At 41.9% G+C, this 66,013-nt stretch overlaps 2 protein-coding genes and 1 pseudogene across 2 annotated transcripts; all 3 read right to left on the reverse strand.

Moving 5' to 3' along the window:
- Nucleotides 1-363: 363 nt before the first annotated feature.
- LOC141955000 (ATPase family AAA domain-containing protein 2-like) lies at nt 364-27,706 on the reverse strand. The gene is made up of 25 exons (XM_074895073.1): nt 27,637-27,706; nt 27,104-27,167; nt 25,997-26,104; nt 25,016-25,124; nt 24,678-24,793; nt 23,247-23,421; nt 21,914-22,002; nt 21,412-21,571; nt 19,735-19,825; nt 18,981-19,295; nt 17,592-17,718; nt 16,029-16,212; nt 14,301-14,486; nt 12,892-13,024; nt 12,549-12,757; nt 11,134-11,293; nt 10,559-10,681; nt 10,315-10,464; nt 8,743-9,141; nt 8,004-8,125; nt 5,911-6,039; nt 5,488-5,542; nt 2,594-2,646; nt 2,240-2,432; nt 364-503 (listed from the first exon to the last, which is right to left on the reverse strand). The coding sequence occupies exons 1-25, from the start codon at nt 27,641-27,643 to the stop codon at nt 364-366; spliced, it is 3,597 nt and encodes a 1,198-aa protein (XP_074751174.1). The 5' UTR covers nt 27,644-27,706.
- Nucleotides 27,707-36,692: 8,986 nt separating this feature from the next.
- On the reverse strand, nt 36,693-47,399 carry LOC141955001 (zinc fingers and homeoboxes protein 1-like). The gene is made up of 7 exons (XM_074895074.1): nt 47,375-47,399; nt 46,928-47,025; nt 44,789-44,815; nt 42,054-42,196; nt 40,746-41,264; nt 38,337-38,469; nt 36,693-36,719 (listed from the first exon to the last, which is right to left on the reverse strand). The coding sequence occupies exons 1-7, from the start codon at nt 47,397-47,399 to the stop codon at nt 36,693-36,695; spliced, it is 972 nt and encodes a 323-aa protein (XP_074751175.1).
- Nucleotides 47,400-60,491: 13,092 nt separating this feature from the next.
- On the reverse strand, nt 60,492-63,256 carry LOC141955016 (zinc fingers and homeoboxes protein 1-like; annotated as a pseudogene).
- Nucleotides 63,257-66,013: the final 2,757 nt, after the last annotated feature.

Raw genomic sequence — 66,013 nt, forward strand, 5'->3', positions numbered from 1 at the left:
TTGACCTACCAACAAGTCCAAGCAGCTTGGAAATCAAGCACAAATACCTACCCGATAACGGTCACTACTGCAGATACTCTGAGCCCTGTCAGAGATCCAGAACTGCCGCCATACACGGTTTATTGAAGTCGGTGTTGATCTCCCGTGCTGCTCATCCTGATCTAGGGGAGAGCCGAGCGTCAGAAGGCGCCCCAAGACCCAGACACCCCCAGAAGAACAAGCCAGACATCTTTCCCAACCTGGCCTGCACAGACACCGCACTGTTCCTCCACGCTCACACCCACTCCGCAACGCCACGGGATGCAAGACAACTCCGGAGCCAGCACTTCACGGCTCGTCGGCTGCCGTCAGTCTGTCTGTCGGTCAGTCCGTCAGCCCGAGAGCCGGCAGGGGCACGCAGCCCGGGAAACCGGGCGGGAACTCGCCAGCTCCTGCGGGCGCCCCGGGATTGAACTGCTGGCCTCTCCTTTCTGGCGGGCGAGTCCGCCGAATCTTCCTCCGCCCTGCGGCGAGCAAAGGGAAGCGCAGGGGTGAGAGACGGTCGGTCGTCGGGCTCGAAGGGGTTTAATCCCCTTGCGGGCCGGGCCGGGGGAGGGACGGAGCAGTCCGCTGCGAAGTTACGCCCCGGCTCTCCCCCCGCAGGCAGCCCGGAGCCCGCCGCACCCGGCCGGCGACACCCCCCGCCGCCACCGCCTCCCGGCCGCAGGGACAGCGCCAGCCACTCGCCCGCAGCCCCAGACAATAGGGAGGCGGGCGGGACGCGGCCGACCCACCGCGCCCACCCCGCGGGCGGCAGCGGGGCGGCAGCCCCCGCCGGGCCCGGCCCGGCCCCCCCGCCGGGCAGGACCCGCCGTCGCTGCCCTGCCGCCGCCGGGAGAGCACCCGGCCCGCTCCCCGGGGACGCGGGGCCGTGCGGGGAGCACGCCTCCCCGGGCGGGGGGGTCGCCCTCCCACCTCCTAGCGACAAGAGCCGCCCCTCCGCCCGCGCCGGCGGGAGACGCGAGCCCCTGCCTGACGGCGCCGCTCCGCCTCGCCCCTCGGCCCGCCCCGCCCGCCGGCCTGCCCGCCCGCCACCTCCGCTCGCGGCCGCGCCGCCATCTTGCGCTTCACCGACGACCGCCCCGCTCCTAGGGCGGGGGGCGGCGGGTGAGCCGGGAACTCCCAGCGCCGCCGCCCGCCCGGGCCCTCGCCTCGCCGCCTCCCGCGGCGCCCGCTCACATCCTCCCGGCGCCTCGCCGCCCCGGGGCGGGTGCGCGGGGCGGTCGGGCAGCCGCGGCCGGTGCCCCGGCTTCCCCAGCAGGGAGCGGGGCCGGGGCCGGAGCCGCCCCGCCGCCGCCCCGCCCGTCAGGCGGCAGACACCCGCTGGAGGGCGGCCCGGCTCCGCCGAGGAGCGGCCGGCCGTGGGGGACCTGCCCCGGCGCCGCAGCCCGGGGGCCGCCGGCGTCCCCTCGCCCTTCTTCCCGACGAGGTGCCGGCGCGCAGCGGCTGCGGCAGGGAAGAACGGGGGCGACGGGCCGGCAGTGGCCGGGCGGCAGCGGCGCCCTCGCGGCCTGCTCCTCCGCCGGCAAACTTCGGCTCCGCGCTGGCACCCGTTATGAACTGAGTTCTTAAAACTGGCTGAGTCAGAGTTCCCAATTTATTTATTTAGCAAGCGGCAACAAGCGAAACAGCGCTGGGCGGCCGGGGAGTCTCCTGCTCCAACAACGGACCGCACCCTCCAGGGCACTCTGTTTCAATCTTATACTACAAAGTATTACATAGTCATTATACACCTATACATATTCATTACTTGAACCCGCCTACTCCCGCTTCATATGGTAATTAGCTTATCAGTCCTTTAGGCTTGCACAGAAGTTGTTAAAACTACGGTCAGGGGTCTTCAAATCGTGGGGGGTGGTCTTCTGGGAGGAAGGCTGTGGGTCCTCCTCACGGTGTAGCTTGGAATGTGATGATCCTCTTGAGTCTGTAGTGTTCTTATCAATCTAGGCCCAGTAATCTCTTTGCATAATGAGATTCATGGTCATGAACATCCTCCTGTTTTATTCAATTATGCGCCTGCAATTCTCCACATCTTCTGACATACAGATGCTTCTTCTCTTGTTGTCCCCCCCCCTCCTTCCTGTCACTTTTTTTTTTTTTACACTATCAGGTTAGTTCAATGAAGCATTTGTTGTTAGTATTACACAATATGCAATAGTTCATATTACAGTTTGTTGAATTTGATGAACAGTCAGCTTACCACCTATCACAGCACCCTCCCGCCACACACCCAGGCGGGCGCTGAGGACCGCGTCGGCCGCAGCCCCGGGAGAGCGGCTTTGCCACCGCCAGCCCCGAGCATCCCTCAGGCGCCCCGAGCTGTCGCTGAGGGAGAACACTGCCGCAGGCTCCACAGACCCAATCCAGGGGCGAGGAGTGCAGAGGGAACGACTCTGAGGAAAAAAACACACACCCGTTATTTTTTTTTTTTTTCTGTCTTGTTACAGAACTTGGAGAAAGGGGACCTTTTCCTTTAGTACATACCTAGATATTTTAGTCAATATTTATTAAACTCCCCCTGCCTGCTTCTCAAAAATGTTGTGTTTATACGTACTCTTTCATCACTCTTTGCCTTTTTAGTTCGGACAGTAAAATGTGATTGTTTCCCTGAGAAAGAGAAAGAGGTGGCTTATGGGAACTGTTAAAGAGTTAACCATTGGTCATGGAAGATCAAGATTTACACCATTATAATTTTTTTTTAAAACTGCATAGGTACAGTATCCTGTTGAGACTGGCAACAGGAAGGAGTCTGATCAAAGCTTGGAAGAGCAAAAGTTCCAATCCCAGTAATGTTCCTGGTTCCTCATTTCCAGTCACTCCCGTTCAGTTTTTCCAAGCGTAATCTTGGGGAACACGGTCGGCGAACCACCCCCACAGTCCCATCGAGAATCGGTGACAGCAGCCAAGGTGGAGACCAAGAGAAGGAAAAATGACGTTAACTCCTGTATTACATTTCCAATGGAACACATTACACTGAAATGCAAGTTTTCAGTGTCGATTTTCTTCCTCCTGGACTTGCCTTTGCTGTATAACCAATACAGCAAGATGGGGGTAAGCTGCTCACATACAGTCCTTATTTTGAAGTCTTCAGACTCACAGTGGTTTTTAAGGGTAAGGTTTTGAATGATAAAAATTACTTTGCGATGAAAGTAGGTAGAGCAGACAAAAAAAACCCAACAAGGGGATTCATTTTTTATCAATACTCATCCAAACAACACAGATAGATGAAAAAATTCTGTGTAGGTTTGGACAAACACACTAGAAAGAAACAAAAAAAAAGAAAGCTAAAACATAAGAAACCAAACACACACAGAGGGACTGCAGTTAGGCATTCACTATCACCAGACATTCTGTATGTGAGATGACATTAACACAAGAGCAAAGTCTAGTGCCACCTATTTTATTGCAACTGATACAAAATTTTATTCTCATAAAATTAAGCTTTGCCTATCTTAATATTAATTTTAAAAAAATAACTCTGTCCAATTAACTGAGAAATGTGCTGGTTTGAAGAGTCATAAATCTTCAAAATGGGCTATTGCTTTGCTTTTATTCTAAATATATTTATCACGAACAATATATTCACTTCTATGTAATAAGGAGATACAATTCTCTCCAGGTTACTAGAAAAATAGTTACAAATTAATTCAACTACAAGATCACCTCATCTGCAACTAGCAATTTCTATTAAAATGCTACTCCCCAGTATCGAGATTGTCATTACAAGCAAGAATAAACTTTACCTTAGCAAGTTAGAGGGGTAAATCTTGCTTTGTTTCAAGTTAGGCTATTCTGACTGGCAAAAATAGGCCACAGCAGAAGTTCTTACATTTGTGGAAGGAGTGTTTCTCCCACATTCTTCAGGTTGTTGCTCTATGAAAACCACTTAAGGTGCTATCAGGTAATTAAAAAAACCCTCCCTCTGAAATGTGTGAAGAGGTTTCTAAAGGATTTACTTTTCATATACCAAAATGAGACGTGGTTTAAACCTTTATGTAATAAGCCATGGACTATACAACCCCACAGATTATTTCAGAAAAATGTATTCCCACAATGTGGAAAACAGTGATAAAAGCATATCACCTTTTCAACAGTTTTCTTTTAAAGAAAGGTACTGAAATTATCTGGGAGATATTCAGATCTGCAGCATTCCAAAGGCAATCACAGCAGTATGCCACATATATGTACATTTCTATATATAGGACAAAACTATCAAAGCACTTAAAATTTATTAAGAAAGTATTTTAAGATCTATATAATATATGTATAAATACGCAGAAGTAACCTTTGTTGAATTACACACATATAACAACATGGAATGAAAACATCACAAAGTATGCTGAAATCAATTTTATCACTGAGCATAACTGAAGGCTGCAATTTCTTTCTTCATTTCCTATTAAGAAAAAAAGACAGTAGCAGTCAGCATGAATATATGCTTAAGAACTCTGTTTATGTCTTCATAAAAAGAATCTGTACATACATGAAAATCTTAGTAATACTTAGCAAATACACAGGGTATCACCACCACAATGTCTTTCTATACCCACTAGTAGCTTCAAACACACCCTTATGCATCCAAAACAGAGAGGAGGCTAAGGAGACTCTATGGATCTGCATCAACAGTGCTTTCAACAGTTAGAAAGAGCAGGCAGTTCCTGAAAAGCCACAGCTAAAAGCTGGAAATGTTACTTTCTGCACTCTAACAAGTAATTCCTCAGAGTCCATCTCTACATACAGCAGAGCTCGTTCCTGACTGATTTGCACAGTCACTCTGAATACGAGATATTGTTATATATGTTAAAGCTAAAGGTAGAAGCAGAAAACAAAGAAACCCAGTCACTTTTAATTTAAGCATTAAAAGTTAAGTCACAAAAGCTCACAAGCCCTGAGATAACGTAAATAAATCCCTTCTCATGCTAAACTACGTCATTCTATGGGATGAAAGACGGGCACATATTTCAGGAATGGGCTCCCTGGATCCAAGTAATCCTCACTGTTGCACAATCAGAATGGAGTGTCTGTTCTAACTCTTTACCAGGTGGGAAGAAGGGATTGAGATGACCAGGGCCAAAGAGAAGAGGCTTCCTCTTCTTTAAGGCAGACTGAGAGGCATGAAGAATTTTATCTCTCTAAGGCACAAGCATCTCGGAGACAACTGGATTCAATGATCTTGAATCTGAAGACTGAATATCCAACCTATCTAAATGGATTTGATACTGGAAATGCCAGACTGGGACCATGGGTGCCTCTGGACGGTTTCTGCTGAGTTCTGACAACTCAGAGAGCCTCTCTTACAGGAAGAGATCAGAGAATTTGACTCGGCATTAAACCAGCATAGGCAGAAAACACCCCTTATGTCAAATTAAAGATGCTTGAGTCACACTAGTTAAAAAAAGGTTAAGATGAGACTACAGGAGAGTCTCAAAGTCTTGTTATGTCTCATACTTAAATTTCTTTTCAAGAACGGAATGACTGCTATATGAAGTATCACCACCTCTGCCTATAAGGGGAGAAAGAGGAAGCAACAGGTTGAGAAAAGCGCCCTCATTTCACAGCCACCCGCCCCTAAAAAGGTTCTGGAGAAGCACTACTGACAGACTGAGGTTAACTGCTTTTGAGAGGGCTGTGTGGGTGTACCCCTTGACTTCAAGCCTTTTCCTGCTGAAGCTGCCAACAATTATGCCAAATACAACAATGGTTTTGCAATACGGATAAATGTCTTCCAGACAAATGAAAAAGTCTTGTCACACAGGTAACTAGGCAGCAAAGAGTCATGCTAAGTAAGCGTGATGTCTAGAGTACATGTACATGCGTAACACACACATGCATAACAGTGATGGAAAGTGCTATAAGACAAGAAAAACGTACCTTCGCTAATTTGGTTTTGTCGTAATCTTTCCGATGTTGGTAAATGCAGTGACTAAGAACAGCATAGAGTTTTTCCAGCTGAAATATACTGAAGTTCTCAGTTGCCACAGTGACAAAATGCAACAGTTGCTGAAGAAAAAAATGGAAACAGCAAGTTGAGAATAGTGCAAGAACCTCTGCATAGGCTCTTTATGTTTTTAGAAGCTAAACAGTAACAGCACAACACAAGTGACATCCTACTTCCTTATATTGTTAAATAAAATGAGTGATGCTTCAGAGAACAGATAAAATACCTCACAAGATTTAACTGGAGAAAATGAGGTTGGTTTTTTTCACACTTCAGAAAAAAGGAAGGATTAAATTTCAGACAATACTTTATTACTGATGAATCACATCAACAATCATAACTGTGAATCAACTGCTTCCAGAACAGCAGGGAATGACACAATCCACTTTGTTGTAGGGCAGCTGCCACAGCAAAGCCACCATTGCATTTCATGAGAGAAACTGTTTCTGCAATGCAGGGCACCACACAATGGATCTTCTAGATACAGCTGTGCCAGCTGGAAACAGAAGCATCCTTAGGGGCTCACCATTACCTGAACGTGTACTGTGCCTACAGCTGCTGGCAGAACACATTGCTCAGGTGTCTGAAGCACATCAGAAAGCAAAGTCAGATCCGTTAGCTCCCGCCTTTAAACTGACGAGTGGATAAACTAGTAGAGTATCTCTGCCTGTAGCAGATGACCCATCTCTCACATAGTTGTTTCTGGTAAAGATGTGAATGTGATAATCTCTGGGAAAGCAACAGGAACAAGGGAGTGGCAGCACCTTCTTCCCCTGCTGTAGTTGTTTAGTATCTGGGTGGTGTGTGAGGCTGTGAAGATTAGCTTAACAGAGCAGCCATACCAAATGAAAGTATTACTGCCTCACAACTGCCCATCGCCAAAGTCTGGCTGCCTCACATCAGATGCATTTCATGACTGTGTCACTCCTTGCAGCTGAAACATATACAAAGGCTCTATCGTACTTACCACCTGCCAAGTGGACAATAACCCTGGAGCACATTATTAGCACCCTGACTCTATGAAAAACCTATGTGGCTCCTCTGCATACACAGGAAGACATGAACAAAACCCCCTCCCTGAAATCTGCTTCTGTAGGAAGCCAGCTTTAAAAAGTTAGTTTCACCTCTACAAATTAAGTCACAGCTTAAAAATATGACAGAACTGTGCTGACGAGCCCCTTCACCAAAGGGGATTCCTGTCTGGCCACAATTTCCCAAACAGGGGAAATATCCATGTAATATTCCCTTTCTCATCATGGCAGGTAAACAGCAGCCCTCCTCTGCATTGGCCAACTTCCAGGACTGCAACCTAGCCATTTTCTTAATTTTCCTCACTGCAATATTCCCTGAAGATCAGGTCCTTCTTCTACCCTCTCCAATTCATGTTAAGGAACCTCTTTTACTCCCTGCAGCTGGGCCCATCTTTAAGTCTTTCCCCAGTTGTAGCCTAGGATAGCAACTTCTCTCCTACAAGAGACTGGAAAATCCTTATCACACTGTAACTATGAATGCAAAATTCTAACACTGGATTTTGAAAGAATTTCAGAAAAGCAGGTATTCGTATTTTAGCCATGATGAGCTTTATGCCAGCCTGGTAACTTCAGGTTTAAAGTCATCACTTGTAGAAATAGAGGTCCTTTTCAGGTTCCTAATAAATAAAAACCTGCAAGAAACCAAACCAAAACCCCCAAATCCATCACAGAAACTGTTAGGACATCACTAACCAACAGTACCAGCAGGTTGTCAGTGGGCTATTTTAAAATTCAGCAAGTCCTCTTAAATTAAAAAAATGAGGAGAGAACCCAGTTTCCTAAAATTTAGTTCACCAAAAGCAAGAACAACAGTCTACACCAGGTGTGGAAACACAACAGTCATAGCCCATTACCAGTTCAATTACTTCACAAGCTATATATCCTCCCCATATATTGTTTTAATTGCCATTGTTTAATTGGCATTTAATTGGCAACTGTACTCATAGCAACAAAACGTCCCGCTTCAGTATTAACAAAACAGAAATTAGACTTACTGTGAACTGGTAATCGACAATCGTTGGCTGTGTGGCAGTCCCCGTGGATGGCTTGACATGTATCACCTGCTGCTCTTCGACCGGAGAATATCTTTCATGAATTACAGAGCATACCCAGAAATCTGGAATGACACAAATTTCTTAAGTCAGAATTTCTGTTTATCTGGAATACAGTATCAGTGAAGTATCCTGTACCTGGAACACAGTTCTTTCTGGAATGACAGAGACAAAACTGTTACCATTTTTTCACTGATAAATGCTTGACTTTCACTTTCTTTCTGGCAAAAGTCACTGATCCATAAAAATCAGCAACTCAGACACAAAAAAAAAAGCACTACGGAAGGCAGCAGGGGAAAAAATATCGTCACATTGCCATTACAGCACTGCATGGTAAAACTTGCAAAGTAATTCAGGCTAGGAAACACATCTTACATTGCAAACTTTAGGACATATGTCTTCTATTCCACATGTGACTCTGGCTCCACACTGCTTGAAGCACAGCTTGGTGCCATTTGAAAAACACACCTCAGAATCAAAAAAACAGCAGCTGCAAAAACCCATGAGTTTGGCTAGCATAACTAAAGGAGCGGCATCATTATGCAAGAAACATTGAGTGCTGGTTCTAGGGAGATACAGCAGCAATAACAGAATGGCATTAAAGATGACCAAATCCTACTAAGTAGTGTAACCCTCTTAGGAATAAAAAGGAGCTACATGACCTGTTTGACCTTTCACTTACCATTTGAATTTCCTTCTTCCAAACATTCTGCTACTTGGCAAGCCATCACTTCACTGTTCATTCCTAGGTCTGAAGGTTCAGGAAGCACGACACTCTTCTTTTCAAAAGCAGGCATTGTGAAAAGGAAAAATGTCTCATCTTCTGCCCCAGATTTATTTTCATTCCCATTTTTCTGTCGTTCTCGAAGTACATTTTCATTTTCTTCCACAGAGTAATCCCGTGTGGGCTCAACTTCAGCGTGATCCATATTAGAAACATGTTTTTCTGGAGACTCTTCACTGCTCTCTACCTCATTTTGCTCTTCCGGAACTTTATTTTCTTTATTGAACTGAAAATTCCTCCTCTTTGCCCTGATACCCAAAGAGCCTTTGTTCTTTTTGTATTTTCTTTTTGATACACCTACAAAGGGATACCAGAAAAAGTAATCCAAAACATTACCCAAGCAGTTCGTCCTTCCAAATCCAGCATCCTCATCTTACTTGACTTACAGGGAAAATGATCAAAGAAGCTCAAGTACCAGTGTCTGTCTCCCTACATGTGTCTAGAGAAAGAGTTGCAAATTAATGAGGTCAATTTGCTATTAGATTTTTCCATTCACAAAACCATCAGCTTCAAGATTTTTTGAGCAGAAAATTCTTACTTTTGATAGGAAGTATTACTGCAAAGCAAGGTTATTAGGTGAAGTTGCTTACTGTCTTACTCCGTGAATTAATCTAGATAAACAGAAAAGCGTTTGGAGACAAGCCCTTCTTCAAATCCGTTTTAAAGCTGTAAACTTCAAAAGCTAAATGTGTGTTGGGCAGAGTTAAAGAGACAATTCTAAGGGAATATTTACTGGAGAAAACATTGTCCGTAAACACTTATGCCTCATACGCTTTCTGATTCAGTTAACCTTGTTTAAAACATAATTCGCATTCTCGCCTTCCAGAAAAAGCCACCATTCTTTGTATTCAGGGAGTACCGCTCAAAGCATATGGGTGAAGTCAATGGCAAAATTCTCAGTCATGCCAGTGAGACCCAGGAAACTTCACACTATGTCATGTGCTTTAACGGAGACACCCAAGTCCCTTTGTTCTTTCATGTCCTTTTCACAGGAAGAGTGAGGAAATCATGATCTTTCCTTTACATATCTATCATGATTGTTCCCCTATTTTTTTTCCCCTTTCCCCCTTCAATTGGAAATCACAGGAAGAGGGAGCATAGAGTTTAGCATTTCTGGGCAGGAAAGGGAAAAATGCTGTTATTATATAACTAAGAACTAGTTGATTGTTCAGCAACTGCCAGGTACAACATTTTTGGCTTCAAGAGGTAGCAATTTAGGAGCCATTACATGTCAGTTGGGCCATCAAGGCCAGTATCTTACGATGTAAACTAACCACTGTACTTGACCTTCATAACCATACTGAATGAATGATCTCTGGATTTATCTCATATTTTGAAGCAAGTTAAAAAATATGATGACTCTGGCATGAAGAACCAGGCATCACAGTAACCTGTTATGTGATAAGAACAGAGAAGGCACTGTTGACTTTAACACCGTCTCCAAGAAAGTGTGAATAAAATGCCACTTGCCTTTAGAGCAGGGTGTACTGGAATTTATCGGTGCTGCTGGCATCTTCATTTTTTCATTACACTTTGGTTCTGTTTCCTTATACCCAGGAACAGAGTTCGGCTTTGGCATTGCACAGCAGTAAGATGGAGTATATGTTGAAGAGCTACAGCCTTGCAGGAAAGAAGAGACCAAAGAATTGTGTCTTGCATTGTTGGTCACAAATACTAAGACAAGTATTAAAGTCCTTAGCGTCAAAAAACATACCTCTTTCCTTACGAGATTCTTCAATCGCCTCACAGCATTGTTCAAAATCTTTGTCCAGTTCTGCCCTCACTATGGCGTATGCAGTATCTCTCAAAGTACAAGCTCTGTGCCTAATGAGGCAACCTGAAATTTTACAGGCAGAACTGAGTATTTTCTACCAGCCAATGAAATCCTTTATTTTGACTACTTAGAAAGATTTGTTCTTGTCATAGGTAGGTTATGAAAGGTTATCTCAGTGCATATTTTCCACATATATATATCTCCACATATATATATATATATATCCTCACATATATATATATATTTATATATATATATAAAAAATATATATTTATATATATATTTATATATAGATATATAAACCAACATAAGAGTTAATTATTAAAGCAAAAGCACTAGTTACTGATCAACACTTCTATCGCCATTTCACACCCACGTAGTTCAACGCTACAACACTAGCAACCTGGCAAGAAACGCTCTCTGTGGGTGTTTAAAATGATCTAATCCCACAGATGACATCTATCAATTTATAAATTTAAAATTTTTCCAAATCCAGGATAAAAACACATCCTCACCTCCACGATCTTCAGCTGTGTTGTACTCTAAAGCATTGCTGCAGATTAGATCAATGTCTTTTAGAAAATCTTCTGCAGTCAGGTACTGGTGCAAGTCAATCTTAGAAAGAATGGTCGACAGGTCCATGGGCTGCTTAATAACTCTGGCATAATCAGATGCCTACAAATGAAATAAACATGCTCAGAGATTTAACACATTGTCTACCAAAATTAATTATTTTAATAAAGTCAAATAAAGTACTTTGTAAAAACCCCAAATATTTACGATCCATCCGAAAACACAGAAATTAACAAGTTCTTTTCTTGAAAATAGAAGGGCTACTTCAACTGGCTTTGAAGAAACAGACCAGAAGAGGGAAAGAAAGCAGCAGGGAGGTCAGAAGCCTGTGTGGGGCAGGGAAGAAAACAGACACCCAGAGTGGGATTCATTTCACTTTGCTTCAGAAAATCCCAGCCAAGAAACCTTTCTCAGTGAAGCCACCTAAGATTCTCTTTGTTGTTGGAGGCAAGGAAAAGGCTGCAGGAATTACACCATGGAAGCATCTGTCCTAGACATCTAGTTTAGAATGAGTTAACTGGACCCAGAGGTGCTGATTTCTTTTCTCAGACCATAAAAGGAGCCTAATGACTAGTTTAGGTGAGGACATCTATGTTTGCTTAGATTATTCACATCTCGGAAACTAGAAGTAAAGGGAAAAACAAGTCAGTGGATGCTTAGGGGAGCAGGACTTTGCTGAAACTCAAAGCTCTATTAAAACTACAGCTGACATGGAAGTATATGTCCCTGGCTTAGACTTATTCAATAAATTCAATGAGAAAGAGACTCAGAAGTGTATGGGAGGAAGAAGAAACCATACAGCCCTTACGGTTGATCTCATACTGAGGAGCCCCAGATGAAACGGAGAATAGAATCTTAACATTTATTTTAAAACTACTGCTTCTACTCTTGTTCTCAAAGAAACTACCAACAGTCAGTGAAAGAGCTTTAGACTTTATTGAAACAGTCCTATAGATACTGTTTCGAATAAAGAAAGAGATCTCTCTGCTTTTCAGTGCTGTAACACGCCTACACGTCAAAGCCTTTTAATGAGCAAACTGTGTTGATGTTTGGTCTAACTGGTAGTTGGACTAGATGACTGCCACAGGTCCCTTCTGACTAAAATATTCTAAAATTCTAATGGCATTTTAGAAGGAACCCAGGGCGTCCAGTGAATAGTCAAGTAACAGACACTCGAGAGCCTCAAGGAGTCAGCAAAAGCAAAATTCACTTCCTGCTTCTTGACAGACCAGAACAGTATGGTCCGAAAAACAAAGATAAACCTTCCTATAAAGAGAACACAAACACTGAGAAATAGACAGAGAGAAATGATGAATACACACGGATAAAATGGTATTAAAGGACAACAGTCATTTACCTCCCCTGGGTTAACAGGCTTTGTAAATGCTCTGAAACATCCATCAGCGGCAAGTCTGAGAGTCACATTCCGTAAGAAAACCCTAAGGTGATGCAACATCTCCTCCTTCTGCTCCTCCGGCTGTCTTATTTCTTTCTCTGTCAGCTCTTGAGGCTTAGGCGGCAGTGCTACAGGCAGTTCTTCAGGCAGTTCTTCCAGTGGCTGACAAGCTTAAATCAATCAGAAACTTCTACTCAATTTATGGTACTCAAACATAAGCATATGGAAAATTATTGATAGAAAATTACCACCACAGCAAATACTGTGTACCTATTAACTTACAGCTAGAGAAGTATATCCTCACCTGCGTTGCCCTTTGATGCAGGAAGTTTAGCAGCTTGATTTATAATTAAGTCCTCAAAAAACTTTCTTCTTTTGTCCTTATTAGGCAAGTGGAGTTGGAAAACTTCATAATCATTAATAAACAAGTCTTTTATCTAAAACATGAGGAGAAAAGATATTACAGATAGAAGGCTACACAAGTTTATATTCTCTTCCAAAAAGATGAGTACCTTTCTAAATTAGACCGAATAATCATCTAGACAAGACAAACTGTGAAAAAGTTATCTTCTTGGCCTTAAAAGGCTAGATTTTCATAGGTTAGCACGGCAGATTACGTATCTTCTCTAAGAAACTCCCCTAGAGCTCAAGCCCAGCAAAGGGACCATATGACACACTGATAAAGTGGTGACATTCACCACCTCCAAGACTGATGATTTTGCATTTACCTGCCTTGCTGCCCTTTAGTTTGAATCTTTATGGCAACTACAGAAGGAACGGGCAGGGTTCAGCAGATGAGTGAGGGCTTTTTGGTTTGGGTTTTTTGAAAATTAATTTCAGTGAGGTGTCTGAAGTTGCATACTTCCAAGTTTTACTCCCATTTTTCAATCTCTACTACCAAAAGGTATGGAAGGAATTTCAATACTTAATTTAGAAGGAATTTATTAACAGCTTAAAAACTTCTGTAGAAAGTTAAACTGTTTCAAAGCCCCTGATGATAAAACCATCTAGCTAAGCAAACACACCTCCCCCCCCCCCCCCCAGTAACTGAGACAAGGTAATCAGAGCAGCATATTCACATTTGGAACACCTTTCTTTAATGCACACTCTCAGATGTCTAGAAAGCCACGCATGTACTCCTACTGAATTGTGTTAAGGAATACAGGTGAAAATCTGCTACCAAGTTAGAGAAGTTGGAACGTAGCTTTCTAATTTGTAAAGCGTTCACTTACATGGAGATTGAAATTTTTATGGAGGTATTTAAATTTGAAATGACATTCTGTCATTAATGGTGTGACCACTCTATTTTTTCAGTAAAAAGATCTTTCATTTTCAGTAAAGGGTTTTCAGTAAAAATATCTTTTTCCCATTTACATGGCAAACACTGTATATTCTTGACTAAGAACATACCTAACTATCTAGAAGTCACTGGAATTATGATCTGAAGTAAATTTATACATCTGTCTAATAAGCATGAATGTGCGAGAAGGTGGAAAAGTTGGGTCAAAGTCAATCTCTTTACTCAGAAAACACTTTACACAAATGCCTTCAGCATTGTTTTATTTAAGCAAATTTTAAGAGACCTGGTTAGGGTGCCTGAGTACTAACAGTGTAAATTTGCTTAACAGGGCACAGTACTCTGGTTCTTAAAGGACTGATCAATTAACAAGAAAGTGAATAAAAAAAAAATAAGACAAATATCAACAGAAGTACCTCGTTCGGGAGATCTGCATGACACACATCAGATGTTGCAAGCAGCAAAACTGGAGCAAATGCTGGAATGTTCCGCAGTAGTGTTATAAAAGTAGCTTTCAATGTAGGTCCAACAGCCTCCCACCACCAATGGATATGTGAGATGTAAATGATACTTGGTGCTGTTCTCTGAGCTTCTCGCATCAGCTGGTAAAAGAAAAGCTTGGATGAGAAAACTAAACCATGTAGAATAGGGTAACGAGTACGTCAAACTAAGAGTCAAGCTATCTTACGAAGCCAAAACATCAAAACAAACCAGCAGAAGAAGAACTTCTTAACAAGAAGGTAAAAGTTTCACTTTGACTCAAATATAGACATTGCTACGCAGATAGAAACAGATCTGAATTTCTGACCGATTTCAAAACTTCCTAGGCGTAAGATAACTCCTAAAGTGTTTCACAACTCAGCTGGTGTGGTGGTGTGCCCAAGACTAGCAGGAGAACAAGATAACCCTTCAGCAAGATGTACTAGTCTGGGTAAATCACTACATGACTGCAGCGACACCATTTTCAATTCAGAGTGGGCACATATTCAAGTCAGCCTGGAGCAGAGTCAGAACAACCAAAGACCTATGTGAGAAGATGAGGCCTGAGACTGTAGAAGAGGCCTGGTTACAATTCATAATTTCAAGTACATTTTGTAAGATTTGTGACCCTTCTTTAGCCTGTCTGAATAGGTCAGCCACGCACAGCCTCTCATTACCAAAGGATCCATCAGACCAGATCCCAATGCTTTGAAAGATCACAAGCCATTTCCTACAGGTAGTACCTCAACCACAAAGGAAGACATGCACCTACTGCATGAGGAGAATGGCAACAGTCCTTTCACATAGCAAATTTCTCTATGCACCCTTTGGGATTATCAGTATTCTGGGAGTGCCTGTCACAAGATGAGAAGTGCATGTGGTATATCTGGGCAGCGACTATAGGTTATAGGACTTCAGGTGCAACCACCACATAACAAGAAAGGAATTGCTCCTCTTATACGACTAAAGAGTATCTGGCCATGTAATGTGTCTGTCCTTACTTGTACAGCTCTGAAAAGCTGCTATTAAAGGTCAGAATATTTTAATACAGTGATGTCAAACAATGAAATGGATTTCCTGCCTACAAGTAAAAAGGAAAGCAGTGCTAAATCTGCTTACATTTAATTTTTCTAGTTAAGAACCCACACCATAGTACCAATGCAAGTGTTCCATGAATCTTAATGCTTCTACTGCATATACTGCAGCAGGGCAGCTGTATGTGTATAAAAAAGAAACACTTCTTTTCCCTAAAACCTCAATTGCTTTACCAATATAAAAGGTGGCTACAGAAAGTGCACGACAAACAGTCGGGCTGATGCAGAGCTATCTCCTGGGAGCACAGAGTCTTAAGCAGCAATGAAAACAACATTCTGGATCCCACCGAGTCTGGCAGGATTCCTAGCCATAATGAGACGTTTATTAGCAGCACCTCCCATCTTCTCCAGCTGCTAACAACATCCTCACTGTTTAATTTGAAATGGAAAATATGGGCATGTACAACATCCTTAGTGTCATCCGATCTAGAAAAAAAAGCGGATTTTCAGACAAAAGTAAACCTAACAGCACATTCAAGCCAGGCCAACTCCATTAACAATGAATTTTGCTTACTTTACTGGTTTACATACAGTTCATGTATTTTAGGAGATTAAAGAGGAAACAGATACCTGTGCACATGTTTCTTCTGGAGACGTGACGCTACTAAACAAAACAGCTAGGTCTAGTGCATAAACTGGAAACTTTTCCAGGGCATGTATTACTGCAGGTGCCAAATGAGAAGCTTGCCCATATCCTGAATCTCCAGTTATTAAGAACCGTGGCCTGCAAGATGTCGGCTGATAATGAGCATTTCTAGAACAGTAAGGAGAAAGTAAGTTTAAAAAGGACGTGATGAATAGGCATACAGATGTTATTTTTTTTTTTTCCTATGCACTTTTTTCTTTTGGTAAATACTCTCCATTTTCAAGCAAATAAGAAGCTGGCCTGTGATCAGGAAGACCATCACAGCCCATTTTATTACAAACAGGTACCCTACTTCCCCTAAGAAAACCTGCCAATCCCCAGCGTGTCTGCTCTTCGTTGGGCTCAGTTAAGTACCAGCTCTTCAATTCCACAGGGGGACTGTCCAGCTCAATACACACATGACAACTCATCAGTAACCTGATATGGGGGAAAACAACTCTCAGCACACACTAGTCTGGATCTCTTCACCACCCATACGCACCAGTTTAAGTAACTGTGAGATCTCTACACCTGTCAAGTTTAGCTGAAATTTGGCCATAGTTACTGGAGATTGTGGGAAGGAAGGGGCAGAACCATATTTTTAGAAAAAAAAATAACATGGGCACTGAAACACATTAGCTGTTATCTCAAGTGCACAGTTGGATCGGTTAAATTACAGCGGTATACTGAAGACGTAGAAGATTTAGATTTGTTTTATTCAGCCACTCTAATTGTTTCACTTTGAATTGTGCATTCGTTTCTCAGTCATGTTGCTTTACTCCCACAAAACACATTTGTGAAAAGCATTTGATTTTTCCACCCCAATACTGTTGTACTTTTACTGGGTGAAGTCCAAGATCCTAGAGACCTAACCAAGCTCAGCAAGTCCAAAGATTTTCTGGACAGCACAGTGACAGAAAGTGAGAAAAATAACTGACACTACAGGGATGACAGGAATCTCTTTTTTCAACTGTTGGCTTATACGACTTCCACAGTAAAATGTCAAAAGATTAACATTAATTTAGTAGGTGAAAGTTACAAAATGCAGACATCATTTATGTTTTTCTCACAGTGTTTTAACGAGCCCTTTCTCAATTTTGTTTCTGCTACATAATTTGCTACTGGTTTAACGCTCCTGGAAGGTAGAAGGTCAAAAGATGGCTACACAAATCCATAGGAGTTTTTTAGCTAGAAGGACAGACAGCACATTTCTCTGGTCTTGAGTCTTTCAAGGAATACCATGGGTTAAATCATGTTCTAATAGTCTGTAGACCACTGACTTGGGAAAAGAGGGCCGGGCCGTTCAGTTTAATGGGTTATGATCATGTACTCCGTTATAACATTAGTAACCAGCTGGACCTTCACCCTTACGTCTTGCAAAGACTGATCACACACACCCCACACCCCCCCCCCCCCGCTTTACTCCTTCATCTACCACCCTTCACATCAAAACTCTTTACAGACCCAGCCATCTTCAAAACATAAACATAAAGGGGATAAACATTTACCTGCTGAAAGTGAGGAGGCTTTCCTTTTGTCTATCAGACATATTATGAGTTGGCTCATCTTCAAAGATTGATGGTAATTCCTCATCGCTGTCAATCACATCATCTCTTAAAATATTATTTAAACTGTCTGAAAGATAAGTTTGTTAACTTTCCTCAATAGTCCATCTCTCAATATCACATTAATCCATTAATCAAGCTTCTAACTCAGTGTTGGAAACCACTTGTATTTGAGGGCACATGCTGAAAGCTATTTTCTGGAGTTCATTCTACCACAGATCTGAGACTGCACAAGTCTCTACAAAGCTGTCCTACATCCCGTGATTTGCGTAAGCTATTATCCCTCTGTTGGTGAAAACTTGGAGGTTTTTTTCCTTAGAATAAAGACGATTAGGAACAACTTCTGTAGTTCCCAGACACGTGAAAAACCCAATAAGGCTACTTCTTTCTGGAGGAGGTTCCCCCACTGGATGTGGAGCAATTAATGCGATTCATGCAATTAGTGCATGAATGCGATGGCCACAGACTTCAATTTGTCTCGGACTAGTAAGTCAGAATATAATAACCTACTAAATACGGCTCCTTGCCGATCACTGAAGGAGGAGATAAGGTAAAGCGGGCAGCAGAGAGAGAATGCCATTACCAATCCCCGAGCCTCTCTGCTTTGATTTGGCTGGTGGAGTTTTGCCTCTGTTTTTCCCCAATGCAAATACATCTCCCAGACCTACTGGGAGCAATATTGGTGGAATATTCTCCAGGAATGAGCATAACAACTAACTATTCACAAATTTCCATTAATCAGGAGTGGAGTGAGTCGATACATTTACTTGCTCACACCAACTGACAGACTAAACCTGATCAGGGCTGATACAGTCAGGAGCATGAGGTGACATATGCTATGCAAGCCAAGCCCCGAAGTATCCACTCCTAGAACATTCTGATCTCACGTGCAAGTGTACAGTGTGATCCACAAACATTTCAATTCAGAGACTATGGTTAAAAGTCATGACACCTAAACCAGTATTTAGCTTAAACCCCTTGTCTTGTGGTCCTGACAGTCTTCAGACAGGAATTAGAAGCATTCATGTAAAAATACCCTTGTCTCCCCATTTACACATTTATTTTGAAAGAGGTGCCCCATACATTAAACTTTAGATCCATCTCTAGAAATTACAAATACCGTGTTAGCTACTGTCAGAAACAGGGTGCTCTAGCAGAGAACACACAGCGCTCTATTCCAAACGACAAGTCATTCACAGCTCTCATGCAGCACTGTGCACATGCATATTATCACATTCTACTATCGTTACAGCTGAGAGGTTTGCCTATGTTGACTGCACAAACCAGAACTTTTGCCCTGGCAGAATTTTAAAGTGGATGTTCTTGCTGTACCTTGCTGTTGGTTCTCCTTTAGTGCAGTCTCTGCATGGGGAAATACTTTCTGTAAGGCTTGTAAAATTTCTGCTAGGGTGTTTTCAAGCAGTGGTTTTGAAATAGGGGGTAGCGGTTGCCCAGGTGAAGTCACAGCCCTCTGTGAAGATGGAACAATCTTCTTCATAGCCACGACAAAATCCTTTGCTGTTATTTTAATAGAATTGGTATCTAACTGCAGTTTCTCATCACTTTTGTATATCTGAGGATAGCAGCGACGCAAAGCACAGAGGGCAGTTTCAGCACATAACGATTTAATATCAGCACCACAGTATCCTAATAAACAAAACAAGAATCACGTTAGGTCAGTTTCAGGCGACACAGAAGTAAAGGCCAAGGTTTCTAAAGTGCAACCCTGAAAGACTCTGTATACAGCCCAACATTAACTGGTTAAGAGAGAATTTAGAGTGACTGCACTGCGGAGAAATTTTGTTATGTGGTTTGCAGCTTGATATCCTGCACTTATGAAGCAGCATCACAGTCAAAACTTTGCTCCCAAGGAAGATGCCCAAACCCCGTTCAACATTCTGACAGACAAAATAAAATCAAAAGAAAAGAAGCATCTGACATTGTCGTTATTTGCTCCCAAGACGTGCCAGTTGCCTCACCGCCTCACTCTGCAGGCAAGGCACAAGAGCTGGGGTAGAGCCTGACACAAGCCCAGATTCCTTGGGGCTCAGTCACATACAGTAACTCACTTAGTTTTCAAACTTACCAACACATTTTTCAGCTAGGTCTTCAAGAAACCTGTCCGATGGCTTAGGGTTCCAGCCTTGCGTGTGAATCTTTATAATCTCTTTTCTAGACTGGAAACAGAATGGTTGCCTTTTAGTTTGTCCCAGGTTTTTTCTTAAAAAAACCCTCAAAACCACAGAACAAAACCCCAAAAAACCTCACAATAATACAAATAATTCTCTTCTCTACTAAACTTCTAAGAATTTTAAAGTTCAGTTAATATGCTCTCTGCTTTTTCAAGCACAATATTTAATCATTCTCAACTTGTTACATTAAACTCTTCCTGGGGGTCTGCAGTGAAATCTAATGCATTTATAGCTTCCATAAAAAGTAAGTTTCCACAAGTAGAAGACCTAATGGTCCTAAGGAAGAACCTCTAGTGAAAAAATAACTAAATTATTTGCAAACAGAGATTTTTGACCAAAGAAAATTCTCTCAAATTCAGCAAAACTTCATGGTGACAGTCTCATTAGTTCATCAAATTTGCTTTTCTGCAGATGCATTCAAGGAAAACAGTCCTAGCACAACATTTCAAATTGCTACAATTGTAACAAAGAATAATAATTATGACTCAAACTACTGTCACTGATCCAGAAAGTGTCAAATGTTGCCTATCCTCATCTCCAATTAGCAAGACTTTCATTTAAGTATTTCCTGGTACATAGATTAATTAGGGCAGATTTCTAGATTTCCACAGTAGGGAGTAGCATATTTGATCTGTTTCATGGTGCCCCCTCTCCTGTTGCTGAGAGCAGGTAAAAACTGGAGACACATGTTTGTTTTAAATACACTGTTTAGTGCACTTTCACCAGCCTTCAATCCAGTAAGTGTTTTATCCTTTTTCCAAAAAGCACTAATAAAAGAAAAAGAAGTGTCAGTGACAGCCAGAGGGAAAACACAAAACCAGCCTTCCAGTTTTGCACGCTGTCGTCACCCTTTCAATATGTTTTGGTTGCTATAATATTGTAATTAAATAATTATAATAGAATTAGAATGATATTATTATTATTTGGTTGCTATAATACTTTCATTGCTTAGCTATCACCGTTGAGCTAGAAGCTTCCCAAGCCCTCCACCTGTGCAGCGTCCTTCACCCCTTTGTCCAAATCCCTGTTAATAAGTACCTCTCCCAGGATACCCAGCCTGGGAACAATCCAACACAGAAGAGCTGCTACCCCTTCACAAACCAAGAGCAAGAACAATTCAGGGTGAAAGTGCCCAAGTGAATTAAATAAGTAAGCAAGCATGAACTGCTTTGGCAACAGGAAATTTTCATTCACTCCTGCACCCTGGTTAAGGTTTTTGTTATCAAAAATGAAATTCTTGTGTGCACACCATTTCTTTCATTTCCAAGATGAGATAGCAGTAATTTGTAGCCAATTCATACATTCAATCTTTCTTAAACATTTGATAGAAGCATCCCATTTTCTTGGCTGGTCACAGTGAAACCAGAACTAATTACAGAACTTAATCATAAATATTCAAGTATCAGATCTGCCCTCCACAGTACAAGACAGTCTCTCCAGATATCCCTCTTTCGTCCACGTTGTACAAAACCAGTTTTGATTTTAACTGCTCAGTGATACTGCATTGTTACATGGTTTTGTTATAAAGATGGACTCTGCTACATTAGCATTAAGACAGTTTAAGTTCTTACCTCTTTATTTGGCAAGCTGAAGAGGAGCTCTCGATCAAAGCGTCCCGGTCTTCGTAAAGCGGGATCTACGGCATCCAGTCTGTTGGTGGCTCCGATTACCACAACCTCTCCTCTGCTGTTTAAGCCATCCATGAGTGCCAGAAGTGTTGAAACAAGAGAGCTAACAGGAAGATATAATTTTAATTCACTGGTTTAGTAAATTCTGTTATGTTTTACATGGCCTTCTCCAACGATCACCCCAAAAGGATAAGCTTTTAGTTGATTTTTAACAGATTAGTGACTCATTTGAAGACATACAAAAAATAGATAAGGTAACACAAGCCTTGTGCTGATCTCAAGCTTAGTGAATTGTTTCCAACTATTGTTTAAAAATCAACGGAAATTTAGTAGCACTGTATTACTAGTTTTCAGGATAAATGAATGTGTCACAAAGTTAAATAGGTTGTGATCTTCTTTTCACAAAGATCGAGCAGTTTCTACGTAGGTACAAAAAATGTACTACCTGTAAACTTGGTCTTGCTTACTGGACCTCACAGGAGCAAGACCATCTATCTCATCAAAGAAAATAATTGAAGGTCGCATCCGGTAGGCCTGGAATGAAAACACAGGAATGCTGACAGAAGTAAACCAGCACTATTTTAAAGAGAAAATGCATGAAAAACGTTATGGTTGGAAGGTCACTAGAACTAGATCTTCAGACTAGCATCAGGGATCTCTACTAATTGAGCAAATGGAGTAAGTGCCATGAGTAACAGAAGACAGCAGCCTATGTCAGCCCCCCTGAGACTGGGTGATAGGAAACAAATCATACCAGTACTTTTTACAGCTCTTTGGCAACCACTGAGAACAGAGCCGGGACTTAATTCAATTACAGGTTCTGGAAGCAAGCTTCCATTATCAATTTGAATGACCGTGCTTTTAGCCTGTATCTTTCTCCCTCTGATCTAAAGCCACCATATCATAAGGAGGTGAAAGTCCCCCTGTGCTCTGCACTGGTGAGGCCACACCTGGAGTGTTGTGTCCAGTTTTGGGCACCTCAATACGAGAGAGACAGCGAGGTGCTGGAGCAAGTGCAGAGGAGGGCAATGAGGGTGGTGAAGGGCCTGGAGAATAAATCCTGTGTGGAGAGACTGAGGGAGCTGGGACTGTTCAGTCTGAGGAAGAGAAGGCTGAGGGGAGACCTCATCACTCTCTACAGCTCCCTGAAAGGACATTGTAGAGAGGTTGGTGCTGGTCTCTTCTCACAGGTGACACAACAAGGGGGAACGGCTTTAAACTCCAATGGGGGAAGTTTAGACTGGACATTAGGAAAAAAATTTTCACAGAAAGAGTGGTCAGACAATGGAATAGGCTGCCCAGGGAGGTGGTGGAGTCACCATCCCTGGATATGTTTAAGGGTTGTTTAGATGAGATGTTGGGGGATATGGTGTAGGAGAGAACTTCGTGGAGCAGGGCTGATGGTTGGACTCGATGATCCCAAGGGTCTTTTCCAACCTGAATGATTCTGTTCTATGATTCATATCTCTTGCCTCTTGAAACCCTTTTTGTGGCTGGTTTTTTTTTTGGGGGGGGGGAAAGTTTGGTGGTGCGTTTTTGTTTTATTTTGTGGCAGAGGGTGGGCGTTTGCTTTGAGAGGTTTTCTTGTTTATTAATCTTTCACAGTACACCTCAAGATTTCAAGCCCCTAAAAAAACCCACTGAAAAAGGAAACACGGGCAATCCCATTTTAGTGGAAGGAACTGACAAAACACAAAAAAGAGTGAACTGTTCTTAAAAATACTCACCACAGAAAATTACAGTTACAGCTCAGAACACATAGCACATTTCAACCTTACCTGATCAAATAACATACGAAGCTCTCGTTCAGATTCACCCACCCATTTACTCAGGCAGTCAGCACCTTTTTTCATGAAAAAGGCTATTCTCCTGCCACCTTGGCTACATTCATTAGCAAGTGCACGAGCCACCAGTGTCTTGCCAGTCCCTGGCGGACCATAGAATAGGCAGCCTCTGCAATTACAAAAAAAAAAAAAAAGATTTAAGAAAAAAAACATTACAACCCCCATCCCTAAAACGCACAACTCTTCTCTCCTAAATAAAAGATTTCATCTATACAACAGCAGTAACAGCTGAAGTGTGAGAAAAGACAAATTGGATGGAAGTTTTGTGTTCCTGCACAATTCAACAAGGCAGCAAACAAAATGAACAAAGAATATAACACAGATGTACAAAACCCTGAGAAAAGATCCACAAGGACACTTCCAAAACTGATGACAAACCAACAGGGGTGGTTACAGCACGGGGGAACCAAACAAGAACAAACTTCAGTGAAGGATGAGACGGGGCTCTAACATGAATCACCAGTTCAGTTTTTAGTGATGCACTGCATATTCATTCTTGTTTTCACAAGAATCAAGATTTGGTAGTAAAGCATTTCATTCTCCTTCAAAAAGCTTTAAGTTACTGGATTTGGACTCCCAGACCATCCATTGCTGATGATAAATGAGGAGGAACTCTAAAGCTGGGAGGATATTCTGCATTTCCAGATAAACATACTCTTCATCTAAAAAAACTAATACACTGCTCTTTCAAGAGAATTCCAATGAAGAAAGAAGCAAAACACTGAGAGATTTTATTTTGATTATTTGCAATAGTTTTAAGTTCCTGAAAGCAAAGAATTTAAAGTCATATTTCAATGTCCGTGATCGAGTTTTGCTGACGAAGAGCATATAAAGCTAACAACTAGATCTCTAATAATTTCATCTCATAATGCAGAACTAATTTAGCTGTATAAGAAGTGGACACATTCTTATTTTAGCCCGAACACAAACACACACTGCAAGGTTCTAGTTGCAAGTCTTATCAATTGTAAAATTGCTACTTGAGCACTTGAAAAAAAAAAAACCACACAACCAAAGAGTCAGTGGGAGAGACAAGTGGACGACTTCCAAGCAACACACATGACTACCAATAATTAACTCCTCCTTGCTTGTAAACTAATTAAGCTGACTTGTACATAGCACTCAAAAACAACATAACGCCACCTTTTAAAGGCAAGACACCTTTAAAGTGTATTCTCACCAAAAACTAAATCTTTGAGCCCACACGTATTCTGGATTCTATCCATTTTCAAGAAATTACTTTTTGCTACTGCTAAAATCCTCATCAACATCACTGAAAATTTTGAAGCATGTAAATATATTGATACCTCAGTCAAATATTCTACGGAAAACAAGTGAATTATAGTTTCAAGCAATGTCTGTTACCTTGGCGGTTGAATTTTCAATCCCTGAAAGACTTCTGGGTAAAGCAGTGGAAAAATGACCATCTCCTTTAAAGCTGCAATGTGGTCAGAAAGACCACCCACACCATCAAATCGTACCTAAAAATAAATTCAGTAGAACACATTTTTGCATGTTAAAGAAAGCTGCACCCACAATAAGGTTCCATCAGAAATCACATGTCAGCACAAATGTAACATTCTGGGCAGTTTCAAATTGCTCGAGAAAAACCGTTAACCAAGGTAGCTGTAGACAGCACGTTATTGAAAGCTTTTATAAGCCCTGTAAACAATTCACTGACACAATGAACTAAAAATACTTACCAGACCATCTGTTTGCATTGGATCACCATCAGACAGACCTGTTCCAATCTTCATTCGATCCTTGTGAATTCTCTTCAACATATCTTTCCCAAAGTTTAGTGGAAGACACCTGTTTTGAATTAAGGAGAAAGAGAAAGGCGCTTTCTAACTTACGATGCAGCTAGAAGATTTTTGCTTTTACAATGATGGGAAGCGAATGCACAAAAACCTCACGAATTACCAGAAACTTCCTAAATAGTTAAATGTTCCTTCAAATGGGTTTACATTTAATATCCATAAGTAAATAAAGGAAAATGGTCACTCCAGACATTAAAGCATTAATTATTTTAACAACTCTTAGCACTTACGAATATCCACGCCAGTATGAATGCAAGAAACAGCTATGCTGTACGTGGAGACCATGAACTGACCTTGACTCGTGTGATGGAAGAACCCCCTAAAATACACTGACATCTTTTAAAGATTTTACATTCAAAAAGTTACAGCCCAAGGGGATACTTATTTCAGTGTGGATTAACATGATGAAGGCTGTCCACCAGTGCTGGGACTTGCTGAGGACTTTACGATATATGTGCCAGAAGACACACAGGTCTGAAAGACATCAGGCTGAAAACTTATCTGTTAAACCGTCATTAAAATAGTTCTTCTAGAGCATTTGTTATGTAAGAAAACCTCAGTCATTTCCTCTATTTATAACTTTTTTTTTTTTTTTTACAGTGGTTTTCTTTCTGAATAAACCTCTGTAAAGCACAGTAATTAAAACATGATATAAGTGTTCCTCCCACCATTCCCACCTAGAGATCAAATTGCTTCTTAAAAATCAATTCTAAAAATCCAGTTTTAGAGAGTCCAGTTACAGTTGTCACTATCAACAGATGTGATTAGATATTGCGACAGTTTAGAAAGTGCACAAGAGGAAGAGGATAACATTTCACAGTTAGGCAGATGCAAACTCCTCCCAGATTCTCCAATTTCATTAACCTTCTTAAATCTCTGTTATGGGTGTTCTTCCTATGGCTCTCAAACTGCTCTTCATCTTCAGATGACGATGAGGATGAGGAATCACTGTCGTGGACTGCCTGTCTCCGTCTGCATACATTGAAACAAGCAAGTAACCAAACTGAAGTACGCACTAAGTCATATTGAAATCTAAGTGAATTCTATCGCAGAATTTACTTTGAGATCTATTAAGTTTCCAGATCGTTTCACTCTTATGAATGAATCTGATTTCAAGTTACATTACATGACTTTCCTTGTGACAGCAAAATTTAGTTTTTCTTTGGAAGGTAAAATGTTTAACCAGTTCACAAAATTTCATAAACAGATTACTCATTTTGTCCAATCTTTCTCACACACACAAACAGAACCTCACTTAGCATTATGTATCCACTCTGGGAAACATAATCCTTTTTAACTTATTTAAAAATTTGTCTTCAAAACCCCTTCCTTCCATAACTGTCTGCTTTCAAGGATGCAAAACAAAGCGCTTCCTATCTAGCAAGAGACCCCATTCTCCATGCTCTAACCGGTTACAGGATCCAAAATCCCTTTGTCATTACTATTGCAATTTATAAACTCATTTAGCACTTTTCCTGTTTAAGAACAGTTTCTTACGGAAAAATTAACTGATTCCAGAGAGGAATCAGTATTTGAGTGATCAACAAAAAATTAAAACTTCCATACAGGTTCTCCCTCTATTATCATCAATTTTAAGAAAATAATTTGTATCCCTCAAGATTAAATAGTCTATGATTTTCAGACAGATATGCTGGCTTCAATTCCACAATAAAAGAATCTCAGTTCCACAATCTCTGCCACAACCTCCATAATCACCTTATCAGTGATAAGGTAGCATCAGTAAAAAGGCAGTAAAAATCCCTTTTTAAAAAATCTAATGGCTAATAAAAAGTATAGCCTCCCCCCCAACATTCGTTGTCTTTATACCCTCAGACCACATCGATAATCCTACTATTAACTTGTAATTACCACCAATACAGAAACCCTTGAAAGCTTCATTCAATAATGTGACTGACGGCACTATTGATAAAGAAGAACTATCACTATTCTATAGAAGAACTATACACCAACCTCTTATTTCTTCTGGAAGACCCTTGTGACTGGCCTGAAAAATACATCTTACGCTCTTCCGGTTCTGTTGAAAGCAAAGAATTTAGAACAATGTTACAGACAAGTTTAAGAGAAAGCAGGATAGTGAAGGAGGCAGAAAACATGATGTGTTTCACCCATCTCTAATTTCAGAAGAAGTTGCAAGTGATTTGGGAAGGGGATTTCATTTTTTGTAAATCAGTGCACAGTATAAATGAAAAAACACATACCTGCTTTTTAAGGAGAACTGAAGAACACAAGGGGAAGATTATCAAGTGTGTTTAATTACTGTTCTTCGAAGGATATGTAGGTAATTTTTTTACCAAAAATCAACAGTAAGTATGACAAATGGCAAAGAAAGATCATGTGCACAGGATACATGTATTTAATAAAATTTACTTGCAGAATGAAGGTAAGAAATGTAAATAGGAGTGTGTGTATATATATTTTCATTCCACAAAACCTCACTCATACGCAAGAAATTAGTCTGAAGAGGAACTATGCATATAACGTACTTGCCATCGGAGCTTGATAGCGCTGAACAGTTTTCCTCTGTCGAAAGTTGTAACGCTTTTGAGTGTCTTCACCATCACCTTTCGCGTCGCTTTCTTCCGATAAAACTACTGTACATTGATTGACAGAACATTAAATGGGTTTTAAGTACTGTTGCAAATTAGATTAAAAAATGCACTACACAGATGCCTAACAGGTTCTACTATTATGTTAATGTTAAGGACACAATAGATCTGAAAACCTGCAACACCTTAAGGCCAGTTTATGCAAAACACGTGCCAGAAATCAGAAAACACAGAGGAGCATGAAAACAGATATTGTTTTGCCCTTGCACCAATGGCTGGGTGACTTCTAATCAGTCTTAACACCAACAGTTCTGTCATCTCAATTAGCTAAGATGCAGCTCCTATGAAAACCACTATTTCAGAAAGTCTTGTTCTTTTGAGAAAGTGTTTCAAGGAAATGTTTTTAATACTCTACAGTGGTAAGAGTAAGCATGTTGTAATCTAGCTCCAAATGCTGCCTCTGCCACAGATTACATGAGCAACAATGGGCAATGGACAATGGTTTGAATTTCCCCAATCAGAAAACAATGTTGAAGGCATACAGTTCATGCCACTAGCTTCTGGAAAGTAACAAAGTTTTTTTCATGAAAGATGGTAAGAGTGCAAAAAAGCAGTATCATTATCTAGCAGGTTCTTAACATTCATAACAACCTCTCACATTCATAGCTGTACACCATGTGAGGAATGGACACACTCTGTTTACCTACCCGCTCGCTACAGGTAAGTGAATTTCATTCCTTGGAAAGAACTACCCTTTTTTTTTCTTCCCAAAAGGTTGCACTGCTTTCTGAATGCAAGGTAATACACAAGATATATAGACAGCACATGGAAAACTGAAAAAATGTTTTGGTATCACTACCATTCCCAGCCACTGATACTCCAATACTCCTCTTAAAGGCATGAATTTCTCTGTTTTTCTGCTTCTCTAGTCCTTCCCCTTGCTCCACTCATCTTCTTTACACCAGCACTGAAATATTTGCCCCACTCCTTCCTGGCATGCTTTTCCTTATAGAATTACATTTTAGATTTTTCCTAAATTAAAATTCCAGAGTTTGCACTTTGATCCCAAACTAATTGCCTCACTCTTACTTCCCATTCCACATACTACCTACAAGGACAAGTCTTTCCTGCCCAACTGCCTGAGATCCACACACCTGAACCAAGCCATACGGTTCCTCCCTCTAGAATGCCCATGCCTTCTATTAAAGCTGCTCTTACTAAAGTCGTGAGTTGATATTCTCCTAACTCCTAATCTCCAAATGATGAGTCCCCTGTCCTTCTCCCTCTCCAGTCAAACGGCCTTGGCATACCTAATGTTTCTTTTTGTTCGTGCCTTGTCCTACCTTGGTTTCTTTAGGTCAGCCTCTCACCAGACCACTCCTATGGCTCCAAGTGTTCTCTCACTGCTCTACATGAAGGTCTGATCGGGAGCCACAGGCTAGGTCAGATCTAATCATAGGCCTAACGACAGGCCACGGACTGTTCTCAGGCCTGTTCGTGATTAGGAACAAGATCACCCCAGGGCTCAATGACACCTGGACATTTACCTTGAACCTTTCTGTAAGGTTCTATTGCCAGTGTAAGGTTCTATCGCCAGGTCTCACACAGTCTGTGTAACATGTACAAGATACTGCCCTCACTGGTTATTGCACAAATCATCTCTTATTCAAGTTCTGATGGTCAGAGAGGTGATCAGGTGCAGGGCACCATCAGTCAAGTGTGCTGACCAGCAAACTGTTGACATGTCACCAGCCCTTTTTATCCTCTTGCCCCTCTACTTTCCCACTCTTGTTCCTCCTGAAATTATCCCAACCCCTCCCTTGTTCTGCCTTTGGTTCCTGCCCTAAAGATCCCATAATAAGTCCTGTGCAAACTGCTCTTCCCCTGCATCCTACAATATGTCCCACCTCTAGGCAGTAATCCCTTAGGCCAAAATGTCATTTGGAGAGCTGCTCCCAACGACTCATCCAGATGGGTTTCACACCTGCACACTGGGGCTGATGGCTCTGCTGGGACAGCCCCAAGAGGGGCCCAGACAAGGGAGCTGCTCCTTCTTGATTTGGGTCCCTGCCTCTCACTGTGCACCCCTGTGCTCCTCTGGGCTCGTGCATATAGGACTTGGATGGGCTGATGGCCCTGGGATGGCCCTGGCAGTAGCCCAGCAGGGTATTATTTGGACTCTCCCTCCTGCCACTGTCCCTCTGAGCTCCCTTGTGGGTGTGCAGAGATCTATCACAAAATCTAACACTGACGGGCTCAACTACTGCCACATTCTCTTCTGTTCTTAAGTACAGTCTCACCCCCTCCTTTTCCACCCAGAAAACTCCTGCAAGGGCCATTGCACTGACTGCCTTCATCACAACTATCACTCTCCTTAAAACCTTAAAGTCTTCCCCTCCTCACTTCAAACATAAAGTTAAGATGGCCTTTTACAATTTAACCTTATTCCTCATGGTATTTCCATGAGTACCAGGATGACAGCTCCTAACTAACTGCCCAGACAGCAGCTTCCACTGACTACTGATAAACACAAAAAGGAACACGTCTATCTTCTCCCCTGCTGATCTTCACACTTGGGAGGAGCTTTCCATACACATCTGGCAGCCCACCTGACTTCCACAAAATGCTCTCGCTGTGCTGTTCAAAACCATGAAAACTGTCGTGCTTGTGCTGTAGCAAGATCGTTCTTTCTCATTCGGAGCAACACCGTTCAGTTCTTTGTATTCCCACCTGTCCACAGCCATCTCTTGCCTTTTATCTTGCAAGCATTTTGCAAAAGCAATGATTTTTTTCTTTTTTTTTTTTTTTTTTTTTTTCTCTGAATACCTGATCTGAGAACACTACGCTACAGCCCTAGAGTCCAAGACTATGGCTCGTAATGTCAACAACAATACAGAATGTTTCAAGAGGTAACAAACACCCAGTAGTTCAGCTCATCTCAATTGTTTAAGACAAGGCTTTTGGCTAGAGCACAGTAAAGAAAATCTAAAACAGAACTAACCTACAATGTCATTTGGCTTATCATCTATTTCTTTGCCACCTGTTCGGATTTCTTCCTCTCCTTGGGAGTAAATATCAAGATTTCCCTAATTAAAAGAAACAAGAAAGATCAGTCACAAATATGCAGAAAACCTAACACGGGCATATTTGGAGCCTCTATATTAACACTATCGAGGTACTCCATATACACAAAAGATGAAATTTAAGTACAAGAAGAGAGAATAGGAACATCATTCTGGCACTCACGATTTCAGGACAAGAATTTCTGCTCTGAAATAGGACTTAGGACACGTGATAGTTAAATACTTCTCCAGATACAAAACCAAAGTGTATCAATCAGTCACAGATTAATAATCCAAGAGTGTGGCAGAACACAAGAAAAAGCATCTCCCAGCAGACAAAAAAAAATCATACAGGCATTTCAGAGATGATATACAAAGTACTAGGGACAATTATGGTTTCATTAGGAAAAAAAAAAAAAAAAAAAAGGATTTCAGATCTAAATAAAACAGTACAAAAGTAGGCTATGAATATGTTTAAGAAATGAAGTGCCTGTCATTCAAAAGGACAGCAAGAACTTAATTTAACAGAGCAAAAATAAGACATAGAAAATATGATTGCTGTGTATAATTTTAACAGAAGTTCCTCTAGGGACAGAGGAGTACTTCAGCTCCCAGGCAAGTCTGGCACAAGAACAAACATAGCTGAAGCAAACATCAATGAATTAATTTTTCAGTAAGATTTGAAGTGAAAAGCCAAGACCTAAAACAGCTGTTTGTAACAGTGTCTATTCAAAATTCGTAAGGTAATTCAGAAAGTGTAGTAGAAGACATGGATTTCAGCATCTCACTGCCACCTCATGGCTTCTGAAGAAGATATTCCCTCCACCCTTAGAGCATATCTGTAGCATAACTATAAGAGAAAGATATTATACTATAATTACAGAGCAAAAACAAATGTTGTTTTAGACTACACTACTCTTTGGAAGAAGTTATTTCAGCTAAATTAAAATTACAACTAGTTTCCCTATGTGAAATACACTGCTGATACAAAAATAGTAAATTAAATTAATATCTTACTTTTGTGTTGCGGAACATCTCACAGTCTTCCATCACTTGCTGTCTACGTATCTTCTCCATTTTTTTCAAGACTGCTTCTGCAGTACTAAGATAAAAAGTTGACATGCAAGAGCATAGAGAGATTTAAGAACAAGCTTTGAGGACTTGCAAACATATACTCTTTTCAGGTTTATTTTCTCTAGCTAAACAGTTTGAAAAAAAGTCTGGCTTAGTAGGAAAAAAAGAACTTTGAAGGTGATAGCATCAGAAAAAAATTATGGCAGTTTTTAATAACACTTAAGTTGTTCTGCATGATAGCATTGTCATTTTTAGTTCACAGCCTTCCTCAGACAACAGGTTACTTATTCTTCTCTTAACCGTAGTTTAAGGTTCAAGTTGATTTTCCGTGACGATATATGCTGGAAAAAACATGCTGCTGCTGTTACACTTGACAAACCTTTCAGAAAACAATGTCCATCTGGGCTTCACAAAGAGAATTAAGACATTGACAGACAAGCAGAAACACTAGGACTACTTCCCTTGCTGTATAAAACTTTGCTCAGTAGCTTAACTTAACCAAGCATTATAAAAATATTCATTAAGCATGGAAGAAAAGTTAATTAAAATTTAAGAAGGCACTTTGGATGCTAAGAAAATTGATTCAGAGGGCAAGTTAAAGCTACCAAAAATCACAACATAAAGTGATCATTTGGGTTCACAAGACAACATGCAAATCCACCCAGTCCACACATAAGAGATGCTCTACTGTGAAGAGGTCTCTGCACCTGGCAATCCCAAAACAGACTGGGATTTTAAACGTAAAATTAAACGTAATTTAAACGTAAACTGTGCCCAGAGTCTTTACAAATGAAGCACCTTCCAAAGACAGCCTCCCCCACACACTTGCATGTCTGGAAGTCTAAAACAGCCACAAGCACGTATTCCCCCAAAAATCGGTTAAACAGATTGGCTGTGAAGTAAAAAGGCTCCCACCTTATATAAATCCGTATATTAACAATTACAGGACATAGGGGCATAGGAGGAGGAGGAGGAGCAGACCCTACCTGGTCCACAGCAGCTGAACACTACCAGGTCTTAGAAAGATCCAGAAAGTTCCAAGTTACGGAACGTGGTGGAACCTACTAGCCTGGTAACTATGGTAGCACGGAATGTTTACATAGGGGCACGTGGACATGTCTCAGCCTAACCACTGAACACATCTAGCTCTGGCTGCCACGAGTAGCACCTTTTTCTGCTGTCCAAAGGAGAAAGTCCCTAGCCAGTATTATGCCATAGCACAAAGGCTTGCTAATAAGGCTCATTTTAGTACTTTTGCAAGATGGTGAAAAAAAAGCCCACTTACTTTGTTATAAGTTTGTCAAACAAAACAGACTGATTTGTAGCGGTGTAATGACTCTGTCGAAGTCTGCAGCTTCGGCAGACTTCCAAAGCCTCATTTTCTTCATGGACTTGTCCTGCAGCTTTTGCTTCAGCTCTCATCTTCAATGTTCTGGTGACTAAAATGCATTCGTATATAAAATGTTGTGAGGCAGAAAATACGTTATTCCCCTTTATTTCACCATTGCTCTAATAAAATGTAAAGAAAATATGCAGTGGACTGGGGTTTTTTCTTCAAATACTGAATTGGAAGTTATTGTTGTGACCACAGCATTCAGCTTAAATTACTTCTCTTTAAACTACCTACTTAAAAGCACGACCTGTATCTCAAGTTTTTAATAGACTGAAAAGACACTCTGATGAAAACAAACACACAACTTTTGTTCCATGCAGTTACTTCTTCCCGAATATAACTCCATATCAAGTGTTTTTGCTCCATCCATGTAAAATTGTATCTAATTGTTTTTTTAAAAAATTGTTTACGTGGGAAGTCTCTCATTAAGATGCGTGGTTTTAGTACACTGTTTAAACATGCATCACTTTAATTTTCTCCATCATCACACAAAATCTCTAGAAGGTAAGAAATTCCTCAAGACAAATACCAAAGAACTCAAACCCTTGCTTGCTTGCAAAGAAAGATCTGCCCAGTACTTACCACACACCATCACTTGCCATGGGTTTGTTACTTGTACTATAATTAAAACAGTGGAGAGATCAGTGAGATAGTCAGTATAAACACAGCTATGCTTCCCTCTCATCATCAGCAACAATAACACTAAGGCAGAGCTCATTAAATAACAATGTACATTGCACAGGTAGAACTTGAATTACTACAGACAAAGTGCATTTCAGGTCCCTTCCCGCATACAGCCCAAGGCTAGCAGGACACTGCCTGGAGCTAACGGATTTTCCCAGCTGCCAGCAAACAGCCTAGGAGCACTGAGCCTTCCTGTGCTCTCAGCACGGCAATTCAGTTCCAAGATGAATCGCTGAGCTAGAGGGACACCTTCCTGACATCAGTGGGTTTGTGCGTCTCCTGACTGAATTATTTTCTAACTTGCATGTTATAATAATTAATTCAATAGTATAAACAAACAATAAAGATTACAACACTACAATGAAATCAATATTATAGTGTATTACAATATCATAAAATATTGCAATATATAATAATCTGTTTGCTGGAGAGATGGACAGGGGGACTGAGTGCACCATCAGCAAGTCTGCTGATGATGCCAAGCTGGGTGGTGCAGTCGACTCGCTGGAGGGAAGGGATGTGCCATGCAGAGGGACCTGGACAGGCTGGACAGGTGGGCCTGTGCAAACCTCACGAACTTCTGTCAGGCCCAGTGCAAGGTTCTGCACAAGTGTAGGGGGAATCCCAAGCACAAGTACAGGCTGGGCAATGAGTGGAACGAGAGCAGCCCTGTGGAGAAGGGCTTGGGGGTGTTGGTGAGAAGCATCTCAGTATGACACTGCAATGTATATCTGCAGCCAAGAAAACCAACTGTATCCTTGGCTGCATCAAGAGCAGTGTGGCCAGCAGGCTAAGGGAGGCAATTCTCCCCCTCTATTCCACTCTCGTCAGACCCCACCTGCAGTGCTGTGTCCAGCTCTGGCAGCATAAGAAGGACATGCTTGAGTGGGTCCAGAGGAGGGCCCAGAAGATGACCGGGGGGCTGGAGCACCTCCCTTACAAGGACAGGATGAGAGAGTTGGGGGTGTTCAGCCTGGAGAAGAGAAGGCTCTGGGGAGACCTTATAGCAGCCTTCCAGTACTTAAAGGAAAGCTGGGGAGGGACTCGATATCAGGGAGTGTAGGGACAGGACGAGGGGTGACGGTTTTAAACTCTTCAAAAAAGAGGGTAGATTCAGATTAGAGATAAGGAAGAAGTTCTTTCCTGTGAGGGTGGTGAGGCACTGGCACAGGTTGCCCAGAGAAGCTGTGGCTGTCCCCTCCCTGGAAGGTTGGATGGGGCTTTGGGCAACCTGGTCTAGTGGAAGGTGTCCCTGCCCATGGCAAGGGGTTGGAACTAGATGATCTATCTTTAAGGTCCCTTCCAACCAAACTGTTCTATGATAATACTTGTGTTGGTTTAGGCCCTGCTGGGACCGGAGACCACGTTGCCGTTGTCCCTCCCCCACCCCCAGACACAAGTAGGGCACAAACCCCGGGTTAAAATAAGAAGTTTAATACAACAGTGTAATAAAACAATCTGAACAACAACAGTAGCGATAGTAACAACAACAAACAGTAATGACAGTAAACGAGACAAAAGATATACAGAGAAATACCGCAAGGATACAGCCAGCCCGCCATGCGTGCTTTCTGCCACCAAAGCCACAAAGGAAAGCTTCCCGCACTGCCATGACGGACCTGACATCAGCATGGTGTGAATAACCCGGCTAGAGATCCCTTCCCCCTGCTTGGGAGAAAACTTAACCCTATCCTAGCTGAACCACGACAATACTGCAACATTCCCTCCTAGCTGCAAGACAGATTTTCCATTACTTGGTGTCCTGCAAACTCCAGAAAAATCTATGTCACCAAGAAACCCAGGCTAAGGAACAGATTCTCCAGTGCCTAAGAACAGGCTGGAATTCACACTGTGCTCTCCCACAGCCTGAAAGGAATTAACAGCACATCCTCCTATTTGCACTTACCTCTCTTCACAAAACTCATAGGAAATTCACTATCTTGGAGATATCAATACTCACAACTTCAGCCGATTCTGGCTGATGTGTTCAGAAGATTTTGGGGGCAAGTTAAATAGAGTGACCAAATGCAATGCTTCTCAGAAACCAGACTAAAAAGGAATCCTAAGGAATTACAACTACTTACCTTCTTTATAGTCTTCATTTTTTTGGTCTGAGTTCGGCTTTGCCAACTCTCTACATTAATAAAGAGGGCAGAGGAGAGAAGAATTACTGGATTAGAATTATTGTATAGAAGTATTGTATCGTATCGTACCGCATTGTATGGTTCCCCCCTCAAGACTAGGGAACTTCAGGTTTATAATCCAGTGCTCCACATCATGCAAATAAAAGCCTGTGGACCATACGGATTCAGACCCCAAGTCTGCTGTCTATCATGTGCAAAGAGTTTTATAGGGATGGACGTTCCCTAAACCTGCAAATCTTTAAGTCTCAGGGTCGGGCAAATAATCTCCAAAACCAAACCAAAGTGGACGAGAAGTCTCAAGGGATTTGGGGAAAGAGGCATGGTTTTTATACAAGCAAAAGACATTTCCTAAGAAGAGTGATTCTAGTTCTAAGATACTGGCACTGACATTAACATAATCATATACACCCACAGATTTTTAGCTGTAGATTTATCATGATGTGACTCATTGTGCATGCTTTCACTTTTCCTCTTCATTCTATAAAATGAACAGAGATTGGACATCTCAAAATACAATACCTCATCAAGTGTCTTCGACTGACATTTTCACTTAATATTTCCATGCTTTCATCAAAGCTAGAGTCTGAACAGGGCAACATGTTTTTTTCGCATTGATCTTAAACAGTGTCCCTTGAATCATACAATTTTGCCAGAGGAAAATTCCTAGGAAAAGAAGGAAATAAGAACACTTTTATCTGAAACACATCTGTTGAGCTGAGAAGGAAATTCTGCCTCATTTAGGCAAGTTTGTTCTTTCAATTCTCCTGTCTTGATAGTGTTACAACTAATGGCAGGCGAGCCTCGGACTGCTTCTACACCAAGAAGTAGTTCTTGGCGGGGGGGGTGGAAAATCAGCTTCCAAAGCTAAAGCTCCTCTCTGCCATGCTTTTCTTGTGGATAACTTGATATCCTTTTAAAAAATTATTGCAGCAAAGTCTTTCATATAAACTTGTCTTTTAATGAAAAAAACCAAAGCCTGTTATTTCAAAATTGGTTCTGAGGAGCAATCAAGTTTGAACATGCATGTCCTGGGATTAAAAACTAGTTAGTAGAGTTTTTCTCCTATTTCTGTTCCATTTATAACTGCCTTCAGAGGAACAATAAAAGATTTCCTTCGAGAGGACAGCATTTATCCACAGGAAACCAAAGCAACTGAAGATACACTTTTTTTTTATGCCTGCTGATCTTGTTCAGTCAGAAAGATGAGAAACAAGAAAATAACTTGCAGAGAAAACAACAAATATGACATTGATAACAGATTTTTACAAGAAAAGCCCTTGACACATGAACCACATGCCATGCAGAAGTTTCCAAGTCACGATCAAGTTGTCTGCCTGTTGCACTCTGCTGTAACCACCGAGAACTGAGTGCCCAAGCTACAGAGCTGCACAACCCCGCCCAGCTTCTGGCTACGCTTGTGCAGGGAGACTTTTACTCTCTGAGCGCCAGCGGATCTCTCAACACCAATGCTCTGCATTCAGTGCTCACCTTGCAAAGGCACCAACACTCATCTCCTCCTGGAGGTGTCAAGGGAAGCAAGGAAACAAGTTTCTTTTCCAAGCTTCCCAAAACCTGAGATAGTCTACATGCTGCTGCCCTCTTACGGTGAAATCCCACAGGACTTACCGCCACCCTGGCAACGGCTTGGTGCTCACTAACTTAAAGCTGTAAGACTGACAGCGAAGTTAGAATCTCACTAGCTTCCTTTTATTCCTTAAAATAAAAGTCAGAAATTCTATAAATGGCACTAAAAATGTTTAATCTCTATGAATAAAGTCATGCAATGTTACTCTCCCCCTTTGTATTTCTTTAAAAATAGAATCCAGTACATCAAACAGGACAAAGAAATAATGTAAAAGGATGTCTCTGTCATCTTCTGAAAATGTTTAATACTTTTTCTGGAAGTGTTTAATACTGCTGTGGTCATCAAAGTAATCTCCACTTCCATTTCATACTTGTGATTCACTCTGTGGTATCTAAAATTCCTGAGATAAAATCTGCATCCCAAGAAACTCACAGTGATGATGCATCTGCAAGTACACATCCAGTGAGAAACTTAACAACCCTGAACATTCCCAAAAGCTATATAGCTATCACTGTCAGTTCCAGATAATGCACTACCAGGACAACTGGTCCCAGCTAATTTACCATGTTTCCTGGCACAGTTAATTACCTGAGGGGAGTGTCATGCTTACAGACACTTTGTGCCTGAACTGGCTCAGGTACCTCAACCAGCCTACGTGTAGCTGAGAACTTGCACACTGTGAAACATCCCCTTACCTTGATCATCAACAGCAAGGAGTTTTCACCGAAACCAAGTCGTGCCACTTTGTCATCAATTTCTTTTTGACCTTCTATGTTATTTTCTAACGCAAAGGATGACTGCTGTAACCGAGTAAGCTGAAGTAAAAGCCTGAAACAAAAAAGGCAGTTCAAAAAAGGCACAGCTGGCAAAAGAGCAAGTCAGCAAACCTAAAACCAACCAAAATACAATACTTAAGAACGGCTCTTCTTCCTGACTTTTGCTAACTGCAAAACCTGCAAAGAAGTGAATACATCCATATCAATCTACTATGGGTATGGTATACCCCTGCTACCACAGAAGTACTGAGAAGTGCAAACATTTTTCTCTCCATGCATCCATCACACAATTTCAAAGTGAAGCTTGGATCTGCTAGCATTAACTGTAGTACATCAGGAGTCCCACATCCTTATTAAGGCCTAACAAGACAGCAGTGCATTTTTGCCTATGGCAGTGATTGACTTTGTAACCTGAAAAGCTAGAAATTTTGGGGGTTTAGACAAATCTCATTCTCCCCACATAGGCCAACCCTGGAATATTTTCTAACAGCTTTCACCACCGTTTTATATTCAAGGCAGTGCCCCAGAAGTCACCACCATGATTTGGTGAAGGTTAGACATTGTGCTCACAATGTGGGTTTGTGTCACTGAGGGACCCCATCACCAACTGCTCGACCAGAGAGCGCAGTGGCAGTTTCCAGAGTCATCCTCACACAAGGACTGTAAAACACGTCAGCAGAGGAAATATCTAACTATATTCAACCAAGAGACTACTAGAACTTAGCAGTATCATGACTGAAACTATGTTTAACTCAAGCTTTATGCATATAGGACAACAAATTGTATCACATTTACCAAGGTTAAACAAAGCAGGTGTTACAATAACGGAGTGTATTTTTATGAAGAGAAAATCTTAGATTAAAGTTGAGCATTATAAACATCAAAATTTATAAGTCTGAGCCAGTAAACCATTTGTAATTTCAATAAAGTTTTGACTGGGAAATTCAAAGTAAAAACAGAAAGTATTTTTAATTTGTAAAGCATTTTTGTTTCAAAATTTGCATCAACATAATGTAAAAAAAAGAATAAAAATTAAACAAAACAATTTATCCAATTTTTTTTTTTTTTTTTTTTTTTTTTTGGTTGACAAAACTAGAAGAGCTCATGATGTTTTAACACAGAACCTTATTTCCTACAAAAAGCAATACCAACATCCCCTTTCCAGGTGCAATTTACCTTGTACCTGTTTATGCAACATGCACTTAAAATCCAACAGACCTGAAAATATTAGACAACCTATTTAATGCATAAGCCCTGAGCAGGGGACAAGTTTACCCTGGACAAGTGTATCTGCAAATATAAACCACAATAACATTTTGTGAAACTGTGCAGCCAAGCAAGCAAATACCACAATTTTTAATTGTCTCAATGCTGAACTATACACACCAAAACAAGCAACACAGATTATTTTAATATGAATGTAGCTTTAATATTAAATATCAGTACTACATTTATTAACTTCTCCCAAGTAGCAATTACAGTCACCATCTCTTAGCCTGAGTACAATTAGAAGCTACTATATCTTTTTTTACATTTCTTAAATCTTGCCCTAACAGGTGTTCGCTGTCAACATTTGTGGAAGTTCATAAAATGGCTTTAAATACTCTCAGTGACTCATACATTACTGAGAGGCAAGAGGGGGGGAAAAAATCCAAGACTATTTTAACAAAACCAGTTCCTAATTATCTCTTTGACAGATTACGCTTTGGGGATTTTTGTTGTGTGCAAGAGTTTTAGGAACAGAGGGAAGAAAAGGAAAGAGCATTTTAATGCAGGCCTGTCAATCAGCTGTCACAGAGTTCATTTTTCAACCTCATCCATTATGCAGATTGGGGTATTATTACAAAATATATTTTTGCTCAAGCATGAGGCTTCAAGCAAATAAGACAGGTGGCACTCGCAGAAGGAAGACTGGCTAGCCTTCCCTTTGGGGCACTTCTGCTGCTGCATCTTTAATACCAAACCAGGAAACAGCCATGCTCTAACAGAAGCATTTGTTGAAGAACAAGCCCTTTTGTATATAATTACTTGAAAAGATTAATATAATAAGGCCATTAAAAAACGCTTTACTTCTCAACAGTGTATGACGCTGGTTTACTCTTTTCACTCAGGAGCTACCATGCTGTGGATTTGGTTTTTTAAGATCTGAAGCAAGAGCAGAGTGCTTCTAAGTTAGCATTGCCAATGCCAAAACAAACATTTAATTGAAAATGTAAACTGAAAATAAATATTTTTATTTATTATATTATATTAAGGCTGGGAAAAATATGCTTTAAATTGTTCTCGATTGGGCAAAGTTAACATTATTCTAAGAATACATTTAGTTACCTTGCTCTAATAAATGAGGCACATGCCTTTATCCCAACTTTCTTCGACATGTTCTGCTCCCAGGACTCAGAGGCTGTGTGTTCCCCTTCGTCCATCCTTTCCAGTTCTTCTGAAGCGCAGAGGAATTCTTTTACAGCCTGGCTGCTGCTACAAGTCACTGCATTCTCACTCTTGGTTTCTGTAGCAAGGCCGGACCAAGCGTCTTCTTTCTGGCTGTCTGATCTGTGAGGCTGCAAATTAATCTCTCTTCCAGTCGATGTTTTGAAACTACCACCCCTTACAATAACCTCTTCAGACTGATTTATATTTGTTTCTGGAATGACTGATGAAGACAAGCTCTGTAAAAGGCTCATATAAACTTCAGCAAGTAACTTCCAGTACCAAGGGTTGAAAGGATGTAAGCAGATCAGTTGCTGCAGGCATGTGATCTTTTTTTCTACATTTTCCAGACCCTGGTAAATGGAAAACTGCAGGTTGAGAACCATTGTTAAGTGATCTGTGTTAGTAGCACTGCTTCTCCAGAAACAAAAGATAATAGATTAAAACCAGGAGTGGAACAGAATCATCATTCAGAGCCTAAGAAAATGTCTCCCTTAATAATGACACACATATATCACTAGAGGTAATTTTTCAATTGTACAAAACTGCGCTCTTAATTTTAAACGATACATGATAGAGATCATGCACGATGAAGCTGACAGCATTCCCTTCAGCTGCCCTGTCCCAGTCTGAAAGGCAAGGAGGCTCAAATGCTGTCATTTGTTTATATGCTTTCAGAGTTTTATACAGCTGCCCTTCTTTGTAGCGTAAACACCTTTTATGTAAAATAAACAGCAGCAGTAAAACTCTAGCAGACTCTAGAGCCTCTGGACTTTTTCCTTTATGGGAAAAACTCAATTTGTGGTGAGATACTCTTCTTGGTGGCAGCTTGGCAGCGAGTATATGGAAATAAAAGGGAGTTTTGAGCCGTCCTTTTATAGTGCAAAGATTTAAGCATTCATTTATCCCCTTTCTTATACTTCCTATTACATTACATTAATTCTGCCTGGCAGGGCATGATATTTAGTCCCTTCCAGGACTAGCAGCCTCCCTGCACAGGGAGCTCATTGTGGTACAGGGTGTTCTGATTTATAAAGAGTGATTATATCTGCAGTGACAGTTACCCTCTGTTTACCAAATACTCTGAGCACTGAACATCCTGAAGGATTGTACACATGAAGATTATTTTTCCAGAAAATAGTCCATATAAAGGAACTACTGGCAATATTTTAATATTCAAAATCTAAAAGAACGATTGCATTATTTACCATTTTTTCTGCAATATCCAGAGCCTCCTTATGCCTTCCTAAGCGACATAAACACCGAGCCTGGCCCTCTTGGACATCTTGTCTCATTGCAATGTTACTGGGAGGTAAGAGTAGTAAGCAGTTTGAATATTCACACAGGGCTTTCTAGTAGTGTCGACAAAAAGAAAAGCCAAACGAAACAGTAAGAGATTTTCATTTAAAGGCAAGCCTGACAGTACGCTTTGGTTATGACTACAGTCACAAAGGGAATTCAGGAGCTGAAGTCCACATTCTCATTTCTCCAGACTCAGCTATCACCTATGCCAGCAACAGACGAGGGCCCTGGTACTACACAGTCAAATCTAGACAGTGATGAGCAACCTCAATCCTAACTCGTGCTTAAGCCCTGGCAGGATTTACTACACATCAGTCCACCTCTCCCTCACCAGGACTGATCCAGAAGGGATCATCTGCAACGCAAGATGTACCTCCCCCAGCCACCAACTCAATGATCAGAGCACTTAACCTAAATTTGGAAGACCTTGTTTCAAATTCATATCATTGTCCACAGGAAGGTTTGAACCTGCAGGTACCTCACCTCACATGAATAATCAGCAAGTCGGAGAATACAGCAAGGAAGGTGAATCTTTATCATTCCTGTAGGGTGGTTCTAATTTGCACAAAATAATTATATATTAATTGGGTTAAGGAAAAAGACAAGAATGAGCAATACTTCTGTAGCTTAATGCTCAGGGCATTCAACGGGGCTCCAATTAACATTTAAATACATTAAATTACGTATTCAGTGAAGCTAAGGCTGGGATCTTGGTTCCTCCCCCTCCATGTGAGTGCTCAGACCAGAAGACTAAAGAGCAGTGCTTATTCTCCAATCTCTCACAATGAATATTTAATTATTCCTTGCAAAATTGAATGGTTCTAACACAAAGAGCTTCCAGGCAACATACCCTAAATACTTCCTAGCAAAATGGCTGAAATATTTTTCTTCCTTGGTGTTAAGCTTGCATTCCTTCTCGACCAAAAGAGACATCTCCCTTCTGTCCAGAGAATGCAGCAGCCACTGGTCAAAACGGATCACAGAAGGAATGCAAGACACCCCTGTTTGCCTTGTTACGGGACAAAGTGATATAACCTGGCAAGAATCAGGCATTACGAATTCCAAGTAGATTCTACAGTCACCTGTATCTTAAAAATGGGCACAGCTTAGATCACTGCTGTCCCTGGCATTTCTTATCACGTGGCCTAGGCTGACATAAAAGTGTATTCACAACAAACAAAGAGATTACTACCCCCATGTATTCATTTCCAGCCCCCTTTCTAGGGTCAGTGCTCTCAAATCTGTAATTTTATGTGCAGTCTGGTTCTGGTCCTGTCACAGTGATCCAGGCTAAGCAATAGGACTGAAGACTAGACATTTTTAACATGGATCATCATGACAGAAATGGGTTAGGGACCAATGGTCTGTTCCACTAGGAGATCTGAAGGGGTGTCATTCTACACTGAGAGGGCACCACAGCACACAGCAAGAAGCAATCTGCTCTTCCTGAGGGTCAGCAGCCATGTCTGACCTCCGTCTGAGGCATCTTTCTTCTCAGCACACTTTTATGAATCCATTCAGGGTGTCTCAGCTGAGACTGGCAAGCATCTGTTGTGTATAGACAAGGCAGCAGTAGCACTGGAATAACATTAAAAAGCAGAAGTCAGTGCCAGCTGAGATATACAAAAAGGTCCACAAATCCAGTGGGCAAGGCAGAAGGAGTGGAGTTAGAAGCTGGCCTGAGGGCTTTGAAATCAGGGAGCCTGTAATGCAAACCATATAGCCTGGAACAAGAAGCTATTACAGCTGAAACAAGGGCGGAAGTGGCTGGTTTCAACCAGGAACAAGGTAACAAAAGACTGGATCCTGCAACTACGACTATAAAGGCAGGAGAGCATGGATGATCAGGAATGAGGCTCAGAAAGTAGGCAGTGAGGACAGGATCTAGGACTACATCAGGCAGGAGCAGAAACAGAAACGTAAATGCACCCCAAAGGCACAACCAGCCATCCAGAGAGAGAGAGCAACAGAGAGGTGGGGCAATTCATGAGGCGGCTCATAAGACAACTGTCACGAGCCTGACAACCACAGTCAGCTTTCACCTGGCAGCAGGGGGAGCTCTGAAAAAGGTGAGCAGCAGCCAGGTGGTTGACAAGAGATGAGACAGCCTTTGTGGGACATGGTATTATCCCCAGGAGCAGAGAAATCCACACACACACCTCTGGCTGACTATGACTTTCACGGCCACAAACACCAGCTCTGCTCACCACTGAACTGCTCAGGTGGGCAAGCCTGATCTGGATCAGCTCTGGGTGCAGAACAACATTTCTGGCCAGTTCACATTGACTTCACACTGACTCCTGGAAAGATGACATCTGGCTGGGGGAGCCTGCCAGAACAGTTACCCATCGTGGCCTGGCAGCAGCTCAGCCAGCAGGACTGCTCTTCACCAGGTCACCACCCCTGCCCGTGGGCCAGTCATGCTTTCCGCACAAACGAGGAACCACCAAGCTGGATATAACCCTGCCACTCACTCTAGCATCTCCAGGCCACGGCTCTACCGGGAGGCTTTTATATAAATAGACACGTTTCCTCAGCGCACCAGGGACCACAGGCTCAGCCCAGTTTATCCCCACAGCTTCCACCCACCAGGGCCCAGGCTCGGCTCAGACCCCCAGGCCGTGTGAGAGCCCTGGAAATACCTCAAAGTCCTGCTGCCGGTAGTGTGCCTGGGGCAGGCGCCCTGAGAAGGCCTCATGCTCTCCCCCGCTGCATGGGCTGGAGGGGAGAGCCGGCTGGGGCACTGGCTGGAAACGGCGGCGGTGGCAGCCCGGGTGCTGCCGGCCTTCCAGGGGCGAGCCCGCCGAGCGAAGCAAGAGCAGAGGAAGGCCCGGCCTCAGGGCAGCGTCTGGCTGACTCCCCGTTTCTGGCGTTTGCCTGTCGGTGTTAGGAGGGGGCGGTAAACGGGTGCGGTTTGCACCCCTGGACAGGCAGCAGGGCTGTCGCACCTCCCCAGCTCTGGCAAGGAGTTTGGTCACAAGTCACTGTAATGGAAATGTAAGATCTTGTAACAAATAGTCAAACCAAGCTGCTTTGATAAATTAATTGCATAACTGCAGAGTTGTTCTGTTAGTATCTTGGCTCAGTGCCTACGTGGGGGCGGGTGGGAGTGTATTTTGGTAACTTTTCCATTTGATTTCACTTCTGCTCCAAAGCAGAAGGTGGAAACTTGAGAAATCTCAGCGTTTTTGAGACACGGTTTCCCAAAAGGGGATATGACTAAGTGAAGACTGATCCTAGAGCTTCTTCAAGACAAAGATTTTCAGGCACACCATTCCTCATTAACAGCACCTAGGTGAAGTTGTAGCTACCTCAGCTGTTTGCCCTGCCTCACAATACTACCATGCACAGAGTGTGCTGTGTTTTAAGTGTACTGCAATGCTGTTTCCACCTTGCCAGTCCATCCACCCAGGAAGGTCCATTTTGTCCCATCTAATCACCACGCAGGTTTGGAGAGGGTGAGCTGAAAAGTCATCCTTGTACTTCCTTAACCTGCAAAATGGACTAATGAACCTGGCTATACCAGAACGGTCTTTGAGGCCAAAGCACTGCTTGTATGCATAATTTTAAAGGTTTCCTTTCTAAGTAGACATGTGGGTTTTTGTTGTTCTAAGTGGATACATGCCCAAAATATCTTTCCATGCCACCATATTTATGACTGGATGTAGCAACAGCTGGCATAAATCCCTGGGTAGAACCTCAACTTTGGCAGGTAGATTTGATCAAAAAAATAAAAGGGGATTGAGGCTTCTTTTGCATGTCTCATGGACACTGGACACACCTATTCCCTTCCCACTCCTCCAGGACTGCCAGTCATGCTGCAACACACCAGTCTAACGAGCAAAGCATGAAAATCCAGCAAGACGATTAAGAACAAATCAAAAAGAAGAAAAAACAAAAAAGAAACATGAGTAATCAAAGTGAAATGTGGCCCCAGCTCAAAGTAAAACACAAAGAGCAAGGCACTCCCAGGGGCAAATCCCAGAGAAGCCGGTTGGCTGCCAGCTTGGATTGCTGAGTCCTCCCGGGCTGGGGGTTTCAGCCGCCGTGGCCTCTGAGGATACCAGCGTGGTCTGCAGAGGCTCTGTGTTGCAACAGAGAGTGCCTTTGTCTGGTAAATCAGCGATAGGAGAGCAGTGATTCCTGAGCACCACACAGGGGGCCTAGCAGCTGACTGCATGGTTTCAGTCATAAATCACAGGCATAAAATTGCTTCTCTTCCTCCTTCCTCCCTTGCCTGGCTCTCCCCCTGCCTCCCCTCAGACATTTAAAAGGTTCCTCATGTATTAATTACAGAAATTAAAAAATGCAACTTTAGGAAATTCCTGTGCCTTGTCAGCACTGGAGATTTGCTCAATTTCTCCCCTAAGACCCGAGTCATCAATGTAGCTGCCAGAACACAAATTCCCACTGTACTTAAGTAAAGCTGTTTGCCTGAGTCTGCACAGCATGATTTGCTACGGTGCTGTTAGCCCTGGCTTCACACAGGAGAAATCTCTGGAAGAGGCAGCTTTGAGGGGGCTCAGAGATACAGGAGCCCTACAAGAGCCTGCATGGCTGCAGCTGCGCTGTGTAGGCATCTTCAGGGATAAAAGAAGCCATAGATGAATCTCTTCCTAAAGGCAGCCAAGGTATTACTCCACCATCAGCCTAAACCACCAGCTCTGCACATGAACATCAGACCAAGAGAACAAACGGGCCCCAGTAAGTTGTGGTTGATGAACAAGTTCCCGTGCATCAGCAAAGCTACTGTAGCTGTTTACACGAGCATGCTTCCTTACGCTGGTGGTGAGGTGCTGTGACCCAGCTTCAACCTCGGTAACTGGGGGCAGGCTAGCATGCTTCATCTTGCAGTCAGGGTGAGCCCAGAGCCCACAGCCTGGGTGGTGAAGACAAGTCAAGCGATAGGCAGGAATTTGTCACACTGCTCTATTGCCTGAGCCTCTTGGCCAAGGAAAGAAAATACAGCATGGCAGATGAAGCTTGTCTAGATCCCGACAGCCCTTCTTCTCCTCGTTTTCCAGTCTACTCTGAGGCAAAATTAATTTGGAAGAATTCTCCCCCAGTGCTTCTCTAATTACTGATGTTATCTGTATTGTGATAGCCTCCATGGGTCCTCGCCACAGTCCAGCCACTCTTGTGCCAGGAGCATGTACACCACAAAGTTTTCAGAGACCATCAAGCACACAGTAGAAACAAGAAACCTTGGTCAGCAACTAGGGCCCTACCTTGGTAGGCACTATCCACACACATCGACCATGCAGCTCTCACATGGTTTAGAGCTTTATTAAAATATGCTGGAAAGTAGCTGCTCTTGGAAGAAAGCAAAGGAGAGACTAGTTCCCTCCTCAAAGCAAGAGAGCTGCCTGCAGTGAAGAGGGCAGTAAGGCCCACAGCGAGCACTCCTCAAAGGATGGGCGGCTCCTGAATCTTAAGTGGATTCTTCCAGACACTGTGAAATATTCATACCTTGAGGGAAGATTAGTTTTCTTGACAGTCATAGGCTTCTCCCTAAACATGAAAAGAGGGGAGCAGCTCTTTATTTTCTGACATTGTCTCACTGTGTCCTTGTCTCTTGCTTTTTATTTAGATTGCAAGCTCTTTACAGCAGAGACCATCTTTCATCCTCTTAGCATAGTGTCACACATAAGGAGATATTGTCCATGACCAACTCGGGAGGGTAATACAAATAACATTTCATGGCTAGGGCCATACAGAGGTTACCACTACTACAAACTGCAAACAAATCTGCAGTTAAAGTTCTGATGAGCTCAGATGAGCTCTAGCATATCTTACTATGATGGTATGAGATGCAACTGCAGAGCTCAAGAGCAATCGTCCTGGAACAGTAAGTGGTCATACTGAGGGTGACAGAAGCCTGACCCCCTGAGCCAGAGCTACTGACCCAAATTTCAGAAAAATAATACTTGTCTCAAACTCAGTACATCTTTAAAGAAAGTCCTGGTAGATCAGAATGAACATCCATCTCAAGCTAGCTGAGAAGCCAGTTCAGCCAAATGTGAGCAAGAAGCTACATTTGCTAACCTAGATCCGTCCTCGAGGAAGGTAAAACAGGACTGAGCAAAGGCAAATACAGGAACTAAAATGAGTCCTTACTCTTGAAGGGGAAAAGTGCTCTGGCACCCTCACACACTGTGGAAAGAGAAGAGTACGTTGAAACTAGGGCAGTATTAACATGTGAGCACAGAGGCCAGGGGCCGAGCAGAAGGGCATCAGGCAAGAAACCGGGCAGGAAGAGGTGATCCCAGGCAGCACTGCTTCAAACAGGCACTGAGTTCAACAGGCAGGGAATGTCCTTCTGCATTCTCATCTCTCCAGAAGAGCAGAACCATGGAATCTGGTTCCTTTAGAAGTTATCAAGTCACCCCACAGTTCTAGTAAGATGCAACGAAAATGAGTGGGGAGGTGAAGGGTCATGCATCATGGAAATCAAAGAGCAAGAATTGTTTGTTATTAGCAGAAGCCAGAAGTTTTTTAGGGGTCCTTAGGACAGTCAGGAGAAGACATAACCCCCAAAAGATGGTTCATTTGCCTGCTCTACCTTAAAACAGTGCAACCTTTCAAAACCCTGGCAAGCCATGTTAACTAGGCCATAATCCTTCCCCCTCAGGCCTCACAAAACCCAGAAAAGTTGTTATTGCCAAGAGGGTGCACCACACACAGATGTGTTCAGCTGTTAATGGGTTTTGCAACTATTTTCTGTCTAGCATGACAAATGATGAACAAAATGAATACACCCTCGGTTTTGACCAGAATCTGTTGAAAACAGAATAGGAAAAAAGGTTTCTGGAGAGTCAGGAAGAAGGTGATCAGATGCCAGGGAGAATCCTAAAGCAAAGATCTTCCTGCACAAGCCTGCACATTTCCAGTACTGATGTGAATCATGTGTCTGAACCTCTTCACTCAGCCGTGTAGTACAAGCACCAAGGTTGTACCTTCATGGTCTGAAGATACAAGCTGGATGCAGAAGTCATGGCAAAGTGTGGTATCCTCAGTCTACTGTTCTAACTGTAAAAAACCCCAACAGATTCGGTGTTAGGCACAGTGAAGTTTGTATACCTTCTTCTATGCCCTTTTTTTCAGTTTTATCAGTTTTTCTGAAAATTCATTAACTTCCCATGGCCACAGTTACACTTGTTGCTTAATTGCTACTCATGATGAAACCAGGGTGTGGAAACCACAGTGGATTTGTTACCTCTCTAGGTTAAAACTTTACTACTGTGGTTTTCAGGACTGGGCAGGGCTAAGTAACGCAGGTGGCAACTCCTGTAGGACACCACTTAAGCAGCCTTGGCTGCTGTAGACCTCTGCTGTAATAACATGCATTACACTGAGCTGACTTACTGCAATACTGCTGTCTTGCAGGAACAATGAGAAACAAATCTAGAGTTAGAAAAAAAATTGCTACATTGAAGAAATATATGCAGGGCTTCAGGACTGCCCTTGAGCGACCTGCACAACTCGTGGGCTTTTCCATTCCTGCTTTCCTTTTCCATATGGAGACTGGCAGGGGAGGCTGCCTCCACAAGGGAAACAACCAAACTGTTTGTTGATTCTCCGGTGCCTCATTTCCCATGCAGCTTTTGCACTGTTGGAAAGGACCAGTGGAAACAGCTATTAAATTTAGCTTCTATGGCTTCATATTTGCCTTGTACAAGTATCAGTCCCACAGAAAGCGTGAGGCAAAGCACAGGGAAAGAACTACTCAATGAGCAAATGCAAACAAAATGTAGAAATAAAAAATGGACTTTGCCCACAATTGCTCCCTTCCACAAATCATTGCAAGTGAAATTGAATTTAGAGCCAAGAACACCACAAAACATACATCTGTGATGCAGTTTTTAACTTCGTGCTGTCACTAAGACAAATGAGCCACTTCCATCACAGGGCTTCCGTGGGCCTCTGCTTCTGCACTCTGTGGGTGCTGGGTGCCATGCTTGCACAGACATCCTTGCAGCTGGACTTCACCTGGGGGCTCTGGCCAGCTGCTGGAAAGAAACTGCAAGACTGAGAGCAGTTACTATTGCAATATTATTTGTACCATGTCCTTCAGTTCAGAACACGTCATTATTAGAGTCTATTTTGTGGACCCTCTTCCACGTTAGTCACTTAAGACAGGCTTCACTGCAATTACATTTTTTTATATTTGGCTTTCATTTAGGAAAACTGAAAATCACGAAGAGGAGAATTACTGCCAACACTGACCTTTATTTTCACCCAAAGACACAAATCAACTAGGTGTGACACACACTTGCGTTCCTTTTCTACCTTTTCTTCCTTCTACCAAATAAGTATTTTAAGGTAATGAGCACCAGCTCAGCACTGAGCCTGTAAAGAAACACACATGGGAGAGGAATTAGTCACAATGCTAATAATTCAACATTACAGCAGTAGAAACACAATATTCAAAGGTTTCATTTTGCAGTATATGAAGTGCAGCAAGTCATTTAAAAAACAAAGATGTTAGAAACCACCATGCAACAGACTGAAGACCACCACCATCAGCATTTCAAAGCAACACCAAGACCACAGGGAGCAGTTTAACATCATTCTAGAGGGGACTTTTTGGCATAAAGAGAAAAATAAGGCAGAGCCCAAAGTAGCTTGGTATTTTAAATTTCTAAAAATAGTAGCTGACAGTATTGTTATGAAAACAAATGGAAAATGGAAGGGGCTGGGAAGAGGGGGCTGGGAGAGGGGAAACAACGCACAAAGCCAGCTGGTCTCTTGTGAAAATATCGACTGAATTGCAGCATTTTGGAATTGCTGACAACACTGTAAACAAAAAAGGTAACTGTTTTAAAAAAGGTGACTGTGTGCATAATCCAGGGCTTTTCATAACTCCCTCATTAGCTGACGGAGTCTTGAATAAGCATTCTTTCTCCCTCCCCCCGCCCCCCCCCCCTTTTTTTTTTTTCTTTTTTTCCCCAGATCGAGTAAAACCATTTGGCCAAACACCAAGCTCTGCTGGGTACTAGCACTCATCTCCAGGCCTGCACACAGGTCGCTGCTTCAGCTAGGGATGTAATTTTTCAGGACTGACAAACTACAGCACAGGAGTGATTGTACCTCCTTAAATACCTTTTTCTCAGGCAGGGATAGGTCTGCAGGCACAATGCCGGGTCCTGAAGGGAAGACTGGGTCTTGAGCCCTCCAGCTGGAGCCCAGCAGTTGAGTAGACAGGTGTGATGCGCCATGCTGATGCAAGACGGCGGCACTGCCACTGGTGGGGAGCTTCTGTGGGTGACAGCAAGTCAGGCTCACCAGAGAGGTGCAGAAAGTGCTCCTCTCAGACCCTTCTTCTCTGAGGAAAAGGCACATGTTAATGTCAAAAGCAGCCATGAAGCATGATGTCCAACTGACAGGGACTTCAGCAGGGAAGTGGTTCCTACTCGCCTCTACTCTTTTAAATGCAATAAAGAGCATCTGCCTTAATGAGAAAAATCACGTGAAAGTCCCTGGCCTGCTGACACAGCAGAACAGTTCAGCAACAAGCAGCTGTACTGACTTGCACGTGAAGCTGACCTCACGCTGGCTGTTCAGCCAAGCCAGTTCTCCAAATTCAATGCGTCTGAGGAATCAGTGAAATTCAGTTTTGTGAAACAGGAAAAAAAGACATTTGAGAAGAGCTGGTTTCTGACATTTTCATATAGACATGGTTCCTGGTTTCCACATCACCTCTTAAAACCACACGCACTCAGTAAAGAGACATTTATTCCATTATTTCTTTTTTCAAATTTTTGGTACAAAGTTTATTTTCAGAAGTTCCCACATGATCCTTTCTCTTACCAGGAATTTTCTATCTCCGATTTATTTTCTTTATCTGTTGAAGCAAAAGCAGTAATTGCTACAGAAAGCAATAATGGCAAATATTACAAATATTTTACAGCAGCATTTATTTGTCTCTTTGCCTCAAGAAATTAACAAAAATAAATCCAAAGACAAGATCCATACTGCCACAAAGGCTTAGGTTTGTAATATCCAGAAGTACGCTGCGTTCCCGTATATGAGTTGTACAAGTCCAGCACAACTTTCTAAGTTTGTGCAGAGCCTGATAAATAAGACACGGAAATATCAGTTATGTTATACTGTTTCTAAGGACTTTTACTCTGTAAAATGTTCGGCCACTCAAAGCTATAAGCTTAATCACATATCAAAGAACACAGGCAATAAAGCCCATTTTACTAGAACATATAGTATTAGGCCAAACAAAACATAAGAGGACAAAATCTAGTGGTCACTGAAGCCTCTTCAAAAAAGGTCTAAAACAGAATGTTTCCATTACGTATCAGAATAAAAATGTACTGTATTAAAATGTGATTTTTTTTTTTTTTTTTTTTTTTTTTTTTTACAAGCTTTTAATCAGTCTTCAATTTACAGTGCGGAACTTCTGCCAACTACAGTAGTTTAACTTTGGCACAACACTAAGTTCCAATCCTTTTGGTATTCAAGTCCTGTGTGTGTCCAAAAATTTTCTTGGTTTCACAAAAGATTAGGCCCATTCACAGTCAACCAGTTATCTTGAACTTTTTCAAGAATTGCTTCCCCTTCACCACACTGGGCAACTACAAAGGAAAGACACTGTAGACTATTGCATCATTCAAAAGAAACTCTTCATTCTAAACAGTGACAGTATTGTTGCTTCCTTTAACATCACATACAACAGACAGATCACAGAGGGCGACACACTGGACACCCTCTAAAAACCTTGCTGGTCGTGAGTGAATTGTCTTCCTCATACTTCAAATATATAACAATGCATTACCTTAATTTCATTTCACATGTCAAACAGGACATTTAAGTATATTGCAATATATTATAGAAAATTGCAAAGCGCCATCATTTCTGTAAACGAGATCGACACCTGTTAACTCTCCTGTGCACATGAAGAGCCGTACCTAGTGCCACATTTTCTATACAATATAAAGCCTTCCCAGGTAGGGCAACTCAGCTTTAGTGCATTTCTGTACAGACTGTAAGCAAACATGCAGATAGCCAACTATGCAAAATAGGAAACACCTTTGTAAGTTGGAACTGGAGGCAGGGGGAATATTTTGACATCATAACAGAGCTCTTGCAGTTTATCATATCACAGATGAAGATTTGAATCTTCTGCCGTTCTAGCACGTTCTTTAGGGAAAGTTTCATGATAGGTATCTAGTATTGGACAAGCATAAGGAAATACTTTCATCATCTGGGACACAAATATTATGTGTCTTAACACATTCTAAGTTATGCACGATCCATATAGTTCATATGTTCATATAGTAATCTTATCTCTAAAATACTTGAGAAACCCCAAATCATTTTTAGGCCACAGTATTATAGCCAAAGATCAGTTACTTTATTCACCACTGTAGTGCTACCTGCTCTAGGAAAAAAAAAAAAAAAAAAAAAAAAAGGCCTCACACTTCCCAACAAGCATCAAGTCAGAAGCAGAGGTAAGTACCATTGCTAACTACAACACAAAGACAAGTGCTGCAATCCAGCCAGCACACTCCCAGGTGAAGATCCACCTCACCTAATTTCAGATGTCTGTAGTGTCCGTGTCTGCCTGCAAGCCACATGTTAAGAGTCAATGAAGTTCAGGGTGCAGTTCATCTGACCAACTCCAAGCATGTAGGATCAACGGGCTTGCATTTGTTAGGTATACTGACTAGCTGCAGTGTCTTGCTCAAATGCAGAAGAATCCCACCTTAATTCATGAAAAGTGCTACAGGATCCTCAGTTATCACTCTACATTTTACAATGTCATGTAAGTCAGATTTGCAATGACTATCCACTGAAAAAGTGAAGATGCTCTTCACCACAGAAGGAGAAAAACTCCCAAGAGCTCCAATCATTAAACTTGAAAATACTGGATGTTACCTGCCTGTGCTTCAAAATCTCCCCTTTTAAAGGTGGGAAAACAATACAAAAGTTTGAGCTATTGAGTGTGTATAAGTAGCTATTGAGGGGATTTTTCACCTTGCTACATCTTTCATTTTAAAATCTTTTCCTACAGAATTTTAACACATCACCAAACCTCAAGTAACTTGACCTAGTAAGTTTGTGTCATGCTACTTGCTAAATCTACATTACAAGTTTGGTGGAGAGTATAGGTGTAATCCAGCACTGTTCAGTGCAGGGAACCAAGCCCTCTACTAGCCCTTCCCATATCTAGTTTACATCAGCATCATGAACAACTCTCAACAGTTTCACTGCTCTCTAATCACAGCCACCATCTTTTCATTACCACTGAATGTAGGCAAAATTATTTTCCAAGAAAAAATAAATTAAATCAAAGAAAGTAGCTATATGTTATTGCACTCTATTTTTGTGCATTCAGGTTAGAGCAAGGATATTTAATATTACAGAAGCTTAAAGATTATCTTCTCTCCTTGGGAGATATGAATATAGACAGATACATTCAGGTGGAGGATGCAAATCGATACTGCTGTAATTACAGAAGCAAATGCTGAAATCCAGCCTGGATACATAGTACTCTGTTAAGTGCAAAAGGGAAAACGCTCCCCACCTTAAGCTACAGCTTGGTTACTCAGCAGCCACAGACTAGTTGTCAGTTACTGCTGTGCTCTCATTTCAGAGGAAAACGGAGGAGGAAAAGTGTCAGCACCTTTAGGCTTTCTGGCCTACGGGGACTGCATAAAGCCATGAATCACTTTGTATGGGCTCCAGAAATGCTTTCTCTGCTCTGTAGAGAAGGGAGTGCACTTGCCTGCCTCAACAGTTCCTTGGCGAGCAGGAGGAAAATAGGCTTTTGCCCAAAGTCAGCAAATCTTGCATTAGAAAAATTATTTCATGTCATGTGAGGACATCATTGCAAGTTTCCTTCCCTATAATCAAAGTTACTGCCAGACCATATTGCATATAATGGCATGAAAACAAAAAAAAAAACCAAAAAAAAAAAGGTACTGGACAAGGTTGAAAAGGGAATGGCCTCATTTACTATACTGTATTAGAGACAATCCACTAAATTCTAATCATGAGGTACTAGATATCTTTCCTCTCCTTTGCTTTGAAAACAAGACAGAGATTTCTAAAAATGAGTGATTGCAATACTTTACTTGTTCTGTCAGAACAAGAGTAAAATTTGCTTTGCTTATCAACTTCTAGGTAACTGAATTGTGCAGGGCAAGCAAAAGCCTTCAAGCTTCTACATCTTCCCTTCTTTCCACTTCTTACAAGCCAGCACTCTGTTAGTTCATTCAAACCTCCAGGGAGGACTAGCTCTTTCTTTTTACAACAAGCACTAACCATGGGGTCAGTGAGAGGTTGATACTGGGAAGACAGCACTGTTTAAGATGGAACTGTGCTCCTTCACTGTACTCAGAAGCAAGAGCAGAACATGGCATGAAGCAGCATGATACAACGATGGTGGATGCCTCACCCAGTTGTGACACCACTTGCTTTCTTTTAACCCTTTCTTTCACTCCATTCTGGCACAGGATTATCTTTATTCTCCCTTTAGCTGAATTCTAGATACAGCAAGTAACTGGTGTTATCAGATCAGGTACTCCTGGCAGAAACAGCAGACGGAGAGGAAAGCTCAACCTTAGCTCTAAAGGAACTGGTGCTCACAGCTGAATTCTGAAACAGTGCTCCCAACGAAGACTGAGAACAAACGAGAGGCAAGGTCTGAGCAAGGTCAGTTTCTTCATCTCACTCTCAATGACAATCACTGGAAGCTGGTTCATAACTGGCTCAAACCTAAGAGGTGAAGCTCCACACAAATAGAGAGAACATACCACAGGCTCATCTACACACAGTTCTTCACCAAGCAGGGAAATCCATAAAACCCCACATTGGACACTCACCCCAGGGTAGACATACTTTCTTGCCCCTTCGCTCCCCACTGTCAACACAGCTCAGTCCAAGTGGCTTCCAAAACATCCTGCAGGTGTGCATAAGCTACAGGAGGGAGCCAGGCTGCAGGGGCGTGCTGCTGCTGAGCACTGCAATGCTCAGGTTCATCATAAAGACACTTGCTGATGTGCTTAGGTTGAGGAAGTTTCCTGTATGTAACCGGTAGAATGAGAAGGTGCCATATCCTCTCCACCCACCAGGCAATTTCTTTCCTCTCAAGTGACCATATAGTGTGCCTCGGGCACCTATGCAAGGAGCACAGCAGCCTAAGGTTGGCCGAGATGAATCTGAGCTAAACTACTGTTACCAGTAGCTTTGAGTTCCCACCAGCCACAACCACAATTCACAGACAGAGACCAGCATGCTGATAGCTCTTTCCAATGCTCCTCTCCTGACACAGGAGGCCTCCGGAAGGAGCTTCCCTCTCTCCCAGTACACAGTGCAAATACACGTGCTGCAAACATGAAATAAACTGGTAACTGATGGACTCTGTTTGTTCAAAGAGAAATAACAGACAGATTAGGAGCAATAATGAATGCATTCAATTGCTTTCTTTAGGCTGAACTCACCCAGATTTTTCTCATCCTTGGCACAACTGAAAGGCTTACAGTGTGCACGTAGCCCAAAGGAAATGTGGACACTCCGCATCTCTCATTAGCTGATCCACAGCACATGGCTTAATTTAAATTTTATACTCTGCAGAGATGATGATCCTCAATGGGCTGTAAATACTATTATAACTACTGGAATACGTGGAACTGTAATATTTACAGCAACTGAAAATCTGGCCCAGTATACATTAGCCGCCATCTCTGACCATTTTACTGAAAGAAGAAATTCAATCCAACTATATTTAGTCTGATAAACAATGTATTTCCTCTTCCTGTGTTTTTCAGACCAGATGTGCTAAGGCCTACCATTGTAGACGAGTGTTATTTAACAGAACACTGCCAAAATGGAAAATTTCCCAGTTTAATCAGATCATTAACTTGGATCTTTATTTTTTTCTCATCTTTTAAAGAAGGCTGGATTTAATGATAATATAAATGCGGTCTCTGCTAACAAAAAGTGGAGATATTATGGACAGGTTGCTTGGGCGGGTTTTAGTTTTGGGTTTTTTAAAAGAAAATTAATTCTGGGTCAAGCTTAAGGATTAAGGCAACTCCAGATTTTTGACCCCCTATTCCCAGCAGAGCTTGAAGCTAATATAAGTCTTTATTCTATCTGCTGGTATCTACAACAGCCTCATCCATACCATTACCAGCCAAACAAGAGTATCTCCCAACCACACGGAGCAGTCAATGCTGAAAAGGCCAGACCCTGATCTCTCTTACAGCATCTCACATCCATACAGAGTTCAATGAAATATGCTGACAACATGGTTTTGCTCCTCCCCCATTCCAAAGTTAAACCAAGGGATTCTTGGCTAGTCCTCTCCAGCACCACTGGCTACTTTGTGCCTCACCAATTTGAATCTTGGAAGCCAGGCAATAGTTTCATCATCAAATTCATGACACACACCAAAAGCCACTGCCTTTTTCTTTCCAGCAATCTCAAATAGTCAGAAGAGCTCACCGCAGGAAATGGCTTTCACAGACAACATCCTCCTGTAATTCAGGCAGCCTGTTCAACCTGCGAGCAGAAAGACAGCTACAAGTGTCCAGGGAGAAAGGCGAGTTAATATTTTTTTCATCAGACGTTTCTTGCTTCGATCTGGGTTTCACCCACTACCAGGCACAAAACCCAGATCTAACATGGGCTCCTCTGTTTCAGAATATCATGACTAAAAGGACTTTCTTGGTCTTTTGACAGTTATCACAGTGAGGAAGAAAGAGTAATTCCAGATTAGGTTCTTGGAAATGTGGAAACATTAGGATGTATTTTCTCTACACTAATCTGTCTCTCATTGGTCATCAGATGCAGAAGCCTACAGAGGAGATGCTGACAGATGTACAAAAGGAGGTTGCTAGTATCCTTTCTGTTAGTGTCAATATAAAAGCAGACAATGCTGGCAATAACAGCAGCACCAATTAATCATCATCACCTTTTGACATCTAAGTATAAAGTAACATCCCTAAAAAATACAGACTGATCGTAGCAAGAACACAAACTACTTGTCCTCAGAGTGCCAGTTTTCTAGGATGCCAGACATCTGCCTAAACTAACTTCTGTGAATTTGGCCCATTGTTTTTAAGTTGCTAATTCAAACTCAGAGTTCTATGTGTTGAGACTAAATGGCCTTCTTTTCCCCCTCCCTCTGTTTTAAAGACACTTGTTCAAGACGTAGATGTTCTGTATCAGATTAAACTACTTCTGACATTCACTTCACATAGATCAAACTACCTCTAAAAATAAGTGTGTTTCCCCAGTAGCCTCAAGAACAATCAGCATAGTGGTGAGGTGAGCTCAATCTGTCAGGATGAATTTAGGTTAAACTTGCGCACAAATCATTCAACTGGGCTATCACTTATTCTTATTCTTATTCAGAACAACTAAACACAAGCGTGTTTATAATTTCTAAGAATCTAAAAGCCATATAACCTCTTTTTTTTTTTTTTTTTTGAGAAATAAACATCATGTCATAGCCACAACTTGAAAAACTTTCTTACTAGCAGCCAAAGACGCTTTTCATCTCTGTATCTGTGTATTCTTAGAGAACTCCAAGCAACTCTGAACAGCTTTTAGGCAGCTTCCACCTCACGTTTACCTTAAAATTCAGTGTAAGTTTTCAAGAAATTATTCTTTTCAGCTAGAAATATACGTACTTTTCTTACCATTTCCAACAAAGAGTGCACAAGCTAAAAACAAATGTTACTATCAACTGCACGAAGTCTGTCAGGCATTTAAATTAAATTGATGTAGGATACACTGATTGAATGTAACAAAAAGCATCTTCTAGCATTAGACTCATTCAGTCTAAATAATTATCAACAAAGAACATTTCAGCACAAGTTCTGTAAACCCAAAACACTTTGAAGGTACACAAAAGGTGCCATAATCACCTCGCATTCTTAAACCAAGCAATCCTCACCCCTAGGTTCATTGATTCCTTTGTCACACTTTTCCCCTTCTCTTTTGTTTTGAACTCTTTCCTTAAGGAATAAACCCAGGCCTTGAAACCTTTCAGGTGAAGTGGTGTTTGCAAAAAGACATCTTAGGTTTTTGCATTTTCATCCTTCATGAGCGGGCAATGTTCTCCTACATCAACGAAAAACACGTCTATGGTTTTTTTTGAATTAAACAACATAAAGCAATTAAATATTGAGAAGCAGTCACATGAATGATGAACATGAATCTTCCAGTTGATAATGCGGAAGAGGAGGAGCTGAACTGAATCTGACTTATAACCCCATGTCCTAGGCTAGGCCTAAGGATGTCCATTGCTTTGTAGCAAGGAAGCAAATAGTTGTTGCCTGCACAGGTAGCATCTTGCTGTCGCGGATGAAAGTATTGACACGGTAATGATTTAGAAAAATAATCTAGATTTATTAATAACTAACAACTATTTGTCAATACAAAATAGCTCAGAAAGAAAAGCGACTTATTCAGGTTCTAAAATGACAATATTCACTCTAACTTACTTAACGGTACCTTAGTTTATACACATATGTACATGCACATACACAAACCAGACATATACATACAGAAACAAAGGGGTTTGGATTTGGTGAAATGAACACAAAAGGGACAAGCACACAGGAACAAGGGTAAGGGTACGTACCCACACACACACATCCCCACCAACAAACAGGTGAAATAGAAGCTAGCTCAAAGAAAATTTCCCTCTCGAGTTTAGAGCAAATACTCACAATGCCTTGGCATTCCTCAACGGGCGATAATTGAGACTCGAGTGGGGGGACTTCGCCCTGGCCTTCCACCTGGAGCAGACGACACCTTAAGGGTTTTGGTACCTGAGAGGCGTCCCAGCTCAGGGGAGATGCTGGTCACAGGCTGCTGCGATCCAGGAGAGCTCAAAGGGTCTCTCTGGTGGTCGCAGTTTATAGGATCCAAGATAACTGACTTTTGTCAAATACTATCTGGTGCCTTCCGGCAGTTGCACAAGAATTTGAATAACATGCAACCCTGTTATTGTTCCATCTGATCACATCCCAGGCATAGGTGTGTCAGGCCATCAGGAGATGATGGGCCATTATAACCTTTTCCAAGCAATTGGGAGGGGCAGGAGCCAGGCTCCTCAAGGTTATCAGTCCTTATCTCCATAGATTGGTGGATAGCTTGGGGGAATGTGGATGGAATCACACCTGGCACCAAGCAGCCCAGCAAGGAGGGCAGGGAGGGGTAAGAATTGCACCACCACACTTGCCTATGTTCTTTTATGTAGAAGGAAAATGCGAGCAGGTGCTTGCTAAATTGAAGGCCATGAAAAATCATTTGGCTCTTCACCATAACATCCAACCTAATTAGTTGGGTTTTGGCCCCCAAATCCCAAATGGCATGTCAATCTGATTTTGAAAGTTTACGCTTAACATGTCAGGGGCGTTCCCAAGTATCACTATCATCTGTTTCTTCCTCATCTTCCTGATCTTCCAGCATTTCATCTTCCTCCTTGTTCTTATCAAACAGCTCTATTCCAAGTTCTAATCCTCTTTGCCTTTCTGCAAACCATTCTCTGACCTGCTCATATCCCATGTGAGATTTGGCTACCAGTTCATCGAGGTCTTGCTCATTAAGGAATCTGTGCTTCATATAGTAGTCCTTTAGGATTGCTGTTCCAGTTTTGAATTTTATGACAGACACACCTCTGTCCCAGCAATTTAACCTCGTGCTTCCCTGAGGTCTCCCCCGAGGCCTCCCCCTCCCCTTCAGTCTTCCTTTTCCTCTCTTTCTCGCAAAGCCTCGGCCAATCAGACTGTTTGCATTGGCACTCTAGTAATAATAATACCATTTCAATCCTCCATTTTTCCAAGCATAGCGAGTATCTCCAAACCAGCTCACAATTTCTGATCTTGGGAGCCCAGTTTCTTCTGCTAGTTTGTTGTATTCTTGTAGAGATGGCCACTGAGTACGGACAAAAGAACTTTTAAGCAAGTGCAACTGCTCTGGTGATTTTTTGCCTATTTTGCTTGAAGTGGAATACACTGATTTGGCTCCTGCTGCTCCATCTCCCACAGATGTTTCTCCAGTCTCTTCTTTTGAGCTGCCAGCATTGCTCTCGTTCAAGTCAGCTCCCTCTTCTTTCAAGACATTCAATTTCCTTCTTTCTGTAAACCAGGCATCAAACTCTCTCCTGGTCAGTTTGGCTATTAACCTATTCATCTCTTCATCAGTAAGGACTGGCTTATTAAGAAAACCTGCTTGGAGGACCTGCAGCTGTTCAGCAGTCTTCTCTTTGAATTTCTGCTGGTTGAAATCAGGAAAAGCGCTCCATGATGACTTGTTCTGTGGAGTGACTCCCGTTGGGGACTCATTCATTTCATCGCTTGAATCAATAACAATGGTGGCACACGAATCACTGTTGAGATGAATCCCATGATTATTCTTTGAGTTTCTCTGATTGTAGCATGTATCGCTGAACCACTTTCTGATCTCTCCTTTAGTCAGGGCCGTTATTTTCATAAGTCTTACAATTTCTGAATCTTGAGGAAACTGATTTTTAAGGTAGCTGACTTTCAATTCTGCCAGCTGTTCCTTAGTTTTTTTCGCTCAGATTCCAAAGGAGTCAGGATTCATCAGCGCGCATTCATTTTTGATAGGCTGAGGGGCTGGAACAGCAGCTCCTTGTTTGGTTTCTGCAACAGGCTGAGCAGTGTGAATCTGACTCTTCTGTAACTGTGTTTGGTTTGGGACTCCTGCTACAGTCAAAGCTATTGGGGCTGTTACTGGTAACGTATTTGCACCTGTAACTTGCGTGAGAACAAGTCCTGGCTGACCAACTATTTGGCATGTCTGTAAAATTGAAGGCAAACCATTGCTAGCGGCAGAAATGTGTGCTGGAATAACAGTAATTGTCTGTGGCACGGTATGCACCGTGCCATTAAATTGTTTCCTCCTTGCTTCCTCCACTTCCTCTGGAGTCCAGCTCACACCGTGTTTCAGACGCTGCGCAGAAAACCATATTCTAATCTGTTCCTCTGTGTGACTTAGCTTGAGTGGAAAGAACAGTGATTTCTGACAAGGCTGGATATGGGAATTTGTTGTAGGTGTTAAGCAAAAGAGGACTGTTATCCAAAGCAGTATTATAGGCTGGAATGCTATTTACAGGTATTAGGACTTTTGGAATCAGGTTTGAGTTCTGTGGAACAGTGATTTCTGACAAGGCTGGATATGGGAATTTGTTGTAGGTGTTAAGCAAAAGAGGACTGTTATCCAAAGCAGTATTATAGGCTGGAATGCTATTTACAGGTATTAGGACTTTTGGAATCAGGTTTGAGTTCTGTGGAGCTGTAAAGGCTGTTATAACCTGTGCCACCCCAGGCTGAAGCACTGGTGCTGGAGTCACTACGGCACTAGCCACATCTGCTGCACTGCAAACACCTGAATGGCTCGCTTTTGACTCAGAAACTGCTGGTGGTGGGTTTTCTACTACTTCTTCAGAGTTTGGCTCCTTTTCAGTTCCCTTTTCTTCACCAGCAATGTCATCAACTACATTGTGGAAAACAGCAATACGTTTATTCTCAGTTTTGTTTTTCATCATTTTCATAATAGGAGTTTTGCTGATTGAGATCCCTGATGAGGGGACCTCAGAAGAGTCAGCCTGTTCAACATTTTCTTCTCTAACAAAACTCCCGCCAAAAGTGAGATTGTTCACTGTTTGTTCAAAGATTGTCTGATTACTATGTTTCACCATGGTCAACTTAAAATTCTCTTCTCCAGGGTGGTACTTCAAATTATGTTCTGAGAGAGCATCATATCTTTTGGTAAGAAAATTGCATTCTACACAAACATAGGATGAATTTAATACTAAGTTGGGATGTTCTGAATCTACGTGAAAAATAAACATATTGAGATCGGGAGTTTGAAAAGTACAGTATTTACACTCGTAACCACCTTCTACTTTATTCTACTTTATTTGTATTTTTCTGATTGTCTGAATCCACATACTCATGAACATCCTCATCACTTGTTACGCTCTCTGCTGTAGGGTTATCTGCTGGCGCAAGTACAGGTGGTCCTTCCTCCAACTCTGATACCATTTCTAGATCCGGATCCTGCTCGTTGGCTAAGACCATGCACAGTGTTGTTGATTTTCTTTTACTTGCCATGCCTGTTATGTGAGAATGATACTGACTGGTCAGGTACAGACCTAACTTCAAGCTCTTCTTGATTAATAGTAATGGCTTTCGGTACTTCAAGTCAGTTCTTGTAAAGTCTCAACATTTATCCCGTTAGCAGATTTCCTTTTGTAGTGCAATCAGGTTAGAAATAGTTGAGGATGAAATGTTGAGAGAGACTGCTTTAAAGTCCACATCCACCACCTGTAGCAAAGAAGAGACAGTGGAATTAGTTAAAGAGTAATTTCTATTCTGCTACGTATTTTGGCTTAAGGTAATTCAGTCCTTTGTGGTTCAATCTGCCACTGTTCATCCCCTGAAAACAGCAGACCCATTCCAAAAAGAGTTACTCAAACTAAGTTAAGAAAGGCAAAATCCAATCCACTTACTGTAGGCTGAAATTTGTTTTCGTGCGTGTCAATGCACTGAAAGGCATAAAACACAGGATGGTGTAAGACAGGGAACCTTCTGACTGTTTCCCTGTCTTCAGAACCCTTTTTCTTGGCATAATGTTGAGGTCAGTTGTCCTATATAACTTGCCTTTGAACTGCTTTGCCTAAGCTCTGGCAACATTTCTCGACTGCCCCATGAGCTCAAGTCCTTTCTATCAAAAACTCAACCCTAGTATGACATCTCTACTACTGACTCTGTCATGTCCCTCATGTCTGAGGTTGTGAAGGGTCCCAGAAAAGGCAGGCCTAAGAGTGTTTTTCTATTGCATTCTATATGCAAACATGAGTATGTCTTTATCCCAAGACTGAAAACAGGCAGAACAATGCCTTTTTTAAGGCACTTTGACAGACAAAAGATGACTATCCTTTCTTCCTAGCTCCCCAAATGTCATTCTCCAGTTGAAGACCAATCCCAAACCAATAAAAGTTGATTGCTAGCACATGGCAATTAACTGAAATCTGTTTTCACGCCTCTATGCATTAACAGGGACATGACTGATTGTGTGAACTGTACCGGAGAAAAAAAGCATTGAAGACTGATATAGCAAGCAGAAGCCAAATAAAATGATGTTTAGAATTCCTTGTCCATTTCTAAGAAATCTAAAGTACCACCAAATAAATCTCAGGCCTACAGAAATTCAGAGAATAAATGTAACCTTAAATAGCATAGACTTGAGAGAATTTTATCCCACAGGGAGCAGATCTAGTCTGTTGGAAATGATGCACAAACTTCTGCAGAGGGTTTTAATTCTGTAGTAGTTTTCTTCTTGAAATAAAATCAGACACTGATTTCTCATAACAGAAATCCCATAGGTACCATTAACTTTTAGACAGTGGAACATCATCTACTTCCCAAAGTGGGGGCATGCTCAACTTCAAGGGGAATACTCAGTAGCTGTTACAGAAGGCCAGCTTTGTTCATGACAAAGTCTTAAAGGAAAAAGAACAGTGTAAAAGGAAGAAATGCAGTTACAAGAAATGGGAAGGGGAAAAGAAACACTATTTTCACTGTACGGTAAGAAGATTCTTTCGTTTTGATTATGGCAGAGCAGGACTTGTGGGTAGGAAAGAAGATAAGTAATTCTCAGCTTCCCATTTTTTCTTTAGGCAAAAGACAAAACTGTTCATCCATAGCTGCTGCCCAGTGCTGTTCCATAAGCTGCTTTTTTGAAACTGTATGCCTCACCTCACTTTTTCATAAAAATCCTCCCCAAATGTTTTTGACAGTCACCCTCTGCACTCCTTCTGTGCTTACATTCAAAGTGCACAGCCTGACACGATAGGCTTTTTATGCCAAGGATACGGTTACATGGTATTAAGGACACCGACAGTGCTCAATAAATTGTGGGTAATCATCATTCTGGGATGGCAATTATTTAATAGTACTGAAACGGAAAGATACCCTTCTTCTACAAGTTAATGCTGGCAGTCTGTAAAACTACACAGAAGTGTAAAAGATATTTATTTTAATGCCTATATAATGCATTTCACACCATCTCATTTATCTTTGCAGTGAAGGAATCATGAAGCAAAGCTAAATGGATCCATTTGTCTCAGTGTCCTGAGGGACAAGAGGTAGAGCATTACTAACCATACTGCTTTTTTTATGGGGCTAGAGGGCTCTTGACAAAAGACAGACAACTGCCAAGACTCAATGTTGAGCAATGCTCTTGGGGAAGAGCTGGGTGGTATTACCTAATCTTTCTGCAATCTTGAGTAAAATTTTTAAAATGCCAGAAATGCCCGTTTTCAAAAGCTACTTAACAGCTAGCTTTGCTGACTGCGAGTTGCAGTCTGAAAAAGCGACTGCGGTACTCCACAGTGCCTCATCCCTAGCACAGCACGTAGGATCTACATGCAGGGCGGCATGAGTGAACATAAGAGCTTGCTAAAGGTCCTGTTCTGGGATGGCACAGAGCCCAAGTGAAAGCAACATTTCACCTGACATGCAGTGTTGAAGCGTGTTCAAGATAAGGACGGAGATAAATAAAATGGGAAACCTGTCCAATAAATCAGTAAGCGTTTTTCTCCAGTCTCCTCATTTACCCAATAGCATTCACAGCGTCTCCAAGCCTACAGATCCATATGCAATTGCAGCATTTGCAGCCGTTTAGCTAAATCTCTGTACCACGTACCTGCTGTGGTTCAGTTGTGCTCATCGTGCACAGGCAGATTATCCTACCCCTCCACTGTTTACCAATGGAGAAATAAGTTTCTTTAACACAAGCACATCTCAGAAAAAGAAAGCTGCATCTACGCTCTTCTGACTATGCTATGTAAGATTTTTTTTTTTTTT

This window comes from Athene noctua, unplaced genomic scaffold, assembly GCF_965140245.1.
Source record: "Athene noctua unplaced genomic scaffold, bAthNoc1.hap1.1 HAP1_HAP1_scaffold_66, whole genome shotgun sequence".
Lineage (NCBI taxonomy): Eukaryota > Metazoa > Chordata > Aves > Strigiformes > Strigidae > Athene > Athene noctua.

Bases quoted from the DNA above. Each gene is read 5' to 3' on its own strand.
- LOC141955000 (XM_074895073.1), bottom strand. The intron at 19,826-21,411 runs GTAAGAACTTAA...TTCTGTTTCCAG, and splicing joins TCAGCTTGCCAAATAAAGAG to TCTAGAAAAGAGATTATAAA. The intron at 5,543-5,910 runs GTACGTTTTTCT...CTCCCCTTATAG, and splicing joins ACAAAACCAAATTAGCGAAG to GCAGAGGTGGTGATACTTCA.
- LOC141955001 (XM_074895074.1), bottom strand. From the start codon at position 47,399: ATGTGTGTGGATAGTGCCTACCAAG. The intron at 44,816-46,927 runs GTAAGGAAGCAT...CGCCTGCCCCAG, and splicing joins CACAGCACCTCACCACCAGC to GCACACTACCGGCAGCAGGA. The intron at 42,197-44,788 runs GTATTTCCAGGG...CGACACTACTAG, and splicing joins ACCGGCAGCAGGACTTTGAG to AAAGCCCTGTGTGAATATTC.